Here is a 65,508-nt window from a genome sequence, read left to right on the forward strand (position 1 = left end):
GCAAGGTCAGGTTCTGGATGTGCCAGAAAAAAAGGGAAATGCCAGGAACGAGACTGTTGTCCATTACTGAAAGGGGCCCCCAGGGGAGAGCTATACTGAAGAGTGACCACTGGGGGCAGCCGCACCAACAAGAGAGTGGCCAGCTGGGACTGGGGCCCGGGCCAGGGCCTGCGACTGGTCATCTTGCCTGCCACCAGATCAAGTAAGTAATCCTCCTACTCCAAACCATTTCCCCCCACCAGCCCAGGACTGCAGCACTGTTGCTCACTCTAGCACTCTAACACTGACAAATATAGAACTGTATTACTCTTCACATGGTCTCACTTATTGGAATAATCTGTGATGGTCACAAATTGTTGAAAAGGGTGTGATACATTCCACCAGCAACAGACATGGGTATATTCAGACCTGGTCACTGTACAGTATTACAGCCTTCAGAACGCCACCCATCAGGCAGAAAGCATGTGTCTATGTTGTTCAGTGTAGGTGCCCTGCAGCACTGGAAATTTCCTGAGTGTCAGGAGGAAATGTATGGCTCCGGATCTGTACATTACAGCATCTTGTAGCTTAATCTGCTCCTAAACCAGAGGTGAGAACTAAGTTTCATAATGATAGTGGCATATGACCTGTTAACAGGAGCAGAATTATGGGGAGCCCAAGGCCAGTCACCAGAAGTCCATGACACTGATTTTGTTCAATTCACTGGTAAGCGTTCACACCTAGAATGTGAGATGCCTTGAGCTTTCTGGACAGACCATGGGTTTTTTTCAGTGGGTTGTAAATAATCTAGGTAAGCTCCAACAAGGTGTGTAGAATATATTATATGAACCTTACTTTCTTCTATTTTAAGTATTTGTAATAATATGTTGTATTCTAAGAGCCTTTGGGGATGCAAAGCTGTATAGAAGTGTAAACTCTTATTAAATGTTTGTGAGAAGAGATTTAGAGAGGGGAAGGAAACATTACATCCTCACTTTGTCTCCCCAAAAGAATTCTTGTACAATGAGTTCTGAAGAGATTTTTTTAAGCTAGCAGAGAGATGTACAGAAGCTGTACAGAAGGTGGATATTTTGAGCTGGTCTACAAAGAGAGGAGACTGATGTGTTAGTTAGGCAGAAGTGCTGACAGTTGTGCAAGCAATAAACCATAAAAGATATGTACATCAGTAGCATGTGATCAAAGATCAATAGAGGAAGAAGACACTTAGAAGGCTGATGTCATTAAAGATGGGAGCATGAGTGCCCTGGATTGGCAAAAGAGATGTCTACAGATGGCACTAATAATACTTTGCATTTCCATAGCATATTTCATCTGTGGACCCTAAAATACTTTTTAAAGCCGAATATCATTATCCTTATTTTACAAATAGGACAATTGAGGTGCAGAAAGGTTAAGGGATTTGCCCAAGGTCAGTAGCACAGAAGGGAACAAAACTGACTCCCTAGCTCCTGTTCTAATCACTAGGCAATACTGAAAAAAACTGGGTGAGAAGATTTATAATAGTTTCAAGGCTGTATTCTGCTCAAACACCCTATATTTCTTGCATATTTCAAAAGTCAATATTCCAGCCCATAGCTGAAATTTCCAAAGAAATGATTTATAGCATGCACTTGCCATTCAGAAATGAGGGCAGAAAGATCCCCTTCATGTTTATCGAAAATATCATTCACACTCCAATATATTCCCTGCACTTGAGAGCTCTAGGCACTGTGCCTCACATTCTCACTTTGTAACATAGTGGAGGTAAATGTGCATATGTACAACATGAGGATGAGATGAGCCCTGTGTAACGCCAATGTGAGGTCAGTTTGATGTCATTGTGGTTCTGAGATCTGCTAAGTGATGTTGGTGTGATACTGGAGATGGTGTAATAAATTGGGAGGTGAGGGCATGACTGCTGGAGGAGATGTTGGTGTGATGCCAGTGATGATGAGGGAACAATGGCATGGGGGGGGGGAGACGGAGGGAGGATTGATGTTGGGGTGATACTGATGATGGTGTAATAATGGGGGGACGAAGGTGCATGTGTGTGTGGGGAGGGGGAGATGATAGTGTGATACCTCTGGTAGCGTGATAATGAGGAGAAATGTCATGGTTGTAGGGGAGGAGAGGTGGTGGGATGATGCTGATGATGGGTGGGATGCTAGGGGATACTGGTGATGAGGGATGTGGGAGGATGATGACGTGGCTGCAGGGGAGATGTTGGGGTATCAATTTTGGGGGGATGACATGGCTGCAGGGATAGATGTTGGGGTATCACTGTTGGGGAGTGACATGGCTGCAGGGGAAGATGGCGGGGGTATCAGTGTTGGGGGTGACATGGCTGTGGGGGGAAATGGTGGGAATATCAGTGTTGAGGGGGTGACATGGCTGTGGGGGTATCAGTGTTGGGGGGTGACGTGGCTGTGGGGGGAGATGCTGGGGGTATCAGTGGTGGAGGGTGACATGGCTGTGGGGGGTATCAGTGTTGCGGGGGTGACGTGGCTGCAGGGGGAGATGGTGGGAGTAATCAGTGTTGGGGGTGACATGGCTGCGGGGGGAGTTGGTGGGGTATCAGTGTTGGGGGTGATGTGGCTGTGGGGGGGTATCAGTGTTGGGGGTATCAGTGTTGGGGGGTGACATGGCTGCGGGGGTATCAGTGCTGGGGGGTGACGTGGCTGCGGGGGGTATCAGTGTTGGGGGTGACATGGCTGTGGGGGTATCAGTGTTGGGGGGTATCAGTGTTGGGGGGTGACGTGGCTACGGGGGGGTATCAGTGTTGGGGGGTATCAGTGTTGGGGGTGACGTGGCTACGGGGGGGTATCAGTGTTGGGGGGTATCAGTGTTGGGGTGACGTGGCTACGGGGGGGTATCAGTGTTGGGGGGTATCAGTGTTGGGGGTGACGTGGCTGTGGGGGGGTATCAGTGTAGGGGGGTATCAGTGTTGGGGGTGACGTGGCTACGGGGGGGTATCAGTGTTGGGGGGTATCAGTGTTGGGGGTGACGTGGCTACGGGGGGGTATCAGTGTTGGGGGTATCAGTGTTGGGGGGTGACGTGGCTACGGGGGCTATCAGTGTAGGGGGGTATCAGTGTTGGGGGTGACGTGGCTGTGGGGGGAGATGGTGGGGGTATCAGTGTTGGGGGGTATCAGTGTTGGGGGTGACGTGGCTACGGGGGGGTATCAGTGTTGGGGGGTATCAGTGTTGGGGGGTGACGTGGCTACGGGGGGTATCAGTGTAGGGGGGTATCAGTGTTGGGGGGTGACGTGGCTGCGGGGGTATCAGTGTTGGGGGGTATCAGTGTTGGGGGTGACGTGGCTGTGGGGGGGTATCAGTGTAGGGGGGTATCAGTGTTGGGGGTGACGTGGCTGTGGGGGGGTATCAGTGTTGGGGGGTATCAGTGTTGGGGGTGACGTGGCTACGGGGGGTATCAGTGTAGGGGGGTATCAGTGTTGGGGGTGACGTGGCTGTGGGGGGGTATCAGTGTAGGGGGGTATCAGTGCTGGGGGGTGACGTGACTGCGGGGGGGGGGGGGCTGAGGTGAGGGCGGGGCCGGTGCCAGGCGCTGCAGGCTCGAGGCTGACCGGGCCGCTGTGAGGTCACGCGGCGCTCTATGGAAGGCGATGGCGAGGCGCGATCGCGTCACTGGCCGCGCCCCCTGGCTGTTGCTGAGTCACGGATTCGGCTGTAAAATGGCCCTTTACTACAGGCCGTGACGCCGGGCGGGAGCAGGCCGTTCCCATGGTAACCCTCAGGGGGCGTTTGTTCCGCGGGACGTTGCTCTCGCGATGTGACATGGAGGAAGTGACGTTAGCCGCTGGGTCTCGCGGTTCCCGAAGCGACCGCTGATTGGCTGGATTCTGGCGGCGTCGCTGCGGAGCCTCCTTCCCGCTTCCCCCCCCGCCGCTCTCGGCCCGGGCCGCCTGCCCGCCCCGGAGAGACGCGGCCGCGCCGAGAGCCGCCAAGATGGCGTCCGCCCTGGAGCAGTTCGTCAACAGCGTCCGGCAGCTCTCAGCCCAAGGTGACCGGGGCGGGGCGGGGCGGGGCGCTGCTCACGCGGGAGGGGGGCAGCGAAAGGCCGGGCTGGGGCGCGCGGGGCTGCGGGCGGCGCCTCGTGGCCCCGCCCCGGGGGCGCAGGTCACCCTCGGCGGGTGCGTGTGACAAGATCGGGCGGGCCTGGGGGATCCCCCCCCCGGGTCTGTCGCTTGGCCCCGCCAGCGGGGGCCGCCCTGCCCCGGCCGTGGCGTGTCCCGCGCTCTCCCGACAGCCCGGGGCTGCAGCCGCCGCCTGCTCTGCTCAGGCCTCACCAGGGCAGCGGTGCTGACATCCGCAGGAGGCGCCCGCCCGCCTCTCTCCCTCCCTTCCACTCGTGAGGGGCAGTCTCCGAAAGATGCACCGCTGCCCCGGGGCTGGGACGGGCGTGCGGGGGTGCTGCTGCACCTCCTGCCTAGGCGTGATCTCCGTTGTATGGAGCGCTTGCAGTTTGGCTCCGTGACTCTCAGCACCCCAGAATAGTGATAGAGATGCAGCCGTGTGAGTCTGGTCTTGCTGAAACTAGAGACAGGACGATGCAGCACTTGAAAGACTAACAAGATGGTTTATTAGGTGATGAGCTTTCGTGGGCCAGACCCACTTCCTCAGATCAAATTGTGGAAGAAAATAGTCACAGCCATATATAAAGTGCTACATAGTCCTGTATTTTGTTTCACTCCATAATAGAAATTCGTCAGGCACCACTGCACTCTTGTTACCTTGTTAAACCACGAGCTGTGGGCTAGCTGGAAGATTTACACCACCTCTTTTCTCCATCTCTTAATCCTGGGGGAATTCTGCTTTAGTTGCGTTTGGAGCCCCAGAGCTAATTGTGATGCAGGAGGTTGTATTTGGTGATCATAAATTCTTAAAACTTAGGAATTTTTTAGACAGCTGAGAACTGGAAGCATATGTCCCCTCTCATATTCATTTGGACTAAGAAGTGGTATTTGATGGGGTCTGGTGTGGCACCATTGCTACTTCCCACTGTTTTTAATCCCCTGGCTGCTCATTCTTTTTGGCATCTGTTCCTTATTAGAGGGCCTGCACATAAATAAGAAAGCAATGCCAAAGTCTTTGGACGCAAATCCGAACCTGTCTTACGCTACAGTGGAAACCTAATCTTGGTACAAATCTGCACTTAAAATGCTGCATCGGTGCATCTGCAATACTTTCATTAAGGTTCTCTTAAGCTGCCAGGAGAGAGCTCGCCTGTTGGCATAGTTAATAGTATGTTGGTGGGAGATGCGCTCCTGCTGAGAGTGCTGTCTACACAGGGGATTAGATTGGTGTTGCTATGTCATTCAGGGGCTTGATTTTTTTCCTTTTATTCTGATACAGGTCTGTAGTGTAGACAAGACCTTAGTTTTGCAAATTAGGAAAGCCTAAATCTGGAGTTAAGGGTAATCACTGTTCTGTAACACAAGTGTATTGATTGAGGGTAGCGTGTCATTTTGAAATGTTATTTTATTGAAGAGCTGGAACATAAAATGTTGAGAGTACCAATGTTTCCTCTAAGTTTTTCCTTCCATGTTCAGAATAAACTTTGTGATGTGCACCACTAGTAGAATCATGCTGTGGTCAGCAGTGGGTGCTCTGCCAATCATCTGGGTGGCACCTGAATCTCTCCTGGGCTGCTGCCCAAGCACTCAGCTTACAGGGAACACTGTAGAGTACCCATTTTTTCCTTAATTGGCTTCTGGAGTTCTAGACTAGCTGATTTATGGACTTCTCTATCCCCACCATTGGGTTCTGTGATTTATCTAGGGAAGCATGAGATACAAGTTGCTAGGATTACATATTGAAGCTTTATTAACTTATTAAAAGGCCTTTTGCACACTAAGCCTTGTCAAACCCCAATTTTCTGCTGTACTTGCACTGAAACTCTATTTATGATGTGTGCAAGTTCCTGAACTTTACTTGCATGTTTATTTCATATCTAAGCTAGAAATGCTACAGCAGCAGAGATGTAGCTTAGACATTTGCTGCTGGGACAGGAGGAGTTCATCCACCTCTTTGAGAGGGAGGTGGTAGCTAGGCTGATGTAAGAATTCTTCTGTCAACCACGCAGTGTCTACTAATGCTGGAGTTTAAGGCAACTTAATTACCTCTCATAGGGCATGGTATTTTTCACAGCCCTGAGTTTAGTTAAGCTGACCTGACTTTCTAGCATAGAGCAGCCTTTTTTTTCCTCTGTGGGATATTCACGTCCTTGAAACAGATAAAGGATTGATGTTACCTCAGAAAAATTAAGCCCACCTTTGATCTCTTTAAAGACTGAGTTATGTTTGGGGAAGAGAGCCTCAAACTTTCTTTTGATATTTATTTTAACTGTCAGTTATACTGTATCAAATTGAACTTGTTTAAGAATTAGGTCATGTATATAGCTTGATGGCTGATACTGATGGAGCAGATGGATTTTAATAACTTTTCTGTATTACAATCAGTTTTCATTAACTGGTCTATTTAATAGTTGCACAGTATTATATAACTTCACTGAGAGGATTAGAAACTACACTGATCCATTAGGGTGGATATATACATTAAGTAATAGCCCTAGAGCCACAGAGGGAGTTATTATTAGAGCTAAAATTGCAGTTCCGGAGTTTCTAGTTTTGTACTGAGACCATTTCTTAAAACTAAATTTCCATAATTGAGAAGCTTGATCCTGTAATCTTAATTTAGAGGAAAAGGTTAGAGAGGTGATATGAGAACAATGTTTGTATCTCTTTCCCTTGACATATAGAGATTCTTTTTCAAAGATTCTAGTAGGTCAGAATTAAACCAGGGGTGGGTGAAATACTAACCTGCCCCCTCACACCACTTAGTGGCTGGCTGTGGGGGCCATGGGCCTCTCTGAGCACCACTGCAAACTAGAGGGGGGAGAAGGGAAGAGAGTCTTTGCCTGCTACCACACCACCAGCATAATCTTTCAGGAAACTAGCCAATGGGAGTTGCCTATTTGCAGGCAGGCAGCATGCAAAATATACTCCACACCTGGGGTTTGGAACACATGGCTCCTACAACCAGATGCTTTGTGCAGCAGGTGGGGGCATGACCAAGAGCTACCTAAATCAGCACCTCTCCCTCCCAACCAGAGCCTGTCTCTGGCATCCCAGCCCTTCCCTCCTTCAGACTCCCCTCCTATACCCTTACCTCATGTAACTCAGATCTTCTGCACTCTCCTGCACCAAGGTCATAATTCCTTTCCAGACCTTGCACCCCCTCCTATTAAGGATTTAAAATCCTGTTTAATTAGTTCATTGGAAAAAAGTGGTGTGCTGCAGTGAGAGGCTGCACTCCTGCCTGCAGTGGGCTGGGGCTGGTCCTGCTGCAATCAGGAGCTTCTCCAAACGGGCAGGAGGACCCCTGCCTGCGATGGGCCAGGCATGCTCCATGTGTCTGGAGTAGGTCTGCTCTGGCTGGTTTGGAGTGCCCCTATCCGCAGTGAGCCTCATGGGGCTGGTGCAGCCATCTGCCTGTGGTGGGAACTGGAGCAGCTCCCGTTAACCAGTTAATATCACTACCTTCTACACCCGTCCTCCAGGTCAAAATTCTCTTCTGCACCTCAATCCCTTGCCCCAGGTGACAACCCCCTCCTTCACTCAAACTCCGTCCCAGACCCCACAGCCCCTCCTCCATCCCAATTAAGGATGTACATACTCATTAAAAAAGTTAACCGGTTAAACAATTTACTTTTAATTGTTTAATTTAACTGTGGAGGGCTGATGCAGAGTAGCTTGGGACCTATGGTTGGGGGACTACATCAAAACAGAGGCCCATGTGGCTGGGATCCTGCTGGCCAGCCTGCTGCAGACAGGAGACTCTTCCATCCCAGCCCTCTATAGGTGAAGCTCTGTTCCAGCAGCTGCTGTGGGTGAGGAGCTGCTCCTGCCAGCCCCGGGCTGCTTCTGCCGGTTAATCTGTTACTGGGTAAGCATGCCGGCAGGATTATTGCTTACCTAATAACCAGTTAAACTTTTCTATCTCTATTCCCAATCTCCTACATGAGGTCCCTTCTGCACCCTTGGAGTGGCTCCCCATCAAAAATTATTGCCCGTCCCTGGTTTAGACCCTCGATTCTATTTGCATCTAATGTCTCAGAATAAGACAGTTGAAACAAGTCTGCTTCAGGAGACCACAGACATCTTTTAAAAAAACCAGGGATTTTAAAATAAAGTAAAAACAGTTTGAGATACAGCATCTGCCTCTGATTCTTCTGACAATTTTTACAGATTTAACTCTCTCTAATTTCAGATGTTTTTCTTTTTCCCCATACTGTGCTGACTCTCCCAAGCAGAAAAGTATAGGTGTCTGGATGTCTCTTGTTGAACACACACAGTACATTGGAAAAGAGATTTTTGTCCAATCTTTTTTACAGTAGGCGTTACAAACAATCTAAATATTTTAGACCACTATGGACAAGGCTGAAAAAACTGATTGGATATTCAGGAAGCTGAGGTTCAGGAGCAGCACCTTGAGAAGAAGATTAATTTCCTGGCACCTTGGGTGCTGGAGGAGGTAGAGGATGATGAGACTTCTACTGACTGTTGTTCATGGACAACTTTGTGTGGATGAACTTTCCATGTGTGTCCATAAATGTGAAACTCCCTTCCTGTGCTTGGCAAAACTCAGTAGCTGCGGTGACACTCACTTCTGTCTGCGGACTCAGGATAATGACACTGCATTGGTTTACATTCTGTAAATCTTCTGGCAGCTGTAAACTCAATTTTGAAAAAAGTGAGAGCTTAAGTTATTGAGTCTCCTCATTAGTCAGAGAGATTGTATTCCTGAAAATATGACTATTGCTAGCAACAAACTAGTTGGTTTAACTACTTCACTTGATGAAGTTGCTCTTTTAAAATCATCTTAAGAAACTGTTAAAATGAGGACTTGTGGACTGTTTTAATTGATTGTATTCATTGTTCTAACTTAATGTTGACAGCAGTATTTCATATTTCAGGGCAAATGACCCAGCTTTGTGAACTGATCAATAAGAGCGGGGAACTGCTAGCAAAAAATCTTTCCCATCTGGATACAGTGCTTGGTGCCCTGGATGTTCAAGAACACTCCTTAGGGGTTCTTGCTGTTTTGTAAGTGAGCCTTTCCTTTGTATAAAGGCTTAATCTATATATATTTTATAGAGTGTGCGTCTGAGTGTCTGTCTGCGAGTCCGTTTGTTCAAGAGCTCCTCCTAAATGGTAAGAACTGTGGCTAGCAAACTGTGGTATACTGCTTTCTCTTCTAACTTAAAGCAAGGTCAGGGTTTGGTTGTGCCAGGAGAACCAGAAGCCCCAGGAGAAGGACAGTTTTCCATAATATGCCGGGGGGGGGGAGGGAGGAGTGCTGTTCAGAGGGATGTGATATAAGAGTGGTCACTCGGCAGTGAGCCTGGAGGGGAGAGCTATCCTGCAGAGTGCCCACTGGGGCACCTGTACCACCAAGGGAGTGGCCAGCAGGTCTGGGGCTCCCTCATCTTGCCTGTGAGCACACCAAGTAAGTAGCCCCCCGGCCTTTTGCCATAGTGTTGTCTGTGGGGGAGTAAATGGCCTCTGGCAGCCAGGGAGGGGAGAGAAAAGGGTCCCTGGGGGTCAGGGAGGGAGACAGAGAAATTCCATGCTAGATGGGACCTCCCACCTTGAGCCTCTCTTCATCCCCCAATCTTCACTCTTGCACGTGCACACACATCCAGACCCAAGGGTTTGCCGCCTCCTACCCCTCCCGCCCTGAAGTATCTGGGCAACACCGGGTAAGTCTGCTAGTTTACTTATTTCCAAAATTTCATCCAGTGTATGATGACTTGATAGGGAAAAATATTATTTGCATTTTCACTCAGGTGCTTAATTGTTTTTTTTCTTATACTATACTTCCTTTTTACAAATAAAGTATTGACTTATATGTGTTTAATTTTTGCATTATTCCAGTTCTGAAATTGGTAAAATACCCTGACTCACAGTTCTAAAGAAGGGTTGTTTATGAGCAACATCTGCTTCTTATTACATGTAAAAGATCTGCATAGATAATTATTCATACTCATTGGTTCAACAAAGATATCAAATGTTTTTAAATAGAATATTAACAAACTATTAATAATATTAAGGAGGATGTCAGTTCATTAATGAAGAAGTGTGGGTTGCTATCTTAGTTTCTTAGCTAGTATTGTGCCCATCTATTATGCAAGTTGAGAGAGCAGTTGAACTGTTGTAGGGAGTTGCAGTATGGATGAGTTATTAAAAATGGTATGTAGAGAGTTTGGATATAGAGCTTGAAGCCATCTTCCCTTCCTAACATAACATAACTTCAAGGAAAATGTCTTTACAAGTTTTACTATTGGGATTCTATAAAGTAGCTTTGAAACAAACAAAAAACCCACTTTAATCTGTTAGGAACCTACCTCTTGGTTTCAAATCTCACTTTGAAACAAATAGAATATCGTAAATACAATTAGCAAATATACTACTTCACTTTGTATTGCATCTTATGCAAGCTGGATCCCAAAATGCACTGCAAAATTTTTAAAAAGGACACAATCTTTATCATGCCTCACCAATGGTGAAAATGGAGTGGGTCAATTAAAACATTTAGTTATTAAAAACAAGTAAGAGGAGGAAGGGCAACTGTCAGAAGAAATGTTCAAAAGATTATTTGAATGGATGGATTAAACGAGTCAGAGGTACAGGAAAATAGCGCAAGTTTTTCACACTGTAGCTCCAGTTTAGAATAGTGGCAAGATTTTTGTAAGGGAAGAAGCAGAATAGCAAGTATGTTAGAAGCTATCTGCAGTAAGTAAAATTAAGTTGAAGAATATAGGCAGTTTTAACTACATTTTAAAATAAATGGACAGTAAGTGGAATGAGGATATGTGCTTGGAAATTTTCAGGATGAGGTTTCACAGGTATGTTGGAATTTAAGGAGGCCATAGAGTAAGTAGGCTTTGTAGCAGTAAGGTTTTGCAGCAGTCAAGAAGTGTGCTGAATGCTTCGGTGAGGACTTCATCAGAGAAATAGTCAAGGCAAGTTTGCACTGTGAGTGTCCTTAGTGTGGAGGAATGTGAAGGGAGTGGAATATGTGGTGCAGTTCTATGGTTGATTTTTGTGTAAGTTTGCTCTTAATCTTCATGCTATTTAAAGTTACTACTTCATGTCAACGTTCCCTGTAAGAGAAGCACTTGGGTGGCCACCCATGAGAGATTTGGATGCCACCTGTCTGATTAGCAGGGTGCCAACAGCATATGTTTCTACTGATGGTGCACATCCACACATGCTTTGGTGCACATAACAAAATTTATTATATGGATGGAAAAAAGAGGGAACACTGTTTCACATGGTTTAACTTGCTCTGTCATGAAAGTTTGCATAAGACTGTGTGTGGAGGTGAGGGGGTTTCATCGCATTCACAAATATTAGTGTAGTTGTCAGATAAAGGTGTGTCTTCAGTGCGTTTAACACACATTTATACTCCTTAGCTGAGACGGCATACTTACAAAGTTTAATTCCGTAAAGCCATGGACTGTTTATTGTCAGGGTACTCAAGCTTGGATTGGAAGGTTTTAGTATGCCAAACTGGAAAAATCCACAATACGTATTTTGCAGTTAGCCCAACACAGTTGACGTTTACCTGTCTATGCAGAGATACTTGCAGGGTAATACGTTAGTTTTTTACAGAAACTAAGTGTTTAATTTTTTTGTCTTGTTCTAGGTTTGTGAAGTTTTCTATGCCAAGTGTCCCTGATTTCGAAACATTATTCTCACAGGTCCAGCTTTTTATCAGCACTTGTAATGGGGAACACATTAGATATGCAACAGACACTTGTAAGTTAAACTTCAATTTGTTCTGTACTCCTACATAATCTAAACTTCATATAGTTGGTATTTGTGATTTTTTTTTTTTCACTTTTTTATTATTGTATCTAGTTGCTGGCCTCTGCCACCAGTTAACAAATGCCCTTGTGGAAAGAAAACAGGTAAGCATATTTCACCTAGTAGTAATAATTAGACTATATATATCTGAGTTCTTAATTTGTTCATAGTAGGCTTAATGTCTTATTGAGACTTACTGAGAAATTAGCAACAAGAAAGCATTTCTGTGCAGATTGTTGCTTGTATATGTACAAGAAGGTAATGGATCCAAAACTAGATTTTTAAGAGTTATTTAAGAGAAATAATACAAGGAAGAAAATGCCTTTACTTTTTTTTTTTTTTTTAGTGCACTGGTAAATAAACCATGATATGGAACATACACAAAATAGGAAATCACTAGCTCATTAACTTTTGATGGAGCTGAATTTCTTTAGACAATACAAACAAGTGATTGTACCAAAATAATTGATACTGGTCAGTCATTTGTTACTGGCTTCAGCATTACCTTCATATGAGCCAGCCTTCTGAATAGGCATGTTAAAATATACAGCAAACTATGATGACCATTTAGAGTGGACTGGCTAAACAAAGAGCTCTGAGAATCTCCTTTGTTAGCTTTCTAGTCACTTTGTTATGAGTCAAAATAGTTTTGAAGCCAGTTCCCTCCAAACGAAACTAATTGGGAGTTTTGCTTTTGACTTGAGAGTGAACAGGGCTACGTTTTTGGTGTTGTCAGGATTAGGCCTTTAAGAATGTAATTTTCAAGCGTTCTAACCCTGTAATGCGCTCTTAACAATTGCCTTTCTGCAGTAAAAATGCTGAATTTTAATAGTCAATCGAGAGAAGCAAACCAAGGCTATTTAATAGCAAAGGTTAATTTTATCTCTTAAGAAGGGACTGCAATATCCTACAAGGAAGGGAGAACCTCAGCGTGATTGTTACTAAATGTAACCTATCAATTAGTGTTATTTTTCATTTGTAAGTGTCAACATAAGATCCAATGTGCTGCCATCTATGAGAAATTATCTGAAAGAGATGTAATTTCTGACAGCCCCTGCGAGGAATTGGCATACTCAGACAAGCCATAGACAAGATGCAGATGAACACAAACCAGCTGACCTCAATACATGCAGATCTCTGCCAGGTAAAAAATTATATCCGGCTTATACCAAGAGTAAAAACTTTGAATTGGGCCAATTCCTTTTTGTAATGGCTGAACGTGTGCTTCATTCCTCTCAAATAAAAGATGGGTACAAACTATAATGGGCTTTATGACAACAATAAACCATAAGATGTGATGACATTTTAAATCCATTAGAATTGGATTTGTCTTGGATCCTCTTGGATCTTTTATTTTGGTCCCCTCCATCACTTCTGCAAATCCTGGATGGAGGTCATCTTTCCTCTTACTGAGGAGGGCAGCACACTGCTCCTTCCAGAGCTAGACATCGTTGTTGAACATTATTCAGAGGAGGCTTGCTTAACAATGGCATGAGATACTTTTGTGTCTCATCCAAAGTCTCCGGGCTGAATTTTCTTGGAGGCCTGGGGCCTGAACTGGGATGTCCCTTGTGGCACTTTGTGCTGCCAGCAGGCTAGCTTGGGTAGAATGTTTCAGGCAGCTTTGTGAATTAGGGTGGAGTTATTTTAACACAACTTGTAATGGCTCATCAGTGGTGTTGGTAGCTCTTGCAATATCATAATGTTTGAGACCCACTTATAGTCAAATGCTACTGGAATTGCACAAATTTCTGGAGTCTGTTGCTATTTGTATTTTTGCAAATAGAATACATTAAGATTAAGAAATGGTACTTAACTGAATTTTAGGGTTTTTTTATTGAATAGAGTTGTCTATGTAATGCTGGTTTATTTTCTTTTAGCTCTGTTTGTTAGCAAAATGCTTTAAACCTGCCCTCCCGTATCTAGATGTGGACATGATGGATATTTGTAAAGAGAATGGGGCATATGATGCAAAGCACTTTTTATGTTACTACTACTATGGTGGAATGATATACACTGGGCTAAAGAACTTTGAAAGAGCACTCTACTTCTATGAACAGGTAACTATCTGAATCAGAAATCTGTGCGAAAATCAGAAGTGTGATTGGCTGAAAGACCAAAACTGTATGCATAGGGTTTTTAAACTTAGTTATGTCTCTTTTCATAGGATACGGTACATTATTTTTATCATTATTTTTGTGCTTGTGTTACAAAACTCTAGGATAGGTATATTTATCATCCCAGGATTTGAGTGCTTTCCACAAATATATTTCGCTGTTAGTTTTATTTCTGTGCACCACATATAAGTTATCTAGCAAATCAAAGTTAGGTGTGTATTCAGTTATTCTAGGGTTTGCTATATTCTTTTCTGTCTAAATCAGGGCTCTATAACAGGAAAAATTGAATGGGGCAAATGACGACCTGTTATTCATTTCCAGCCAAAAATCCAGGTGTTTCTGCACCATAAAATCCCTCAAGGGATCTGGTCACATACCTAGAAAATCACATAAGTGAATCTGGGTACCAAATGCTCGAGTCACTTTTCTTCTCATTTTAAACTTTTTTTTTTTTTTTGGATGGCCATTTATTTCTTATTTTGTAGTGGATGGTAACAGTTCACAAACTAACTTTTTTGTAAACATATATATTTAGGTTTAAAATCGCATGGTAAAAAAATCAGGTTAGTGGTTTCAGCTAGTACCCCTGCCCGAGACCACTACAGGTGGGACCTCCCTGGTCTGGCACACTTGGGACCTGACAGGTCTCGGAAAAGGGAGTTTGCTGGACCAGGGGAGGTGAGGGCTCTCCCAGAGGCGCTGGCCTCCTGGCTGGCTCCCCTTCTGGTTGTTACCCTGCTCCTGGTCCCTAGCAGTAGCCAGCCGGACTGTGCACTGGGACCAGGAGCTGCAGAGCTGGGTGGGCTGCCCTCCCAGCCCTTGTTGGCTGCTGGGCTGCCGTCCCTTCCCTGTCCCTTTTTGTGGGGGTTCTCTGGTCCAACAACATCTGTGGTCCAGCAGAGTCCTAGACCAGAGAGGTTCAACTTGTACTAATTTTTGGTGTTTGTAGCCACTCATTTTTCTAATGATTGGGAAATGGCTTTTTTTCCCCCCTTGCTGCTTTGTGAAAGGCCCACAAATGAGAAATTCCATAGACGATAACATGCTGTCAAAGGCACAAAATAAAGTGATGAAAGAAGTAAACTTTTTTCCCCTGCTTTTCTGGTAATTGCTGTATGTGTTTTAGCAGGTGGTAAAACATTGAGACGAAAGGGATTTAACTTGATTTTCCTGCTAACCTTTTTGGCACACTTGAATTTAAATGATTGTTTCTGTACAAACGAATGATCTAAAGCCTTGCAAAACTTCTGTACATATTTATAATGCATAAAAATCCTATGGAAATTGACCTAATGACTTTCAGTAGTCAACATCTCCTGCAAGTAATCTATCTCTTCAAAGGCTCTCAAAGGTTTCAACTACAGTTCTTGATCTGTTCTTAAAGTCCACCACTACTAAATTAAAAAGTTTTGGTTTTGATCCTTGTTTGGGGTCATTTTAAAACCAGTTTCACTATACAACATCTTATGTTCTGGTTTTGAGCAATTGGTACAGAAGCTTCGTTTTATGCGCTTCGGAATAATTCTCCCAAAACTAACTCATGTCTCTAGCACTTAACACACACTGGTGAATTATATGTTCCAGAACATCCCTTTTACATATGGAGTTTTAAATCTAGGAATGATTTTTAATACAGTTTGTCAGTGACATTCACTTTTAATTCCTAACTCTTTCTCTTGCTTAGGCAATAACTACTCCAGCCATGGCAGTCAGTCATATTATGTTGGAATCGTATAAAAAGTACATTCTAGTTTCTTTGATACTACTTGGCAAAGTTCAACAGCTACCGAAGTACACCTCTCAGATAGTGGGTAGATTCATTAAGGTAAGTTTCAAAGGCAGTTGAAACAACAATCTGAACTATACATTCAGAATAAAAAGTAGCAGTTTGCCAAAATTCTATCTTCATTGGATCTTTTATGCAGTTCTGTATGTTGTAACAGTGTTTTTACATCTTAAATGGAAATGGATTCCAGGCAAAACCTGATTTGACATTTATTAATGTGATTTCTTAGTAATGCACCTAGTGAACTCACTAGCCTTCTACTTTTGCTAGATACTAAGCAAGACTTGTTAGGTTATTAGCTTTTTCTGTGTGGTATCCGTGTCCTGAAAGAATACAAACCCTCTAGTTTCACATGGCTGATCAGTACTTGAATTTCAGAAATGCCATAACAAATAATTGAGTTTATTGTGCAGAGATTCTAAATGTGGCTATTTAATATGCAGCAGTATGTAAAGGCCCTAAGCATGAACTTGCCCCCTGTGGCTTAAATAATCGGTTGCAAAGAGAGCCTCTGCCTCAAGGAGCCTACAATATGACTCTTATGTTTTTGTGATCTCAACAGATGTTTGGTAACTAAGTTGAAATCACCAAATCAACTTAATTTGTGCTCTACATGCTTTAAATCTAGATCTTGACAAGTGGAAAATTAAGTGCATTAATATACTGGGGATCTGAGGCCCTTTTTAAACAATAACTTTATAGTGTTGATAATAAGGGTGGCTTAAAATAACCTTCACAAATGTTGCAAGATTGAACTCCAGATACATTTAAATCTTTTTTTCCTAATTGCAGCCTCTTAGCAATGCGTACCATGAATTAGCACAAGTTTATTCAACCAATAAACCATCAGAGCTCCGAAACCTGGTCAACAAACATAGTGAAACATTCACCAGAGATAACAATATGGGGCTGGTTAAGCAGTGCTTGTCATCTCTTTATAAAAAGAATATACAGAGGTTAACTAAGGTAAGATGCTGTTTTCTTTTGGCATCAGTTATCCAGGCTTTTTGGATTTAGCACACTATCTGGAAGAGTTAATCTAAAAATAGTGCCTTGTCTGATTGAATCAATATATAGTACATTGATTATATCTGTAATAGTCACTTTTTAAAGTAGTTGCATTTTTTAAGTAAATGCATCTGTTGAATATAATGCTACTGACGTGAAAATGAGCTAGTAAAATTAACCATTTCTACTATATATTTGAGAGAGTCTGGCTGGCTGTTTGATCAAACTCCTCCTAAACTGTAAGAGTTAGGACTACCAAATTTGGTATACAGCTTCCTGTTATGATAACTTACAGCAACGTAAGGGTTTGGTTGTACCCAGAAAATGTGATGTGCCTGGAAATGGATTGCTTCACATAAAACCAAACAGAAAAGAGACCGAATCACCAAATCAAGTACGGTCTTCAAAACTGATATAACTCAGCGAATATTGAAAGAGACTAACTCAAGATTAGCCAGAAAAATAGGATGAACATGGGATAGGATTGCATCTCAATAAACGTTATAGAAAAGAGATAAAATGGAGAAATTTGGAGTAGTGCTCTGTTTTGGCACAGCTAAATCAATGCTTAATGCTTGAAAATTAGAAGATCACGCTGTTAGAAACAAAATTGACTAGCACTTTTTTTGTTGAAACATAGCGAATAAAATGAAGAAAAAATGACACCTGATGGAATTCCCATTTTAAAAATTTACTAAAATTAATTTAATAAAAACATTCAATTTGAAAGTCATTCAATAAAGCATATATTTCCTTTTTATTTAAGAATTAAGGACCCCAACAATGCTGAGTACACCTGCTAGTTGCATATATATATATCAACTTGCCTGCCTCCTTCTTTGCCAATGCTTCCAGTCCTTGGAGTAAACTGGCATACTACACCATAGAAATCAGTGGCCTGCGCTGACTTATAGCTGCTGAGAACTTGCCCACAACTTTTATATGTAGCCAAAAGTCAGTAAGAATGTCACCCATGCCCTGATCTTCAGGTTTGCTGTCTTTTGTGGGAAACTGAACTTTACTTGATCACAGTTCTGAAGTAGAAAAGAGGAAGGTAGGGAAACCTACGGTCTGGTGGGACTGTCCAGTGGAGTCAGTTAAATATGTATCTCTGAGTAGAGAGCTAATTGGTTCCTAGAAGTGATCAGGGAAAGATGGGATGCTCTTTTGCTTAAATTAACTCAAATGGTGTGTGCCACAGACATATAATGTACAGTAGAACCTCTAAGTTACAAACACCATAGTTACAAACTGTGCAATTTCAGTTCCAAATGAAGTATGTGGTTGACTGGTCAATCAGGAAGTAGCAGAGACAGGCAAAAGAAAATACAGTACAGTATTGTTAAATGTGAACTACTAAAAACAAAGGCAAAACACCACTTTTCATCTGCAGTGTAAAATTTCAAAGCTGTATTAAGTCGCGGTCAGTTGTAAACTTTTGAAAGAACAGCCATAATGTTTTATTCCATTATGAATAATTCAGAGTTATGAACAATCTCCAATCCCAAAGTGTTCCTAATTCTGAGATTCTACTATGAGAGCAAAATGGACTCCAGAAGTAAAACAATGGATAAGTCTCTGTGAAGAAAGAGCTGTATGAAAATCTGGCAGAGAGCATGCATGGGGAAAAGGGAAGCTAGACATCATCTATCTTCCCTTAGGAAGGAAAGACTCGTAAACAGATCATTCTAATAAGTTACCCAGTTGTTCACCTAGCAATATAAAATATCAGTTTTTATTGAAAAGACACATCTTTCCATGATATTTTTGTACCTGCCTATTATGAATATTCCCACCATTATTAGTCAACAGATCAGTTTAAAAAGTTCAGTTACATAGTTCACAAAGGACTCATAGGAACAGCATATAGCTTCTGATGATCATGGTTTGCTGTGTTACTATATTTCAGACATTTTTAACCCTCTCATTACAAGATATGGCAAGTAGAGTGCAGCTATCGGGGCCACAGGAAGCAGAAAAATATGTCCTTCACATGGTAAGGAATGTTACTTGACTAAAATGGCTTTTAATTGCGAAAGGGATTAAATAGCTTTAAGAACTATAGTTTGACATTCTGACGTGACCAGTCAATATTTGACTTAGCAGTGGCAGTCCTCAGTTGTCCAGCTGTAGGACTTTTGTAAAGTGCAAATAAGAGGTCATAGAAGACTTTTTTTGGGTAGGAGGCAGCAGCCTAAAAAAATTACAACTGCTTTAGTCCAAACTAAGCATCAGTAATGTCTGTCTTCTACATTCCTCTGAGTAGACTGTTGGGAAGGAATTCATCTTGGTTTTCTTAAGTTCTAGAATATATTCAAGATCAGTGTTTGAATCATCACTGTGGGCTATATAAACTTTTTTCCCCCTTTTCTGTGTTCAGGTTAATCCTTTGTATTACAAATGGTTTCTCCTATTTCAGATAGAAGATGGTGAAATCTTTGCAAGTATTAATCAGAAAGATGGTATGGTCTGTTTCCATGATAATCCTGAAAAATACAACAATCCAGCTATGCTTCATAACATTGATCAGGAGGTAAATAACATTTAATACATTCTTGCTATTGCCTTCAAAATGTAATGGTTTTGGAAGCAAAAATTGTGTTATGTTCACTTTGTGAATTGGTGGAAGCTGGGTGCCTTACAAAGTGAAGTACTTCAGTATACTAGAAATGCAGGGCTATGAAATTATTCTGCTATTGTAGCAATTAGGTTGTAGTCATTTACCAACTCTACTAGGCAATTATCGTTGTGCTGAGTTCCCTATTGTATGCTGGGTACAAGCTGAGGCATGCCAACAGTTTGACCCCATAATATTGACTATGAAGTCAATAGGATTGACTTTGAATTAAATACTACAGGTTGGACCTCCCTGGTCTGGCTCCTTTGGGACCTGACTGGTACCAGACAAGGGAGTTTTCTGGACCAGAGAAGGCTAGGGAGAGGTGCCAGCTTCTCTGCTGGGCTCCTCTCCTCAATTAACTGGCACCACTGCCCTTGGCTGTCTGGCTGCACCAGCTGTGGGCTCTGCATGCCCTCCTTCCTGGCCCCATTGGGTGTGGGCCCCTGCCCCATAGACTCTGGCAGCCCTGGTGATTTCCCAGCTCACTGGGAGCTCTGCTACCTTCCTTGCCCCATGGACTCCAGCATGCCCTAACCCCCCCCTCCCCACCCCCCAACCTCCCAACCCAGCCGGCTGCAAGCTCTGGTGTCCCGTGGGTTCCCCTAGCCCCACCAGCCAGCTCTGTTCCCAGCTGCTGGCAAACTCTGTACTGGGGTGCTTTAGTGCAGCAATATCCTTGGTTCTTCCAGACCATGGATGTTGGCAGACCAGAGTCCTGGGCCACAGAGGTTCAATCTGTAGAAAAATTACTCTTCTATTTTAAAATCTTGTTCATCTGTAACATTGGCTACCAAATGCTTCCTTTTCATAGCTCAGATGTTATGAGCTATGAAAACAAACTTGGACAAACTAATCAGCTTGCTGTTTTCACCATAATTTTCTCAGATGCTGAAATGTATAGAGCTTGATGAACGACTGAAAGCCATGGATCAAGAGATCACTGTGAACCCTCAATTTGTGCAGAAGGTAACTGACATTAAGATCTTTCACAGAGAATGTATGCTGAACTTACTTTAAAGTCATACATTAAAATGAAGTCAGGAGGGTGACTGACTTGTAAACATCACACATAATGAGCAGAAAGCAAGAGTGCAGGTCCTTGTATGTGTACTTCATTTTCCTGTTTGTTGATTAGGCACTTTAGAGTTGTGTAAGATGAAAATCTTAGGAAAGAATTTTTACAGAATTAACTTCTCTTCTTCCCTTACAGAGTATGGGCTCGCAAGAAGATGATTCAGGAAGCAAACCTTCAAGTTATTCTTGAAATTAACATTGGCCACTATGCTGTTTTAAAGTAAAAGCTAAAGAAAACCACCTTTTGGACTGGGCATGGAGAGGTCCTATAAAGGGAGCAGAGAGAACTGAGACTTCATCTGGACATTTAGAAAATAAAATGACACCTCCTCAGTTACTGTATGATTTCAAAAATATTCTCTGCAAAGAAAGGAAATCTCAAAAAAGAAATTTAAAGTCTGTTGTGGATTTATTTATCTTCAGATTAACAGCGTTAATGCATTAAATAATCTTCCTTTTGTTTTAAGTGGTTTGAATGTTACTGTTTCTGTAGCGGTCCTTTTTCCTCTCGTACAAAATTTGCTTAGTGTGTGTGTTCAGGGAAGAATACAAACAAGCGTGTATCACTTATGCAAGACAATTAGTTCATTATTTGAAAACATTTAGGACTCAAAGTTTGCTCTATAAACAGATTTATTTATCCTATGTATAAAAAAAATTAACCGTTTTTGTGAACTTGCATTCTGCCCTTGTATTCTGCCTCTGCTCAATCCAGCTGGCAGGTGTCTTATTAATTAAATATAAATCCTCTTCATCCCCTAAAACTGAAAATATTACCATAGCACTCCAGTACTGGTCTTGAATTAGAATGTGGCATTTTCTGGCTCTGCTGTAGAGCACAAAAGATTGTAGAGTCCTCTATATATGACTACTTATTTTATGCTGGTAATTTTAAAACCAATGGTAGAATTAATGTCATTCAGTATTAATGGAATATTCTTGCGATCAGATGAAGATTTCTAGAGCTGAACAAAAGGGTATCTTTAAAACCTGAATTGATGGGGCACAATGGATGTGAAGTCCAGTTTATCTTGAAAAGATCTCTGACTCAAGACTCTACAGCTTGACACAAAGGAGCTTGTAAAACAACCTGGGACTTGGCTATATGTGAATTGAATTTAAGTACAAGGGGTGCTGTAGAGCTGCTGCTGTTGTTTACCATTCAGTGGCACCTTTAATACACTGCTAATACAAAAGCAGACTTTAAATCAATGGCAGTAACCTACCCTGGAATTAGAGATGTAAGCATCTAGTTGAGTAGTATCAGAGGCAGCGGGGGTGGAAGGAAGCAGGAGCCGGTGGAGGGGAGGTGCCAGTTTAAAAGCTGGTTTCCCCCAGCACCATCTCTGCGGTTCGGGGGAGGCAGAATCGTAGCAGTCCTGGAGCTCGCGTGAGCTATCCCCACTGTGGCTCTGTACTTTAAGTGTAGTAAGAGTTAAGAGCCGCAAGACTACTTCTAAAATGCAGAGCCACAGTGGCAGTAGCAAGCACCCCCTCTCGACTGATCCAGTCGTTGATGGAAATTCCATCAATTGCTCAATTAGCTAACTAACTGTTACTTAACACCCCTAGATAGAATAGTGATCTGCAGTTTGAAATCCAAGGATTCATTTCTTGACCATAGTGGCTTTATTGAATTATTTACTCACTGAATCAACAAATTGGTGGTTTTGTAGTTTTTGTATATCTGAAACTTCTCATCTTAACAGCACTTTTGAAACCGGTACTGCCATTGCTGCTCCACTTGCTGTCAGACATAAACTTGTCACTGGGTCTGTTCCAGATTTCTTCAGCACCTTCCAGTGCCACTTAAGTATTTCCATGGGAGCTGCTGGGTGCTGGGCACCACTGAAGGCTGTTCCACATGGGTCTACTGTGTGGCTATAGAGCACTGCTATGTCCAGTGGGGGGCTACTGTCAAAGAGTTAAGTATCAGAGGGGTAGCCGTGTCAAGGAGTTCTAACTCTAGCAGAGCCTTTTTTGACAGTGGTATGTCTGCTCCAGTGAAAGGGAAAACAAGGCCCAAATTCATCTGTAGGTGGTATGTAAGGGTTTGTTAACTCCATGCGATTTGCTACTTTATTTTGTGCATCAACAGCAAAAACCAAAACCCTACAGCAGCAAATCTCAGAGCCCAGCTCTGTAGATGTGGGCTCATGCAAAAGGGCTAAAAATAACTGTCCAGGTGTTCCAGCTTGAGCTGTGAAATCCATCCGGAGCTCCAGCCCAAGCCAGTATTAACATGGGACCTAGGCAGTATACCTGTGCTCTGAGACTTGCTGCAGGAGCATACTTTTTTCTTTCCTGGGTAGACACATCCTTGGATATGCTGCTTCCCATCACAACAGCTTCTGTATTGAAGGCAGCTTTCACACCTAACCTAATAGCGAGTCCTTGTCTTCTATAATTTGCCTTGCGCTCTTGTAATTAGTAAAGATTTGTGATTTTAAGTCTTAAGCAGGTCTACACTAGGGGTAATGTTGGCTTTGCTGGAGTTGATGTACTTTAGATTGAGTTCTCATGGCATCTCTATTCTGGTGAGAGTGGGGGTGTTGATGGGGGAAAAACTCTTCCATCAACTTCCTTTACTAGTCTCCATCTGGTTGAATATTGGAGTCAATAATAGCGTGATCAGCAATCACGTTAGTGATCCCGCGGGGTTGGGTTTAGCTGGTACTGCGGGGATTGACCCATCTCCCAGTAAGTGTAGATAAGCTGTTAAGACTCAGCTTTGTAAAGACATTTTGACAAGAGTGTAGTCAGCCTCACAATGCCTCAACATTCAGGAGCCTAAATCTCATTTTCAAAAGGGGTTTAGGCACTTGCATCCAAATGGGATTAGGATTCCTAAACTGAGTAATGCCCAGATTAGTAAACTCCAGTTTAATTCTGCAATGATTTATTTAATGTTGAACGTGTGCTGTTCCATGCTCTGGAAATACCTTGAACTTGCAGTGCTACCACACTTTTATTTGTGTGAAGCTGAGTTGGGAAAGAGGCCTTAACCATGTACAGTTGCCACACAACGGATACAGACAATGACTAACCCCAAACTGCAGCTTATACAAACACATGGAAAAAGTCTCCTTTTAAAGAAGAATTGTGAAAAACACGGCACAGGAAGTGAATATAACATAGCATTTAAGTTTTAAAGGCCGCCTCCCAATATCTGTTTTCTAAGTGATAGTTGAGCTATACAACTTTAAGCAGTTCCTATTTGTGCTTTTTGTGGATTTGTCTCAAATGACTGTCAAACTACTTAGCTTAATATAATACCATCATGAAACTAGTGCTAGTCATGTGGAGTTGATTTGCTACAGCTTCTTAAGTTGTATAATTTGATTTTTCGTCCTCACACTGGTCAAATAAGCCACATGAACAATTCAAAGCGATGGTGTAAACACCTATAGAAGTTCTTAAGTTATATAGTCCTTGTTTTATCTATAGTATTTTAATGTTCTAAATGTGTTGATATTCAAAGCCAATCGGCTACTTTAGCCACACAATCTCATTGGAACTGCCAGAAGTTGTGTGGCTCAGTTCTCAAATTGGTTTTGAAAATTGTGATCAAGATCCCTTTATGGCTCATGTTAGATTGTAAGCTCTAGTGCCCTAAGCCCGTGGCAGCTGGAAGGCCTGAAGTAAGATAAGAGTGACAACACCCTATGTGACTCAGTTCTGGCATCTGTTAAACAGCCTCAGGGATTGTTGCAAATAAAGTTTTGTAGGTTTTCAACAAATGAACTCCTTGCATTGCTTTCAGATGACCTGGTCACTAAAAGGTGCAGAACAGCTCAGACCCAACTGAGGGACTGGAAGTTTGGCAATACGTAAGCCTTTCTGGATTTAAATACTGTTTTAGAGAAGAACATACGATTGAACTTTATATTGTACACTATGCCATTTAAAATCTCAAAGATCCTGTAGCCATAATCTTCATATCCTAACTGCTCACAGGATGCATCCACAAACTATAAGATGCATGTACAGTGAAATAAATCTAATACATTGGTGTATTTACTTTGCAACTATTCCAATTTAATGGTAAGCTATACCCTTCCTTAAAACATGCAACTCCAGTTTCTAGCCACTAGGTGGGGCTTTGAATTTAGTTATTTAACAGAGGTTGAAATAGCGAAGAAAGGGCCAGAAGTTGCTTCTGATATCTTCCTGTAAGAAGTGTGCCATTTCTAAGGAGCACTGCATCATAACCAGTTCACTGAGCTTTTCACACATGCAGTAGACTTGCTGTTGCTCCAGGTGCTGCTGCCTTACTATAATCGCTTCTTTCTGCACATCTCTCCCCTCTTTTTACTACGCTACAATTGTGACCCATTTCTTGTGTTGTCATAGGCTATCTGTGTAACTGAGGAAATGTGGTTTGCTGCATGGCCTAAGTGGCTGAGAAGGTTAGTCCTGAGGAGTTGTTTAAATGTACTATTAAAAAATAAAGATCACAAACAGCAGTGTCATTTTTCTAGTTTCTTACATGCGCTATGCCTGTCGTATAATAGTGAGACGTTAGCTGAGGCTCTGAATCGGCTATGAGTATAGCTTCCTCCCCCCCCCTCCATTTTTAACAAAATGAGCTCTCCACAAGCCGTGTGACTGTCTGGAGTGACCCTAGAGGGTCTCCAGTTGAGGCTGCATCTATAATAGAAATGAAGATGCATGGATCACAGTTAGAAACAGGATGCTGATGTAGGTAGAGCTCAGGTCTGAACCAGAATGCAAATTCCTATGGTTGCTGTATGTAAAGACTTGCATGGTGGTTGTATATGTAAAGGCTTGTAACCTTGATCGGCATTAGTGGCATAGTCTTCAATAGGAACATTTGGCTGGGTGCACAGTGTAAGTTTTCATTCCATAGGCAAAGTAGTGATTGACAGGTAAGGGGAGCGTCAGTTGATTTTTGAAGGTTTTTAAATCATAATCACCAGCAGTAGCAAGGTGGTGGAGGGTGCAGGGAGCCTTGCTTTTTTCTTACACCCACACCCTCACAGCTGCAGGACCGTCAGTTGGTGGAAACTTTTGATAATACCCAACTCAACCCATTTCTGAGGACATATCGTTGAAAAGCCTTTCCTCCTACAAACTTGAGAGTACCAGATGTGACTAGGCTAGATCAGTTATTATGTAGATATTTTTTAGACTTTTAAAATCAACTTTTTAAAAACTATACTCTTAACACGGGGCTGCATTCCTAATATTAAAAAAACAAAAACAAAACAAAACCTGATGTTGGCTCATCCTAGGGAGGTTAATCTTAATATGTAGAAGTTAATGCAGTGTTGAAGCCACGTCAGTTCTGGGTTATTAGACACATGGGGGCTACGTCTACACTGGCCAGTCTTGTGCAAGAACATATGCAAATGAGGTGCAGTAATGAATATTGCTGCACCTCATTTGCATACTTAATGAGCTGCCATTTTGCGCAAGGGGGGTTTGTGCAAAATGGCAGTTCATTAAGTATGCAAATATATCGCTGCAGCTTATTTGTGTATGTTCCTGCGCAAGACTGGCCAGTGTAGACGTATCCAAGGTGGGTGAGACTGTATCTCTTATTGGACCGATTTCTGTTGGTGAGAGACAAGCTTTTGAACTAACACAGAGCTTCTGATTTGGGAAAGTGTCAGCTGAATACAAGACCAAATAACTATTATCAGTGTTGCCTCCCTCAAGGGTACTGCCACATTGATCCTTGTCCATCCCACACTCACCCACCTCCAATAAGGCAGGCTGAGGGAGTAGTAAGCATCTGGTCTTGGGTACGAGCCTTTCATTAGCTGAAGGACCAGTGTAGGAGGAGTATTGCACATGTAACTAGTGCGATCAGTCCATCCTCCCAGACACATCAATGCCCAATAGGTTAGTTGTGGGTGCACTCCATCATCCTGGAGCCGTCCCCTTGCTTAATAATTTGCTCCCATAATAGGAAGTATAAATGTATCCCTTGACAGTGGCAATGTTTCTCCATTTGTCTGCTTCCTGGAAAATCTTGACCTGCCTAGCTCTGTGTCACAACGTTAGTCTTCAAATGGAAAATTTGGCATACAATTGCCTCCAGTACAGTTATGACCTCATCTGCGACAGGCTCAGATCTCCCAAGTGAGGCGAGGCTTTTCAGAGACTATCACAGCAATGGGCAAGCCAGGTAGTGAGCGAGCTGCATGAGTTCTTCATCTCCATGGGCTGCAAGCTTGTCATATCTAAGAAGGTCTCCTGGGACAGGGTAGTTTTGCTAACTGCTTGCGTACCTAGAATTTTTGGGGTGTGCCGATTGCATCTAATCAGAGAGCTGCTATGACTCAGAGGGAGCACGTGGCTTTCACAGTCAGTGTTGTGTGCAATCAGCATGCACCTCGCTTCACATGTTCTTGCTTTACTTGTGTGTCACTTTAGTAATGCTGGCAGGAAAAAAACTGGATGTAAACCAGCACAATCTGGAAATCTTGCACTTGGACAACTGTAAACAAAATGTCTGATGGGCCGTACCTAGAACCTTAATAAGAACATACATAAGAACAGCCATACTGGGTCAGACCAAAGGGCCATCTAGCCCAGTATCCTGTCTGCTGACAGTGGCCTATACCAGATGCCCCAGAGGGAGGGATCACAACAGGTAATCCTCATGTGATCCCTCCCCTGTCACCCACCCCCAGAGAACAGCGGCTAGGGACACCATTCCTATCTATCCTGGCTAATAATCATTGATGGACCTAACCTCCATGAATCTATCTAGCTCTTTTTTGAACCCTGTTAAAGTTCTAGCCTTCACTGCATCCTCTGGAAAAGAGTTCCACAGGTTGACTGTGCACTGAGTGAAGAAAAACTTCCTTTTGTTTGTTTTAAACCTGCTGCCTATTAATTTCATTGGGTGTCCCCTAGTTCTTTTATTATGGGAATAAGTAAACAACTTTTCCTTTTTCCGTACCAGTCATGATTTTATAGACCTCTATCATCTCCCCTCTTAGTCTCCTCTTTTCTAAGCTGAAAAGTCCAAGTCCTTTTAATCTCTCTTCATATGGGACCCGTTCCAAACCCCTCGTCCTTTTTGTTGCCCTTTTCGGAACCTTTTCTAATGCCAGTATATCTTTTTTGAGATAAGACGACCACATCTGTACGCAGTATTCAAGATGTGGGCGTACCATGGTTTTACATAGAGGCAATAAGATATTTTCTGTCTTCTTCTCTATCCCTTTTTAAATAACTTCTAACATTTTATTTGCTTTTTTGACTGCTGCTGCACACTGTGTGGATGTTTTCAGAGAACTATCCACGATGACTCCAAGATCTCTCTCTCTTCCTTGTGCCGCCTTCCAGTAAGACTATTTGTCTTTCCAGCCAACCTTTCAGTGGCATTATAGCTTGAAGGGATATGGATGCCTTGAGGCATGGTGGCTTTCAGTGATCCAAGGAACACATCTCTGCAGTATAAAATGATTCTGTTCCCCAGCAGCAGCCATAAGAACAGAAGTGAGTTGGATAGAATCTCACAGGGAGCATTAGAACAGCTGTGTCTTGTGCAAAAATCCAAAGTTCAGTAGCACCTCTCTGCCTGGTATTGATGACATGCAAGATATGTCAGCCTCCTCACAGGAGCTACAAAGAAACTCCACTGGACGGTGTGAGCTAATAGCTCCATTATGCCATAGCTCACATGCTGAAACTGTTTAATGGATGCCTTTGAGCTTACTGCTGAAGAAGCCCGTGTTCTGAGAACAGATGCCATGGGACCTAGTATAACACAATCTTTACTCACAGCTGGCACTTGTCCCCATATTTTTGACTTTTTCCTGATGCTCGATGTACTTGTCTTCAACCTTGACACATTCCGTTTATGGGTTCATTTATAGCATGTCAGATGCCACTGAGCGTTGTGTTTAACCTGCTCGTCTGCAGTAATATTCTCCCGAGCTACCAGTTAGCTGCTCTTCGTATCACCACTGATGCCTAAAAATGATCGAGACCAAGTAAAAACAACTATTTTGCAATAAATTATTTTGGGATTGTCATTAATGATGGGTTATAATGTATATTGGGTAACTATATGCATACCATTTTGCAGAGTCCAGTAATTTCTGGCTAGATGCTGATATCTTAATTAGTGGCTCACTACACCTCTTTTTGGTGTAATAAACAAAGCTGCTAATCGGAACAGCTTTTTTCTTCTTAGTGATAGCTAGGGTTCTGTGTCTGTCATGGAGATTGTAGAAGCCACAGTTTCTGTGACCTCTGTGACTTCTGCAGTGGCCAGTGGCTCTGGAGCCAATCACACTGGCTACTGTTTGGGTGGCCTGGGCTGCTGGCTCCAGGGACCACAGAAAGTGGTCCTGGAGGTAACAAAAGCAGCTGTAGCTTGGCAACCCCCAGCAGCAGTGATGGGACAGCCCCCAGAACTTGGTGCTGCATTTGTGCCCTTTCTTGCTCCCAGCAGTGGTCCTGGGAGCTGCAGGTGCAGCCGTTGCTGCGTGTCCTCCAGCAGCTGGTGCCACACTGGACTGAGCACTGGTTCCCCCAGCAGAAGCCCCTCCTCCCAGCAATGGTTTTGGGTAGGCCAGAGCAGCTGCTGCTCTGAAGCCCCTGTCAGTTGCTGCTACTGGCCCACCGCCACGGCCTGTTGGGGCACCCTCCCTAGCAGCAGCCCCCTGGAGTGCCCCCAAGCAGCACCCCTGGCTCCCTCCAGCAGTACCCCCCTCCAGATTTAGTTAGGGGCATTTATAATATAAGTCATGGACAGGTCACAGTGAATTTTTGTTTATTGCCAGTAACCTTTCCAAGGCTTTTACTAAAAATACCGGTGGTTAAATCCTAGCCTTAATGATAGCAAATAAACTTGAAACCCTCTTTCCCTTTATAGTAAGCTGTAACATTGAGAAAACTGAGCAGGTATCAAGTTCGGTGCATTAACACAGTACAATTGTTCCACAGCCACTTCAACTTTGTGGAGGCTGCAGCAGGCTTAAGGTGCCTGCATCAATGTGTAAATTAAAAAAAAAAGAAACCTATTGGATTGTTTTTACATAACAGAAGTGTGGCAGGGTGGGTACCCTGAATTCATGGTGGGCTAGGATACCCCACTTCACATAACTCTGCCACTAGACTAGTTCCCACACTGCAAAACGCCCCCTGCACAACCCTGGGACAGACCCCGCCCACTCCGGCGTAGCCCCGCCCACAGCTACGACTTGTGTATCACAAGCCTTCCTGGCGGAATGTACCATCTCCCTGCTGCTGTAGGGGGGACGCTAGATAAAAGCCAGAGCTCGGCTGCTGCTCCCTCAGCGCATCCCCATCCTTGGCTGGCTCAGCCCCCATCTTCTCTCCGTCCTACCTGACGTGAAAAGACGCAGGGCCCTGGCTGCACAATTCCACCCCCTCCTGAAGAAATGGTTCAGTCCACTGCCAGTGAGTCGGGATAGCTTCGGACTGAGCCACTGACACGCGCGGGGGAGGAACGGGGGAAAGTGGAGGGGCTGCGCCTGGCCACATAGGAGCGGGAGGGAGACTGAGAAGTGATACAATCTGATCCCACTGTGTACTCTGCTTCCCTCCGGGTGGGGGCGCGGGGTGCAGGCCAGGTCGCTGGATCGCTCCCCCCCCCCCGAGGTGGTTTTGGTTCGGGCCGACAGTGTCAGGCGCCCTGAGGCACGGGACGGGCGGGGTCTTGGAGAAGCTGCCGGGTGAGTGACCAGCCCCCCCCCCCCCGGGGTCTCCGGGCCACTGCTGCGGGGTCGGCCAAGGCTCTGCTGGCGGGCGGGGGTCCCCGTGGGGGGGGATCAGGCAGGTCCCAGGTGGGGGGGTGTCCTGGGGGGGTCAGGCAGGTCCTAGGTGGGGGGTGTCCTGGGGGGGGGGCAGGCAGGTCCTAGGTGGGGGGTGTCCTGGGGGGGGGCCAGGCAGGTCCTAGGTGGGGGGTGTCCTGGGGGGGGGTCAGGCAGGTCCCAGGTGGGGGGTGTCCTGGGGGGGGTCAGGCAGGTCCTAGGTGGGGGGGTGTCCCTGGGGGGGGGTCAGGCAGGTCCCAGTGGGGGGGTGTCCCTGGGGGGGGTCAGGCAGGTCCTAGGTGGGGGGGGGGGTGTCCCGGGGGGGGTGTCAGGCAGGTCCCAGGTGGGGGGGGTGTCCCGTGGGGGAGGGTCAGGCAGGTCCCAGGTGGGGGGTGTGTCCCGTGGGGGAGGGTCAGGCAGGTCCCAGGTGGGGGGTGTGTCCCGTGGGGGAGGGTCAGGCAGGTCCCAGGTGGGGGGGGTGTCCCCGTGGGGGAGGGTCAGGCAGGTCCCAGGTGGGGGGGTGTGTCCCTGTGGGGGGGGGAAATCAGGCAGGTCCCAGTGGGGGGGGGGGTCAGGCAGGTCCTAGGTGAGGGGGTGTCTTTGGGGGGAATCAGGTTTTGGGGGGTGGGGTGTCCCTGTGTGGGGGATCAGGCAGGTCCCAGGTGGGGGGGTGTCCCCGTGGGGGAGGGTCAGGCAGGTCCTAGGTGGGAGGCGGGTGTCTCTGTGGGGGGTGCAGGAGTCCCCATGGGAGGTGTTGGGCCAGGTCTCTGCTGGGGAGGGCAGGTGATTCCATGGGATAGGTCAGGTCAGGCCCAAGCTGGAGGGAAGGAGGTTGGATCTCCCCTGCCCTGGGCCCAGGCCTGAAAATCCTGCCCTGCGCTTGCCCATTTGCACGGAGAGAAAGGGCACGCTGAGCGCTGGGCTTCGTACTCTGCGCGACCCCGGAGGAAATGAACTGACCCTAGAGCTCTGCAGAGCTGAACTTGATTCCCGGCTCCTCCTGAGTGGGAAGATCGCAGCTGGTGCCGTGGGGATGTGTTGATTTCTGTTCATTATACTGATGTGGGGTGCTTCCTCCCTCACCTGCAGGAGAGCCGAGGAGCGAGTGAAGCTACAGCTATGAACGCCATCGTCGCCCTCTGTCATTTCTGTGAGCTCCATGGCCCTCGCACCCTCTTCTGTACAGAGGTGCTGCATTCGCCGCTTCCGCAAGGCGCAGGGAATGGAGACAGCCCTGGGCAGAGCGAGCAAGCAGAAGATGAAGAAGGTGGCATTCAGATGAGCAGTAGGATCCGCTCACACAGCCCAGCAGAAGGTGCTAGTGCTGACTCCAGTAGCCCAGGGCCGAAGAAGTCAGATATGTGTGAGGTGTGTATATGAGCACCCTGTGTCCTTTGCTGAATGAATGGGCCATGGCTTCTCAATGAAGGGCGTGTTATTATTTGGGGCACGGAAAATGGCTTATACTTGCACGGAATCTCGAAACCCTAATAAACTATAGACTAGGGGGCTGTGCCCCCTGCTTGCATCTCTCTCCAAATCCCCTCTCGGCAGGGGAGGGCCCAGCCCAGCTGCCGGTGCCCCGGCTCTTTGTCACCCTGGCTCTTTGTCGCCCCTCCTATCCTGCCCCAGGCTCTTTGTCGCCTCTCCTACCCCAACCTGCCCTGGCCCTTTCTCCCCACCGCCACTAGACAGGGCCAGGCCATGGTGCACTAGCACCAGCTCTCCCCCAGCAGCTGGGGGGTCCGGGCCAAGGCGTGCGCAGAGGCTCGTGGCTTCCACCCCCCCATCCAGAGCACGGAAAGGAGGCTGGAGCGATGACCGCCCCAGCCTCACACTTACTTGGACCGCCATGGGGAAGTGCCTTCATAAACTCCACGTATGGGCCTGGAGGGGCTGCAGCCGATAGGGCTGCGGGCGAAGAGGCCGGTCAGTAGGGAAGCCTGCCATGAGAGCTGGTAGTGTGGCAAGAGGCTGTTTCCGGGGTGTGTTCTGGGTTGCAGTTGGGCGCGTGGCAACGCAGAGTGACGTGATGACTTCACTCTGTCATCCCACAGGAAAAAAATGTTTATCTATCTATCTATCTATCTATCTATCTATCTATCTATCTATCTAGAGAGAGAGAGAGAGAGAGAGAGAGAGAGAGAGAGAGAGAGAGAGAGAGAGAGAGAGAGAGAAATTGCTTTGCCATAGTGAACGCACAGCAACACTTACAGAAAAGTATAACGCAGGAAATGGAAACAAATTCTGTAGCCAGTTAAATGTATTTGCCCACGTTTTTGTGTGTGTCCATCCGTACCCCTTGGTGCTCTTCCACTTAACGTTAGTACCCTCTCTAATAATCCATTCCTAGTGTGCTTCGTGTCTCTCTAGTGGGGACAGATTTCAATATGTCAGTGGGTTCGCAGTTGCTTTACCACTAGCTGAATTTGGCCAGTTGCATAGCCCCTGTCAAATACAAAATCCAGTGAGGAAGTGAGTTGTGAAAGAGGCTGTAAGAGTGAAAGGATGGTTAGGAGGTGGGAGAATGGATCAAGTCCCTACTGCGCCGCAGACTTCCTGATCTAGAGTGAATCACTCTGCCTCTTGGTGCCTCAGTTCCCCGTTGTAAATACTTTCCTACCTCACTGGGTCTTGTGAGGATACTTATGCTGAAGATTGTTAGTCAGTCAGGTGCTGTGATAACGGGGCCTACATATAAGTATATTAAATAGTTGTCTCTTACTTTACTGTAAGATTTTTCTTTTCTTTCGGTGGCCAGGGTTGCCGCTCTCTTGCAGCAGGACACCCTGGATATGTCAGCCATGACAAAGAGACATTGATCAAATATGTCAGCCACCAGCACCCAAACCATCCGCAGCTGTTTAGCATTGTGCGTCAGGCTTGTGTCCGCAGCCTGAGTTGTGAGGTAAGTGATATGAAATTCAGCAAGAAAAATCTGTGCTGTTTCTAATCTAAAACTCAGCTTCACTGATATCGGCCTCCTCCACGGCTTGTAACTTGGAAGGGGTTGGAAATGGAATGCATGGCCAGAGGACCCTGGGTCTCAGTATTTGGCAGGAATTTTTTAAAGATGACTGCAAAGGACAAAAAATACCGGACTCTGCTCTTTGATGCATAAAGAAGGCATTTATATAAAATGTCCGTCTTTTCAGAGCGATGACGAGTTAATTTTGAACTTGCGTTATCTGATCACTTGGAATGCTATCTTGCGTGATTTAGCATACAAGGTAACTAATCTGTTCCACCTAGCTGTGCCTCTCTGAATACATTCCCAGACCTGCAGTAGAGCTATGTGTAGTCCAAAGGCGTGTCTCTCACCAACGTGTCCAGTAGATGAGATTACTTCACCCACCTTGTCCCCCTCTCATTTGATCTGTTACTGAAGAGAACCGGTGTTCACTTTGGGGGTCTACTCTACACCTGAAGCAAAGGCATTTGTATCTCAAGGCTGTGTGTTTGCTTTCTTGCTTTTGTCCCTATTTGTTTAACGTATTTATTTCCAAAATAAGCCTCCTTGCAGGCTGTTGCTCCTGATAAATGCTGTTTCTTACCTGGTGGACTGATAACTTACAGCCTTTACAAAAGGAGGGAAAACCTCACAGAAGTTGAGATTGCCCCAGCTCATGTACCCACTTCATCAGCTTTGCTGCTCCAGAATACAGCCGTGTTCTGAAGTGCCAGTTACCCTGAAGGTTGTGCCAGGTACATGGGGCAGCAGCAGAGATGTCTGGCTCTGCCTGTCAGGCTTTTATCTGTTGGGTGATGCTTCTGCCTGTGCCTCAGCAGGCAACACCCGAAGGAGTGGGAAAGCTCCTTTTGAGGGCTATGTCTAGACTGCAGACTTTTTTCGAAAGAGGCTCTTTCGAAAGATCGTGTCTAGACTGCAGGCGGATCTTTCGATAGAGGAAATCCGCTTTTTCGAAAGAGAGCACCCAGCGAGTCTGGATGCTCTCTTTCGAAGACGGCCTCTTTACATTGTAGAACGCCTTCTTTCGAAAGAGGAACTTTCGAAAGAAGGCGTTCTTCCTCGTGAAACGAGGTTTACCGCCATCGAAAGAAAAGCCGCGTTCTTTCGAAATAATTTTGAAAGAACGCGGCTTGAGTCTGGACGCAGGGGAAGTTTTTTCGGGAAAAGGCTACTTTTCCCGAAAAAAACCCTGAGTCTGGACACGGCCGAGGAGCTTGAGGCAGTTTGAGCGATGTGCTGAGCCAATGTGTCCTGTCGCGTCCGTCTCCCTGCCAGGTCTGCCCGGGACGTGAAGGCCCAATCTTCTTTGGGGATGAACAGCATGGCTTTGTGTTCAGTCACACCTTCTTCATCAAAGACAGCCTGGCGCGTGGCTTCCAGCGCTGGTACAGCATCATCACTATAATGATGGACCGGATCTATCTCATCAACTCCTGGCCTTTCCTGCTGGTGAAGATCCGAGGCATCATTGATGAGCTTCAGGGAAAAGCACTCAAGGTGTGTGTGCTCGAGAGAGAGAACTCAACTATGGTGAGAGAAAGAAGGTTAAGTGGGATGGGAGTGTTCAACAGCTGGGGAGCGAAGTAAAGCGCCATGTATGCAGCTAGAGGTGTTGTCAATGGTGATATTGGGATTAAGGGCCACATAGGGATGGACCCATGCTTTGGAGGCTTCAGGAGGGACAACAGACCTCTCCATCCCGTCGCTTGGTACCTGTAAGCAGGGGTTGAATTTAGGGGGAAGGGAGGCAGAGGGAATTGTGATTTACCTCCAAGTTGTGCCCACAAAATATACTTGCCCCATGTGGGACGTTGGAATGAGGGGCCACTTATGGTAGACAGTGCAGCTGTTAAAAATATGATTGTGCAGCACTGAATCTGCACTTGGTGGGCCTTGTCTATGCCTAGAGGCTTTGCTAGGTTTCTCAGGCTTGACTGTTTGCAGATTGGGGTGGGCAAAATAGGTGGTGGTATCTCCAAATGCTAATGTGTGGTCTTTCCCACTGGCAATTGGGCAGATCTGTTCTCTTTTTCTCACATGAGGAATGATATCATGTAAATGTCAACATTAACCGTCATTGCTGGGTATCTGAGATAATGCCTCTAGGGAACGAATGGGGCAGTTCACGCCACTCAGTGCTACTGTACATTTTTTAAGTTGCTTAGGTGCTTTAGGCTCCCAAGTCCAACTTTCAAAAGTGCCTAAGTCCTAGGGACTGGGATGAGATGCTTTAAAAATTGTTTTCAAGGTCACTGCCTATTTATAGACATTTCTGCATCCATTACTCTGTTCATGTTTTTGAGGTTTCTTCACAACCGTAAATGGTAGAGACTTTAGAGAATTACATCCCCCCCCCCATTTCTTTCTCCAGAATCTTAGCTTTAAGAGAGAGAATAAGATAGCAGCTTGAGAGAGGTGCTGTTCATGTGCCAACCAGCCATGTATCAGCCCAGTCAGCCCTTGTCTGTAATAAATGTCATTCTTTCTCCATCTTTCCTGGATCTAAGGGAAAAATTTGTCCATCCTTCTGGTGGGAAAAGAGGCACGGAGTAATAATTGTGTAGCTGTTGGGAAATATGGGCTTTGTTCCATGTTAACAAGGTGCCTCTGCTCAGTTATTCCACTGTGTCCTATTTACTTAAATGCCTTTTCTGTTGCCCTCTGTTTCACTGTCTTTATTTTGTCACTCAGGTGTTTGAAGCTGAGCAGTATGGGTGCCCGCAGCGAGCCCAGCGCATGAATACGGCCTTCACCCCCTTCCTGCACCAGAGGAATGGTAATGCAGCCCGTTCCCTAACGTCGCTGACCGACGACGAGAACCTCTGGGCGTGTCTGCACACCTCCTTTTCTTGGTAATGCCGTCTGTGTCTCCGGAATAAGAGACGTTGCCCAGCATCCTAGACTAGGGGACATGGGGTGAGCGTCTGAGTTGGTATTCCAGTCATATGTGGGGTTATATCCCCAAGTTCCTGAGGTAGCCAGCAATGGGCATGCTGCTGCAGCAGCTTGCTTGTTCCTTTTCCTGTGGCTCTGCAGCAGCTGTCCCAGCAGACTCAGGAGCAATACTGACAGGCTGTGGTGGGACCTGTATTTATCAGCCTTTCTCATCCAGAGGGGCAGGCTCTCCAAAGCATCAGACAAAAGTGGCAGGAGGAAACAACGTTCGTCTTTGTCCCTCCTGCACCTGACTCGTGACCCAGTAACTCTTTGTGCTGAGCAGTCAAACTGCCATGCCTTGTACAGTAGGAGATGTTTTACCCTGCCCTGTGCAGGTGTGTTAATGAAATGCCACAGCATGCTATGCTGAGGCCAGGCTCCGATATGAAACTCTTCTGGAGAGATGCTGCAGAGAGTTTTTCTGGAGGGGTAGCTGTATATTACTGCAGCATGTCAGCCTGCCTTTCGAATGCGCTTGCATACCCCATTTCTTTGCAAGTTGCTTTGTTAGATACAACATGGGGAACTGAAGGAACGCTCAAATGAGCTGTGTCTCGGTGGCAGCATCATTCGGGCCACGCTCACTGTGTCAGGGGCCATCCTGACCACTCTGCCCCCAATAGACAGGCGAAAGGAACGCTGATGTTTGTTTGTTTGTTTGTTTTCTTTTCCCCTCCCTGCGTCTCCAGGCTTTTGAAAGCCTGTGGCAGCCGACTCACGGAGAAGCTTCTGGAGGGAGCGCCCACAGAGGACACCCTGGTTCAGATGGAAAAACTTGCAGGTGAGATGCCCGGCTTCCAGAGCAGGGAGAGCGTTTCAGAATGCTTTGGCCGGGAAACCGTGAATGCTGGCTCCTGTCCCCAGCATAGGTAGAGTTTGCCTCTGCCATCCTGAGGTACAGTGTGCTTAACGGCTCCTCTCCTGCCACAGGGGAAGGAAGCTGATGTGAAATGGTGAAGGGGCGAGGTCTCCCTGTGTGCATTCATTGTTTCCATATCAGCCTTGCAGCGCCATGATCTCTGAACCCGCTAGTTGAGACGTGGCTGGCTCAGAGAGGTGATTGTTGCCCAGCATGAGGCTTTCCCCTTTCGTACTGTTCCACAAAATTCCTAAATATATAGAAACACGGATTTCCCCCACTGAATTAGTTTGTCAGTCCAGCTACTCAAGTATCTGCCTAGCCTGTCTCAAAGAGAGGCTGGTATCTTCAAAAGAAGGACCCAGAAACCTCCATAGTGTGTTTGGCCAATTGTGTAGTGCTCCAACTGAGGTGAAAACTTATTTCCGGACTCTTTGGGGGTCATTTTATGCCCCGAACAAGGTGAAAGTAAATTTCTTGAGTGTGGGGTGGGTTTCAGAGGATGTGTGGGGGTGCAGGAGTCAGGGCAGGGGCTTGTAGATGTGGGGGCTCAAGGCTGGGGGGGGGATTTGTGATAGGACAGTACCTGTAAGAAATTAAGAGTGGGGTGGAGTGTGGGGGATGTGGCTGTGGGGGGGTGCAGGAGTCAGGGCAGAGGTTTGGGGGTTCTAGGCAGGGGGCTGGTGTGGGGGGGGGAGTGTAGGAGTCAGAGTTGAGGTGTGTGCGAGGAGGGGCCTCGCGGCAGGGGATTGAGGATGGGGGGGTGCAGGAGTCAGGGTTGGGGGATGTGAGGAGGGGCTCAGGCTAGGGGGCTGTGGTGTGTGTGTGGGGGGGGGCAAGGGTGCTATTTAGGGAGTGCAGAGGGGCTGAAGCCCCTCCAATATTCGTACCAGGATGCTGTTTGCTGGTCCCTTTCATTGTTCTCGGAAGCGAGAGGAAAGCACACAGCGGGGGTCACTCGCTAACCCTAACCCAGCCAGGAGTGCACACACTCTGTGCCTTCCTCTCGCTCCCAGATGGGAAGGGGAGCATCAAGCAGCACCCTTGTGTGAATCTCAGGGTTGGGGGCTTCAGCCCCCCGCCCTCCTTAAAGGACACCCTGGAGGAGGCTGCAGTGCTGGGGCAGTCCTGGACCAGTGGAGGAGTGTGTCCCCAGCTGGCCTCTTTAACTGCCTGTTGCTTGGTGCGGCAGCCTGCCGAAGAGCCCCAGGAGCCTGGCGGGGAGTGCGCCGCGCCACCTCCTGCAGCCGAGTGCCCCAACCCGCCGGCTCCTTCTTGCTGAAGTGGTGCACCAGGGCGCCCCAGCTGACTTTCACCTCTGGCCCCGAAGCATGAGGCTTAATTACGTATTACCTTGACATGCATTATAAGCTGCAAATACTCCGATCCTGAGAAGGCCCATCCACTTCCTCCCTTTCTCTCAAACTGACCATAGCGACTCGAGTGTGAAACGACACGAGATTGTATTCAGCAGTTGAGCGGTGGGGCAGTTGCTGTGTTTGGAGCATTTTTGTGACTGGTCTTTCTCTTTTCTTGGAGACCTGAAAGAAGAGTCTGAAGGCTGGGATGGCTCCGAGGGAGAAGAGGAGAAGCCTTCTACCCAGTCAGAGATTGTGGAAGGGCGGGAGCTAACTAAATGCCCAACAGACGCATCTCTGTCAGATTGCAGTAGCTGGAATATAGCTCCCCGAAGGTTGTCCATCTTCCGGTCCCTCAGGCACATGAGACAGGTAGGGAAGGAGGACTGGAGCCTTTACCTGGGTGTTTTCTGAACTCTGAGCCTGTATTTGGAAGAGAATGGCTACTTACTGCCATGGATTTTGTTTTACGCTCACATGCTTTTCTTTTGGGGTCTACATCCAGTTCTTTTCTGGTGGTGCCTTGTTTCATCTACCTCTGAGTATCAGCAATGCTGCCCAAATGTGAGTCAGCAAAGAACTTGAAAACCAACTGGCATTTGAGGCACGAGGTCACGATTAACAGGTGAACTGCATCTCTAACTCCCAGGAGCAAGAGGCATGCATGGAATGCAAGCACTTTCCCCTCGCTCCATGATAATCCGGGGAACACGATGAAAAGCAAGCCATATCCCAGAGTGCACGGCTGCTGCCCTGCCTACCCGCCCAAAATGGCGCCCTTGTCGTTTGTAGATAAATACGTAGCAGCTCCACACTTGTTATAGCAGGCATGCTGATTGGGGGTAGGCATGTATTGGCAGCTTCACGTGTATGCAGTTAGATCTCTGTCCAGCTTCAAGTGAGCTAGTGTCTGCCTTACCCAAACTATCAGCACGGCAGCCTCCGCTCGGAGGCCAACGTGTGAATGAACACCTGGGTTTCCGGGGCTATTCTCACACCTGTGATAAGAATGGAATTCAGTCCAAGGTGGGGGAGAGGAGCGTTGGCAGGGACGTATCATCTGCTGCTGCTGTGTTTGCTCTGAGACAGAGGCCTAAAGTCATGCTGTGGTGATTCGGCCAAACGTTTACCTGAACTGAGAGTGTCACAGCAAAAAATGAGTGACAGGTTATAAAATGTCACGATAACGTATAACACCACATGTTGGTGGGAAAAGGGAGACGAAGGCCGTTGTTTGCTATGGGGAAGATAACTGCCGCCGCAATCGTTCTTCCAGAGTTTGATTTAGTGGGTCTAGTAAAGACTCACTAAATTGAACTCAGAGGGTGCCCCCATCAGCAGCTAGTATTCCTGCTCCTGCTTGGACTAAGGGAAGCTGACAGGAGCATTTGCTTCTGTTGACCTCCTGCTGTGGGGAAACTAGAATCAAGGTGAATTGACTCTAGCTACATAATTAACAAAGCTGGAGCTGCGTATCTTAATTTGACCTTCCCCTTTCATGGAGATCTGGCCTCAGTTAGTCCAAACCAAAGGGCCTAACTGAAATAATTCAAGAACTGTGTTAAAATTCTGCCTGGCAAAGTGTAGGAGTAGAAATCAATGGACCAAACTTGGAGCATCAGAAATTAGGCCTAATAGGTGAACAAAATAGTGAGGGGGTCGGCTGTCTCTCTCATCACTTCTTTTGGGGTTCTTTAAAAAAAAAAAAGATGTTGGGGGGGGGAATTAGCTGAAGAAGGGGCTCTTTGCCAGCAACTGCTGCGGTCAGTTTTACCATCATGGCTGGCACTGTCGTGTGGCATCCCTGGATCTACACATTGGGCCATTGTTCTGATCCCTAAATATCTGACCAACCTGGCCAAGAGGGAGAGGAACACAGATGCCATCACTTCCTTTGGCTCCAGCTGAATCCCAAACACCCCCTCAGCTTTGAGACCTCTCCCCTCCTCGGGTGTGTGTGTCCTTTCTCCTTCCTCAGCTCATTTATTCCTATCCCTCTCCTTTTGCCTTCTGTTTAATAAGAGCCCATTCAAGCCAGTAATACTGCTGTCAGCCTGGGACTAGAAAGGCGAAGAAAGGCACTTCCCCACACAATCTTATGCAGGTACCAGTTTGGCAGGTCTTGGAGTGGCTGGTAAGACACTGCGCTGGGCTTGTTTTCCAGGAAATAAAGGTCAACGCCAGAGACAGAAGCTGCATTTTCTCTTTTTGTTGTTCTCCTCTTTCTCCTCTATTGTGTTGTGCTAGGAACCGGAATCAGACTCCAGCCCATTTCAACTAACTTGTCCTCTTTACTCCCCAATAAGACCGTTCTCGTCATCTTTATTACCATCTCAAAGACTGTCAAAGAAGGATTTTTGTAAAGGGAAAGAACAATGGAGGTTGTTAAAATAAAGCTGACTTGGCGCTTTATGTTTCAAGTCCTTGAACTATTTTCCTTCTTTTCTTCTGTATCCTTAATGAAGGTCAAACCTGCTTTTTAATCGTGTGTTTGGTATGGCACTAAGCAGGCCGAGGTCTCTGTATACCAAACCCTGAATCTTATTTAACACTGTCTAATGTTGGAACATGACATGGTCATATTAACACCTGTATCTCTGAGTTGTTATATTCCATCTAAATTAATACAACAGCCCTCAGACTGTCAGTCTGGCATCTTTCACAAGTGCTAAAATCCATATTTAGACTAGTGCCATGTGCAGATAGACTTTATGGTAATAGTTCACTAGCATTTCCAGTATGTATTCAGCAACGTGGCTGGAACGCTGTTTTGCAGACATGCTTGTGATGGACCAAAATGGTGAAGGAAAGGAGTTAAATATCCAAGTAAGCTCAAGATTGTCTTGTTTCAGGTCCTGGGAGCATCAGCTTTCCGCATGCTGGCGTGGCATGTATTAATGGGGAACCAGGTCATCTGGAAAGCACGAGATGCAGATCTTGTCCAGTCTGCCTTTGACATCCTACGGGTAAAAACTTGTTTCTTCATTCTTGTTGCATGGCTCTCAAATTGACCTGCCTCTTAAAATATAATCTGTTGGGGGATTGTGCTCTGACTTCTATTAGAGTTTAAAATAAAAAATGCTGTTTTGTTGCCAAATCTTTACATTAAATAAGCTGTTATTGTTTATGTAGGGTCTGTGATAATAGTGTTTTACCAGTGCAAACAGCCAGCAGGAAGAGAAGTGATCTGTTTGAAATCATCAAACTTTACCTGAACAGTGGAGAAAGCATCGCCAAATAGAATTGAAAAAGAGGGCACTAGCTCCTGAGGCTTTCTAGGGGTGTGTCTACACAGCAACCTAAACTCGAAATAAGATATGCAATTTGTGCTACGCAAATTGTGTATCTTATTTTGATTATATTTAGAAATAACTGATTTTGAAATTTGGTGTGTCTACACAGTGCCAGATTTCAAAATAATGCACTACTTCAAGACATCCCGTAACCTTTGTGGAACAAGGATTACAGGGATGCCGAAATAGCACGCCCGTTATTTTGAAAAACATTTTGAAATAACAGGTGTGTTTAAAAGATGTGTGGTACCATTTCGGGATACCTTCAGTATCCCAAAATAGCCCCGCTGTCTAGACGTACCCTAGGAGAGTTTTTTTCCCTTTGAAGGCTCCGTAATGCTGTTTTTAAGCCTCTAAGCCAAGGAGGGCTGAGAGTGGTTTACTGCTCAGAACCATATTGATAAAAGGGAATTTTTCAAGCCGAGTGAGATACGTCGAGGCAGCCCAAACTGCCTTAGCAGTCCTCCGAGGTGCAGCTGGTGTGACAAGCGTGAGAGAAACATGGCCATGAACCTGTCTAAAGCTTCTCTAGCCACGTTTGTTTCCTTCCGCAGACCATGCTGCCTGTAGGCTGTGTTCGGATTATCCCCTACAGTGACCACTACGAGGAGGCGTATCGGTGTAACTTCCTAGGGCTCAGCCCCCACGTGCATGTTCCACCACACATACTGTCATCTGGTAAGAGCTTGCCCCGATCCAGCTCCTCTCCCTGTTGTCCGTGTTGAAGGAAATACCTGGGAAGGGAAAGAGTTAGCAACTGAAGTCCAGCAGCCTTGAATGAGCTACGCCAGTGCCTCTTTGTGCTGTTTTCCCAGTGAGCTTCCCTGGTTTCTTGGCTCGGAGATGATGCGTGATCATTGCATGCAATGGGCTCAGTGACTGGAAATCCTAAGTTCTGGTTAATAAAGAGGCTAATGCTGCCATGTGTGGACTAAACACTGCAGTCAGCCAGAGTGGCACCCACAAACCTATGCCTATCCGCTGTGTTGAATTGTGTTCTGGGTTTGTGTGAGACTGTAACCTCGAGCTGTTTTAAACTTTGCCCCGTGGACAGCTATGTTAGCCTTTCTGAATGAGGATCTTAATTAGGGATGTTAAATTTAGATTGATCGGCTAATCGATAGTCAAGGCAACTTGTAGCGATTAGTCAGTAAGGGCGCCTCCGTCTTTGAAGTGTAGCAACAGCCCCGGGGCTCTTGCTACACTTCAAAGACACAAGCGCCGCGGGGAGCACGGGGCCAGCAAGGGATTCAGCAGGCCCCCGCTGGCCCCGTGCTTCCCGCAGCGTTTCAAAGTAGGAGCACCACATGGAGCCCAGGATCAGCTGGGGAGTCTGAAATGCCGTGTGCAGCCCAAAGCAGCAGACCCCGGGCTCCACGTGGCGCTGCCACTCTGAAGCACCCCATTCTCTTCCCCCGCTTTGGCTGCCTCTTTCTGATAGAGGCAGCAAGTGAGGGAGGGAAGCGACTAGCCAACTATCTGATAAGCATTTGCTTATCGGATAGTCGACTAGTCCTTCACTTTCCTAATCTTAATACCATTGATGTGATTTCTTTTGTTCCTAATATTGTTTTAAAATGTCGTCTTATTGTCCTTAGCCCTGCCTCACATTGATTTATTTTTTCCCCCTCCCGGAAGTCTAGCTTTTTTCACTTCAAAATTTCTAATTTATATTGATTGCCGCCTGTATTCCTTTTTTCCCACTTGTTCTGTGTTGCTTTTTGTGTTGCTTTTTGTATGTTTAATTGCTGTCTTCGCTTCACCAGTGAACCAAATGGGCTTTTAGCCAAAGCCGTGCTCTTTCTTGAATGTTGAATTCTGTTTTTGGCCCTCTAATAAATTCTCCTCAAAGAACTCCTAATTTTCTGTTCACATTTTTGCCGTCTAAAATTTTCCTCCTGAGCCAAATTTGCTCACAGTTTCCCTCCATGCCAGGGAAATTAGCCCATCTGAAGCACAGACTGTGCATACGTGGATGTGTTATTTTTCGTATAGGTTGTTGGGTCTAATGTGCTGGGGGTTTTATCGTTGCTCTAGAATTTGCTGTCCTTGTGGAAGTCCGCCTTGCCACCCGGTGCAGCCTCTACCCAGTCCTGTTTGATGATGAGCAGCACCTCAGCAAGTACGAGTTTGTGGTCACCAGTGGGAGCCCTGTGGCAGCTGACCGAGGTGGGTGCTTTGGGAACACGGAGCTCTGTCAGGAGAGGCCTATGCCACTGTGGCCAGAGTAGGAACGCTGTCTGTAGCTCTTAGCATTCTACACAGCGGCATTTGGTTGTGTGGGCTTGTTCCTGTGTTCTGGCTGCTAAGAAAATGGCCACAGCAGAACACAAAGACCATGTTGGAGAAGTTGGTGTTCTCTAGATAAGCAGGCTGTTGACCATACAGCATTGGCCACATGAACTCAACAAACTGTCTGTGTGATATTCTTCAGAGATGAGGAAGAATCTTCTGTAACTCACTTGGCCTACAGTAATGTAGCTAGAGAGACACTTTCCGTGTCCAGACCTAGGGTGAGTGCTCCACATTCGGGAGCGGGTCATTCCCCTTCTCTCCTGCTCGTCAGCTAGCAGATCATAAAATTAACTTGCGCCAGTGTCTGACACTGACTTCCTGGGGCTGTGAATTACAAGCACTAAATTCAGTTTAACCTGGTTTTTAAAAATGTGCCTGATACTCCCATACGGAGAGCGTAGCTTTGCCTGCAAGCTGCTCTTTCCAAGTGGCCCCAGTCGTTGGGACTGGACATGATCCCAAGACACCTCTGTAGGCAATGCAGTCGTCATGGTCAGAGCAGACCTTTCTTGTGTAGCTTAAGGAGAGATTTGGGTTGATACCAAGCTGGGAGGGGTTGCAACTGCTTTGGAGGATAGGGTCATAGTTCAAAATGATCTGGACAAACTGGAGAAATGGTCTGAGATAAATAGGATGAAGTGTAATAAGGACAAATGCAAAGTGCTCCACTTAGGAAGGAACAATCCATTTCACACATACAGAATGGGAAGTGACTGTCTAGGAAGGAGTATGGCAGAAAGGGACCTAGGGTCAGAGTGGACCACAAGCTCAATTTGGGTCAGCAGCGTGACACTGTTGCAAAAAAAGCAAAGATGATTCTGGGATGCATTAACAGGAGTGTTGTGAGCAAGACACGAGAAGTCATTCTGCTGCTCTATTCTGTGTTGGTTAGGCCTCAGTTGGAGTATTGTATCCAGTTCTGGGCGCCACATTTCAAGAAAGATGTGGAGAAATTGGAAAAGGTCCAGAGAAGAGCAACAAAAATGATTACAGGTCTAGAAAACATGAGCTAGGAGGGAAGGCTGAAGGAATTGGGCTCATTTAGTTTGGAAAAAAGAAGACTGAGAGGGGACATGATAGCAGTTTTCAGGTATCTAAAAGGGTGTCACGGGGGAAGGGGAATTGTTCTCCTTGGCCTCTGAGGACAAGAAGCAATGGGCTTAAATTGCAGCAAGGGAGATTGAGGGTGGACATTGGCAAAGACTTCCTACGTGTCAGGGTGGTTAAACACTTGGAGTAAATTGCCTAGGGAGGTTGTGGAATCTCCATCACTGGAGATATTTAAGAGCAGGTTGGACTGACACCTGTCAGGAGGATGCCGACGGTGCTTGGTCCTGCCATGAGGGCAGGGGACTGGACTCGATGGCCTCTCACGGTCCCTTCCAGTTCTAGTGTTCTGATTCTCATCTGTAGTTCCAGTGTTGTTCTTGTGACCCTTTCCCTGTGCTTGCAGTTGGCCCCACAATCTTGAACAAGATCGAAGCTGCCTTGACAAACCAGAACCTTTCTGTGGACGTTGTGGATCAGTGCCTTGTCTGCCTGAAGGAGGAGTGGATGAAGTAAGAGGCGATGCTTTGCTTTCTGTGAAACCCTGTTAGTTATTCTTAGTGTCATAATCCCATGCAGGTTTTCCAAGGGGTTTTCCTGGGAAAACCAGCTTGTATAGTCTAGGGATGTTAAAAACCATGTCCTAGGGTAACCGTGTAACAGCTAAACAAGTGTAGCGGTTAGACGCTTTATACTGCAGAGCCCACAACAAAACCTGCCAGTTTGCCCTGCACCTGGGGAGGTGGCTTCGCTGCTGCAGCAAAGCCACTTCCACGGGAGCTGGCTGAGGCTAACTGATACCATTAAGCTGATGTTTACCAGGCAGCTCTCACTATGTTTAAAAAGCAGAGCCGCAGCGGCCTGGGACCTGGTGGGAGTGCTCAATCCTAGTGGCTCTTACTGCGTTTAAAAAGCAGAGTCTCAGCGGTCCCAGAGCCTCCCCCAGGAGCTCAACCCCTGCTCAACTAATCGAGGAGTCGATGGAATTTCCATCGACTCCTCGATTAGCTTATTAACCGCTACTTAACATCCCTAGTACGAAAAAGAAACATACAGTGTTGCCTCTGCCTATATCTCAAACCTACTGTGTCCTATTGCATCGCTAGTGACAGGACATTTTTGTCTCTGCAGTAAAGTGAAGGTCCTCTTTAAATTCACCAAAGTGGACAGTCGACCCAAGGAGGACACTCAGAAACTGCTGAGCATCCTAGGAGCGGCTGAGGAAGACAACGTCAAGCTCCTCAAGTTCTGGATGACAGGCCTGAGCAAGACCTACAAGTCCCACCTCATGTCGACGGTCCGCAGCCCGACCTCTTCCGAGTCTCGGAATTAACCGGAAATGCCCAGCGTCACTCGCTGCCCTCCGATACGAGCAAGGAACCGAGCGAGTTTTTCTCTGAACTTGCACATCTCGTGACTAGTGAAACACCACTGAACCTCTGAGGGGTGTAGTTTTAGTCTTTGAACTTGCTGTGAGACTGCACTCTAAGAGTGTGTGGAATTCAGGCTCAGGCTCTGACCTCCAGCTCCACTCTGAACCTAGACTGCAAGCTGAAGTCTTATTCAGTGTAATTGAAGGAACCAGAGTAAGCCTGTCAGTGCCCTCATGCCAGCCTTAGCGCTAACTGCGCGGCAGTAGAACTCCTGCAACTCTGCACTGTAACTTGGATGTTGCCATCAGTAGAGGTCTTGATACGTGGGACTCTAGATACAAATAAACAGTTTGTACGTAATCGCTCTCATTTCTGCCAGTTAGAGGAGCAGAGAAGCAACCACAAATATTAGGCCATGTGACTGGGGTTCCTACATATCTTAACCCTAGCGATGGCTCACCGCTGTCATTGCTTTGTAAAACCACTTCATGCTCAGTAGATTTGAGTGGATCTGGAGAAAAACAGAGAATTGCAGAAGTGCTCTTGTTTGAATTGCCATTCCGACTTCTTCATATCCTAACTTTAAAATCTTCTGCAGTTCAAAATTGTAAGCAACACTGGAATCCTCTCAAAACGCACACGAAATGGCGATGTGACGCAAAGTTGCTTTTTAAAAAAAAAAAAAAAAAAACGTAAGGATGGCAAACTTGAAACACAGAGGATACTTTATCCTGGACGTGGTGTCCTTAACCTATTTCCTACACGCAGAAGTTCTCCACTGCTCCCTCTAGCCTAATGTTCCAGCTAGTGTGTGGTTAAGCAGGAAACAGCCAGTTCACAGAATCTCCCGCACTGTGAGACCCTGAAGGAGCCAGTTTGAATGCCTAATCATCTGCCAATACTATGGCTAGGTGCGCATACACCAGAAGAGCAGTACCATCTCTGCATCTCTCAGCTACTGCTTTTGCCTTTGGCTCTTAATTAACATCTTACTCTAAAGGAATTACTGTATTTCCAATATGGGATCATTTTAGCCTAGGTCAGTGGTTCTCAAGGTGCGGTCGCGGACCACTAGTGGTCTTTGGCTGCCTCCCAGGCCACCCGTGGCTCGAGTGCAGCCCACGCTGCGGCTCACACCTCGCGGTCACCGCACAGCTGCAGCCTGGAGCACCAGCTCCGGCTTCCTGCTGGGAGGGCGTGTGATAGAGGCGGTGTAGGTGCAGCTTAAGGGCTTGAGTGGCCTGGCAAGCAGAGCGGGCATCATGACCCTGTGTTGAGCTCCACATCCCTGGAGCTACCCCTGCCCGGCCTGGGCGTGCAGCTCCAGGGAGCCTGGGGGTTTAACACCGCCTCTCCCCCATTGCCGGCTCTGTCTCCTGCTCTGGGAGAGGCAGGGCTAGGTGGCCGATCACACTTTGCTGCCACCTCCGTGGGGGGCCGGGCCCTGGGTTGCGCTGCTCCCTGCAGAGTGTGTGTGGGGGCGGGGAGACCCTTTTGGGCTGGAGCCAACCTGGGCTCTGACCGCCCCAGCCCTGGAGCTGCAGCCTGCAGATGTGGGGTGAGCCCCAGGCAAAGGGCTGGGCCGGACAGGGAAGTGACTCTGCCCCCCCGGCCCCTCCTCACCCCAGCACTGCTCTGGGGGCCTGCGAGTCCCAGCACTGCTGGCCTGCTGGAGAGAGTGCAGTGATGCGGGGGCAGGATTGGAGGGGGCAGGGGCTGCTCTGAGGGGGGATGCGGGAGGGATCAGGCTGGGGGGGGGGTATCGTGTGGCTGAGGGGAGCAAGGCTGGAGCAGAGGGAAGATGTGGGGGGGATACAATTTCTCTTTTCCTTTTACTCCCCACTTCTTTGCCTCCCTTCCCCCATCACAACATGATTCTCTTTGCACCTTATCAGTGTGCGTGAGTGAGAATTTCAGCCCCTGCGACGCGGCAGGGCAGCTGGCAGGTTCGTACATTATTCAGTAATCTGTAGCGGCCCCGGCATTAAACCTGGGACATTTGTTCCTTTCCGGGTCTCCAGCTGAGCAGCTGCTGTTAATGCCAGCGCATACTTCTGCTGCCAGCTCAGACCCGCATTCGCTATTTCCCCCAGAGCTCTGAGCTGTGTCTGTCGGGAGCTCGCTGCTTTTCCACGGATCAGTCTCCTCCAGCCCCTGTTCTGACCCCTCCGTTACTGGCACCGCCTCACTGGGATTGCCAAAAAACAAGCTGGGCCGAGGGAGACCTCTCTCCTCCATGATATTGAATACTTGCTGGCTTCGGATTTTAAAGCTAGCTAGCTGCTTCAACATCTACATATAAAAGTGAATCGATTGTTCTTCTTTTACTCTGTTCCAGAGCCACATCGTTGCCATAGGAACCACAAATCTCCATCATAACCCAGAAAGGCACCAGTGTTCATTCCCCTTCCACAGATGGGAGCACAATAATCAACCAGCCACTAGGGTTTGGAGGTGCAGCTATTTGGCTGCATTCTCCCCCTCTCACCGTTTCTACGTTCCTCTATCCCGCCCCAGGCTCCCTCTCGTACCCCCACCCCACACCCTCTCCTGCTGCCAAACTCCCTGCCAGACCCTGCACCCCAACTCCCTATCCCACTTGCTTCCTGAACACCCCTCCCCCCTCCCACTCATTGGCAGCCCTGTCCCGCACACTGAACCCCTCATTTTTGTCCCCACCCCAGAGCCTACGGGGGTCCACAAAATCCACTAACTCCAGCACCCCAGAAAAGTAACTCTGGCCTATGGGAAGCCCTGAACCTCAGTCCTCCCTGTCCCTTCCCCTTGACCTGTGGAGGCCGGAACGCCAGGGGGCTGAGGTGTCTCAGTTGGGGGCCACATCAGTGAGGGTTGGAGCTGGAGGATCTCACTTGTGTGGACTGCAACTGATTTTTTTTTTCTGTGGGTCAATGGCCCCCAACCCAAGAAGGATCCCCACCTCTGCCCTAAATAAAACACGGGAACCTTTTGTGTTGGACATACATTAATATTTTACTTTATGTAAAATGAAGTTCGATAAACTAGCATGAGAAAGTTAAGATGCTTTATCTGTTTACTTTAAATTCAGCCGTTCTCCCTAGCTGCAGCATTAGCAAAATGGCTCGGGTGTAATTAATGGTGAGTTTCTATTGGTAGCTGGTGATCCGCGGAAAGGTTTGCACTGAGCCAGGTGGTCCACAGGCCAAAACGTTTGAGAATCACTGGCCTAGCTTATTGTTGGAATCTTGATGTGACTACAGAAATTAAAGGAAGTGTGTTTTGTAACCACGTTTACACGATGTGTTCACATTTGAACAAGAACCAGAGCTGATATCCAGACTCGCCCACAGGTTCTGTTTTTATGTATAGTTAGTACCTGGTTAGTTTTGTCAATAGCATCTCTAAAAATGGCAACAAGCATTAAAACTCAGTAAGAGCTATTTTTGTAAAATGGAGAGAGCCTGGTTTGTCTTGATATTTAAGTATCTTAAAACTGGTTTGGATGTACGAGCAGCAGTTTAACCACAGGACTTGGCCACAGTTTGGACTTCAGAACCTAATCTGTCTCTTTGTTCCTTAAATTCTGCTTCAAGCCTGATGTGTAAAAGATGATCAACCAAATCACTACGTGGAGAGGTGTCTTTCACTTGGTTTGTCCTGGACCACAGCAAAGTGAGCGTAGATGAGATATGGGGCGCTGCCCCGTAAAATGAAACACTTCTGCTCAGCCACTGGGGGCTTGGCAAGCAGGTGAGCTCACTTCAGCCCTGATGAACTTAAAATAAAGAGCACTGACCAAATCCCGTAAGCTAAGTTCTGGCAGCTCTGGGTGTGCAGCCAGGCCTGCTGGTCTCACTCAAGCTAGAGCTGGAATCAATACATGGCTTGATGGCAGGCTATTACTGCTGCACCTTGGTGTGGAGATCCCTTGTTTCCTTGCCTGCCTCACAGAAAGGTTAGCTCTGGGTGTTTGAAGTCCAACTTCACAAGTTGCTGCTGTGTGTTGCTCCAAGTGTAAAGTGGGACAGCTCACGATTAGTGCAAGCCCTCTTTACACAAGATAGCCCCGGGGCCAGAGAGTCACATGATTCTCCAAAGGCCGTGGGGAAGAGAATGCTTTCGTTCCTCTCTTTGGGTAAGTATGAAACAAAATACAGGACTATGTAGCACTTTAAAGACTAACAAGATGGTTTATTAGGTGATGAGCTTTCGTGGGCCAGACCCACTTCCTCAGATCAAATAGTGAAAGAAAATTGTCACAACCATATATACCAAAGGATACAATTTAAAAAATGAACACATATGAAAAGGACAAATCAAATTTCAGAACAGAAGGGGGATGGGAGAGGGGGAAGGTAAATGTCTGTGAGCTAATGATATTAGAGGTGATAATTGGGGAAGCTATCTTTGTAATGGGTAAGATAACTAGATCCTTTATTCAGACTCAGGTATAAAGTGTCGAATTTTAGCATGAATAACAGTTCAGAGGATTCTCTTTCAAGTGCAGTCTTAAAAGGCTTTAAGTATGTGATCTGAAAAGGAACACTAAACGCAACTTAAGTGTTAAGCTATAAATATGAACGCAGCCCCATCCTCCAGAGCTGGCCCAAGCTATGGGCTGACCAAGCTACCACCCGGGGCGCCTCATTGTAGGGGGCGCTGTGCGGGGTTGCCAGACCAGGCGGGAGCGGGGCTGCACGTCTGGGGTGCACGAATGGCTCGGGCCGGCCCTGCCATCATCTTTTCTGAGGAAAGCGCCAGTGGATGAATGGTCTCTATATCCCTGAAAGTGAATGAACTACATCTCTTTAGGTTTGCTTGGTCCTGTCTCCGCACGGCGGTGGATTTGATGAGTGCTTTAAGGTCTCTGCCAGTCCTACATTTTTGATGCATCTCTGATTCTAGTGTTGTGTGGTCCAACAGTCCCTCCCTCAAGCTTGTCTTTCCTGGAAATGACCGGGGCTTGAATTGGGTTCTGCTCCAAACTAGAGGCTGTGCCTGTTCCAGGCAATTAAGCACATTTGATTGGCTGAATTAAATTGTAAAAGGAGCATTTAGCCGGGAAGGGGACTTGACTCCAGCTAGGTTTGTTTAATTCAATGAGACAGTTACAGCTGTGGGCTCTGCTAGTTTTTGAAAGTGCGGTGCGGGGCAGCGTGTCAGTCATGCAGTGACAATTGTTTCAAAGAGTGACAAGGGTCACCCCCATCAAGCTAGGCCTGTGAACCTCCAGTGAAGTGCAGCTGGCTCAGGAGAATTCTGAGAGGAGCCTGCCTGCACCTACTTTTTGAATTCTCCCGGTGGCGTGTTTTAAATACAGAGGTCACCCTGTGAGGAGTGGGGCTGTTGATTGTAATCAGCAGTTAAATCCTTGCTTTTTGAACACTTGGCATAATAAATACTCACTTCATTAGAGTCCAGACCCATGGCACAGGCATGGGTTCACTAACGGGAGATAAGAGCAGAAAAACGCCAGCTATGCCCCACTGCAATATATATTGGACAAACTGGACAGTCCCTGCGGGGAAGCATCAATAGACACAAATCAGCTATCCGTAAAGGGAACATACGGAAACCTGTTGGTGAACACATTCATTTGCCTGGTCTTTCATTAAGAGCTCTTCAGGTTTTGTTACAGACCAATTCCACAAGCCAAATACATAGGGAAGGGTTGGAACTACAATTCATTCACAAATTTAATTCTCATGTCAATCGGTTGAATCGAGATACCCGATGGCTGGGACATTATCAACCAACCAACCCGCCAATGGTTCTTTGTCTGTAGATTCTGGTGTTAGTACTCTTCCTCTCTAATTGCTAACTAATGGTCCTTATCTGCTTCTTTTAACTATCCAGTTTTTAGGTGCTTATAGACTATCAGTTTTGCCTGTTACATACTGCTCGGTTTTCCCTTTGATATTTATATACCCACTGCCTCCTTTGTTCCCCCCCCCCCTCCCATTTTTTTCCTCCTCCTCTCCCTTCTCCCCTATTTATTTTTGTTCTGGACATACAACACTCCGGTCATCTGAAGAAGTGGGCTGTGCCCACGAAAGCTCATGATCCCATCTACATGTTTTGTTAGTCTATAAAGTGCTAGCAGACTATTTGTTGTTTTTTAAGTTTATCTTGTCCCTGTTGTTCTTGAGGACATAGGCTACATCTACACTGTAGCCTTCCTGCGGAAAAGCTTATGCAAATGAAGCTCGGCATGGAATATCGCCACGCTTCATTTGCATAATTAATGACCAGCCATTTTTGCGCAAGAAGCTTTTGCGCAAAAAAGAGAAATGTAGATGGCTCCTTTTTGCGCAAAAAACCCCCTCTTGTGCAAGAGCCGTTCCTCCTGAACAGATGAGGAAGACCGGCTCTTGTGCAAGAGGAGGTTATTGTGCAAAAAGGAGCCATTTACACTGCTCTTTTTTGCGCAAAAGCCTCTTGTGCAAAAATGGTTGCTCATTAATTATTCAAATGAAGCGCAGCGATATTCCACGCCGCGCTTCATTTGCATAAGCTTTTCCGCAAGAAGGCTACAGTGTAGACATAACCATAGTGTGAGTGTAACAGCTTTACCCTGGGAAATTATAAATTCTCTTAGAGATGCTGGGGATTAATACACACACTCGAAAGATGGGCAAGAAACTGGTTTACATGGAGACTTCAAAGGGTCGTGCAGAACGATGAGCTGTCAGGCTCGAGGGACGTTACTAGTAGAGGTCCTGAAGGATTGGCCACGGGGCCAATCTTATGTAACATGTTCGCGAATGACTGTGGCACAAAAAGTGGGAGGGTGCTACGAAAAGTGGCAGGCAACACAAAGATAACCCCAACCCTTAGGAATGCACAAGAATGTTTGCTATTAGAAGACGTTACTCACCCCGTTCTTCGAGATGTGTGTCCCTTGGGTGCTCTGCTCAGGTCTCAGCGTGTCCTTGCACTACTGATTGGAGACTTTTGCCTAGCAGTGCCTCCCGTGCCTCGCCTGCGCACTCACCCTCTCGCGCTGTTAGGTGTTGTCTCTTAGGTGCATGCACCGTGTGAGCCTCCCTCTGTTCTATCCAAAATCCAATAAAGGACTCCAAGCAAAGAGGAGGAAGGGAGGGTAGTAGACGACCCACAGGATGAGTAACTTCTTTTTCCTCGAGTGGTGTCCCTGGGCGTGTTCCACTCAGGTGACTTAGTAGCAGTACCCACCATACAGTGTTGGCCGTTGGAGTAATTTATGTGAAGAAGCAAGGACCACACCTGCTAGAGTGGTGGCAGGAAGGGTCCTTTCTGTAGAGCATAATGTGTGAAAGTCTGATAGGAAGACCATGTAGCTGCTCTACAAATGTCCGCTGGTGGCACATTATGTAGGAAAGCCGTCGATGTGGCTATCGCACGTGGAGTGTGCTCTAACAGTCTGTGGTGGTGCTTTTCCATGAAGCTGGTAGGACGTGTATATGCAACTCACAATCTACTTGGAAATCCATTGTGCAGAGACGGCTGTTCCCTTGTGGGAACCAGACAAAGAGATGAAGAGTCTGTCCAATTTCCTGGACTCTTTGGTCCTCTCTAAATAAAAGGTGAGGGCTTGTCCGGCATCTAGAATGTGCAAGATGAATTCTCTCGGAGAGGCGTGAGGTTTAGGAAAGCATGTGATTAAGTATATGGGTTCATTCAGGCGGAAGTCCGATATAACTTTAGGGAGAAACCTGGGATGAGGTCTGAGCATGACCCTGTCTTTAGTAAAGGTAGTGTACGGTGGGTGAGCCATGAGGGCTGCAATTTCACCCGCTCATTTCACAGATGTTATTGCCATTAGGAAAGCCACTTTCATGGGTAGGTATTGCAGTGGGGTAGTGGCTAGCGGTTCAAAGGGTGGCCTAGAGCATGTGTCAAGTATGAGGTACAGGTCCCAAGGAGGTACAGGTGGGCGTAAATTTGGACGTGTTTTCCGCAAGCCTGTTAAGAAACGCTTCATCATGAGGTGTGCGAAGAGTGAGAGATTGTCCGCTGGTTCGTGGAAGGCCGTGACAGCAGAGAGATGAACTTGAATCAAGCTGATGGAGAGGCCTACGTCGCTGAGATCCATCAGGTACTCCAGTACGGTACGTATGGGAGTGGTGTTCAGCTGTAATTGACGATCTCTACACCACTCCTGAAAATGTTTCCATTTGTTTTAGTAGGTGTATCTTGTGGAGGAGCGTCGATTATTCAGTAGGATGTGCTTAACTCTCTCCAAGCTAGTAAGGTCTTCATTTTGGAGCCATGGAGAAGCCATGCTGTGGGCTTCAGGGTTTTGATGTTCGGGGGGTCTTGCCCCGGTGTTGGGTTAGTAAGTGGGAACTCCATGGGGAGAGGAATTGGTCAAGCTATTGATAGGTGACATGGGTAGGGGAACCAAGGTTATCTCAGCCAGTTGGGAATTACTGTGGCCAGGTCCAAGAGGAGCTTGTTGATTACTCTGGAGAGTAAAGGAATCGGTGGGAAAGCATAGAGTAGGGGAGTGGTCCAGTGGATGGTGAAGGCGTCTCCCTCTGACATCTTGCCCTGACTTGCTTGGGAGCAGAATTGGTGGCATTTGCTATTGGTTGCTGTTGCAAATAGATCTACGTGTGAGGAACCCTATTGTGGGAAAATTGGGAGGAGACCGTTGAGTCCGAATTCCCACTCGTGTTGCTCAGAGATGTGTCTGCTCAATTTGTCATTTGTGGTATTTTGTTGGCCTGGTATGTAAGCAGCAGTTGGGGTTATCTGGTTCTTGCAGCACCAGTTCCAAAATCTGATTGCTTCTGCTCAGAGTGAGCATGATCGGGCATTCCCCCCCTCCCTCCCCGTCGGTTGATGTAAGACGTAGACCGTGTGTTGTCCATGAGGACATGAATGGTTCTGCCCTTTAGAAGTGGGAGGAAGTGAGCGCATGCTTTGCGGATGGCCCTGAGTTCCCGGATTTGATATGGAGGTGCATCTTGGGTTGAAACCATCTGCCCTGTACTGTTCTCGTGCCGCATCCCAGAAGTGATGCATCGGTTGTGACCGCTATTGATGGGAAGGTACACCCGGATTGTTTGGAGAGGTCCACCAGTCAGAGATTGTAGTACTACTGGTGGGAGTGTGAGGCGCTTTGCGAGGTTGGGAACGTGGACGGTCACGAACCAGGACTGCAGGTAACGCATGTGCAGACTCGCACATAAGACAACAAAGGTTGTGATTGCCCTGTGTCCCAAGCTCAGGAGACGTGTGCTGTGGTAAAGGGGTACGTTTGACACCCCTGATAAGGTCACAGTGTTTGGAACCGTTGCAGTGGGAGGTAGGCACCTAACAGACGAAAACAGTGCAAGATGGTGACTGCGCGTGCACGGCGCGGGAGGCACTGCTAGGCAAAAATCTCCCATCAGCGGAGCAAGGACGCACCGAGGCCTGAGCGGAGCACCCACAGGGACACCACTCAGGAAGAAGCAGAGGTTGCATCAGTTGGAAATGACAGGGGAAGTGAAAGAGCTAGGTGTATTGAGGGGTTACTATGACGATGCAGCTGTGAAAAAGGCTAGTACAAACCTAGGCTGCACGGAGGAGGTATTTCCAGCGGAGCCAGGAACGTGTTAGTATTGGTAACTAACTGCCACTGTATTTACCTGCATCTCCACTGGTACGGGCGATCGCAGCTCCCATTGGCTGGGAACGGCACTCAGTGACCATCAGGGACTGCAATCCCCGTAGCTGTAGAGGTGCAGGAAAATACAGAGGTCTGGGGGCCCACCGGGGGCTAACCCTAGCAGACCGGATCTGGCCTATGGGCAGGTATGTGCCCACCCCGAATCTGCTGCTTTGTCCTAGAGGAAATGGGAAATTCTCTGTACTTGAGGTCTTTAAATCAAGATTTGAGGCCCTTGGTAACTTGGAGGGTAGGGGTTCCATTACAAGAGGAGTGGGGGTGAGTGTTTGTGACCTGCCACCTGCAGGAGGTCAGACTATGGTCCTTTCTGGCCTTAAAGTCTATGAGCTTGTGGTCTCAATTCAACCCCCTGCAAAGGTTCTCAGCTCTTCGTGGGATCTGAATTAGGGCCTTTTGGCACCCCACAATGCATCACTCCCCAAGCCCGTAAACAAAGCTACCATCTCTTCTTGCAAGCAGTTCTCACAAGTGGCTGACGGATCGAATTGGGTACGAATCGCTGCTCCAGTGCTAGGAGAGAGAAGAATCATGCTGCTATTTATAAAGGCAGGTACCATCCCGTTACACAGCTGGGGAAACAGGCAGAGTGGCAGGGAGTGAACCACCAGAGGTCACGTGGTTAAGTCTGTGCCATTGTTGGAGATAAAATCCCAAGTCTTCTGCCTGCCAGTGCTGCGTGAAATCCTTTAAACCACTCACTGAGGGCAGATGTTGTTTAAAGAGCACATCTGGTTGGCGTAAAAGGATTGATTTCACCTTGGCAAAACAGAACAGCTGCCTTTATAGCTCCCTTATGTATTGGTTGGAGTTCCCACAATGATTCTCCCCTGGCCCTCGGGCGGACAGCAGCTCGTTCAGCGTGACGGTGCTTGTTGGGTACTGCGTGTCTGCTGGCACCTGTCTCCCCTTGTTCCAACACCTGTGTCTGTTTCAAGCATCGTCCAGTAGGAGGTGCAGTGGGACAAGCTAGTCTGTTTGGCTCCCTGTTCTGAAGCCCCTGGCAGGTAGCTGCTGTCTTGCCGACACCAGTCCTTCCTCTCCCTCCTTGGAGACATCTGCAGTTGGGTCCATCAGCACAGTCGAGGGAGTAGTGCGCGCTGCCTCTTGCCCATCATTTGTTCCCCAGCAGGAAAGGTTACTCCCGTCTCGCCGGTCAGGAGTGGAGATGAGAATAATAGCAGTCATCAAATATGCATCGGGTGGCAGCAGCAGCAGCCTCCCTGCAGCAAACATGGCCCCCCCGGGTCTGGCAGAGTGAGGCTGAGCAATGCCTGCAAAGCCAGGGGCTGCGTGGATCTGGAAGGTGTAGGTCGTCCCGACGCAGCCCTGGCGGCATGCAGGCGAGCGAAGCCGCGTAACCCAGGTGAGTGGCATGTCGCGGCAGCCGAGCCGTGGGGCTTCGTGCACTGGGAGTACGTCTCCTGCCCTCTGTGTGACGAGCTCAGTCACAATTACCCTCCACCTGACTGCCGGTGGCTTGGAGGCACAGGGGTGGCTTAACCCAGAGCCAGGTGAGCAAAGGAGGTGGACAGCTGGGGGCAGGCAGGCTGAGCCAGCTCAGGGTGCAGGAGGGATCTGCCCCACAGGCCCGGGATGCTATGGGCCAGGTAGTGCAGCCTGCTACACAACTGGGCAAAGTTCTGATGCCTTCGGGTCCCAGCACTTTCGTGTCCACCATGCGCTGTCCTAAGCTCTTCTGTTCTCCCTACATACGCCCACCTGCCAGCTTGCTTGGTCTCAGGCCTGCAGTAACCTGAACTCTTGCCCACTGCGCTGCAACATTGACCCTTCTCCTGTCATGCACAGCACTTGTCTCACGCTAATTTATCAGGCCACCTCATTCTGCTCTATTTTTCATAGAATCCTAGAACACTAGACCTGGAAGGGCCCTCGAGAGTCATCAAGTCCAGTCCCCTGCCCTCATGGCAGGACCACGCACCAGCTAGACCATCCCTGACAGGTTTCTGTCTAACCTGCTCTTACATATCTCCAGTGGTGGAGATTCCACAACCTCCCTAGGCAATTTATTCCATTGTTTAACCACCCTGACAGGAAGTTTTTCCTAATGTCCAACCTAACCCTCCCGTGCTGCAGTTTAAGCCCATTGCTTCTTGTCCTGTCCTCAGAGGCCAAGGTGAACAATTTTTCTCTCTCTTCCTTGTAACAACTTTTTAGGTGCTTGTGACCTGTCCCCACAGCCCCCATTTTGGTATAGTGCCTCGTAATGCGGGTTCTCAGCTTTCCCGCTAAAACGGCTTGTCTGAGCCTATTCCTCAGAGCCCTTCCTCTGCAGTCACACCTAGCCCTCCCTGCTGCGACTCTGTACCCTCAGAGGCTTGTCTCCGCCCACAGGCCAGCCTTGGCTTAAAGGAAACCTTCAAGTCTGTAGAAAATGCTGGGCCCCAGGAACCAGCAGTGGTGGGCTGCAGCCTGAAACCGAGCGCGCTGGCCAGGAGCGAGGTGGCAGCAGCTCTGCCATATCACTGCCTGCGCCCTCGGGCCGATCCCCGGTTAATTGGGAGGAGGTGCCATTTTAATCTTCTTGCTTGGTGCGGGGCAGGGGACGTGCCCCCTCCACTTCCCTCCTTTGTGAGAGCTGGTGTTAGGGTAGGGCGTCCCTCGATTCCTGGCTTGAATCAAGCTCAGCTGAGGCAGAGACTGATCTGATCTTGCTGCTTGTGGGCCTTGAGGATGCGTCTTGGGGGGGGCTGCAGTATTATCGCATCGTGAGGGCGTTGGCCAAATCCTGGAAGATGGGATTTCCCCTGAGACTGCAGGGCTACCCAGGGCTGGATTTTCAGCCGGCATCCAAACCGGCATCTGCAGAGGTAGAGGGATATACGTAGTGCACTACATTTGGGTAATTGCATGTGCATAGGGTTGCCAGGTGTCCAGTATTGACCCAGACAGCCCAGTGTGTTCTGATTTTCCCCCCCCCCAGCCAGGAGGCGAAAATACCGAACACCTGGCAACCCTCCGACACACTCAGCAACTGGGCCCAGCCCCCGGCCTCCCACCCCCGAACACACTGCTTACCTGGTTCTGCAGGGAAGCTGCATTCTGACTTGATCAAGAAAACAAAATGGCCACCGGCAAAAAGCCTAAAGACCAAGGGGAAGCCCTGCCTTCCCTGGGTCTTAGTGCTCAACCTCTCCCCTGTTCCTATCCCTATTTTGACTCTGCATGCACTCTGAAAGGGGCCATGCTGTTTTAATGCTGGTTTGTTTTTTGGGGGTTTTTTGCGTTCAACAACTTTGGTCTTCCCTTTCTTTTTTTTTCACCTCCCTCAACAGAATATTTTCCCTGTTTTGTTTTGTTTTTTTGTTTTGTTTTTTGTGGGGGTGGGTTCAGTATTTTTGGTTAAACCATCTGGCAACCCTACACGTGCAAATGCTGAACTGCCCGGGCAGTGACCCCCGTCGCATGGGTGCGTGCGGCCGTTCTGAGCGGGATGTGGCATTGCTGGCAAGGTTTGTGGGTGTGTTTCTGGGCAGCCTGCTGAAAACCCGTCCTGTGCGTGTGGATTGTCCCTCTGGCCCAGGCTGGCATTCAGAGGGTCAGTAGTAGTTAGTGCAGGGATGCTTTTCCTTCATAACCTGCCAGCTTGCTCGCACTGCTGAAACCCAGGGCTTGATAGCGCCCTCTAGGGCACTGGTGGGCAATATGCAGCCCATTGGGGCTCTGTGTGTAGCCCACATTTTCTTTACCGTTGCCCATGCACGAGGTTGTCAGAGTCCGCTGGTTTCTGTCTGTGTCGTTTTCTTCCTACCGGTATTACTAAAGTGACACGTATGTAAAGCCAGGGGCACATGAAGTGTGGGGCTGGCTGGATGCAGAGGCGGCGCACGGCAATCAATCACAGCACTGCTACGGTTCAACTGGCACCCCGCAAATTCTAGGCGCACAAGTACAGTGAGTAGAGCTACCCTGTCCTGGGAGCCTGTCTTGGTTACAATCCTCTTGCAGCAGGGTCACTCATGCGGCCGGCTCACTCGTCTGCTTGGCCCATCGCTGCTCTAGAGCCTGGGGAGTCGCAGCACAAACCCAGCTCAGGGTATGCTGAGATGTTTCTCATCAGCTGGCTTGTCACTGAGGCGGGACCGGGGCTTTTCAGCGGGATCCTTACTGTGGAGGCAGAGACACAAAGGCAGGAGTGTGCTCTTCTCTGTGTAACATGACACGTGCTGCAAGCAGACACTGAACAAACGATGGGTGCGTGTGTGCGTAACCAGGGGCCTGAGTGCGCGCGGCGGAGACAACACGCAGCAGCACCTGTAGCGCAGGGGCCTTCGGAACCACTCGAGACGTAAATGCAGCCACATGGGGCGTGGGTTGCAGGTGCTCTAAGGACCACAGCTACAGTAAAAGGTACCATGTTGTGGGGGTGGGAGTTACTCCCTGGCTGGGGCTGGACAAGGCAAACTCCCCTGTATTACAGAGAGGAAGGAAGGAGACTTGCCTCTCAGCACTGCGTGGGTACGTGGTAGCTTTTCCCTCCAGGCGGCCACTGCAAACAGCCCACACCGCTTGTTTCGTGCTTCAAGCGATCACCTGCGTATGAATTGGGAGGCTGCTTTGGGCCCTCTTCTGAATCACAGAGGAGCTTTGTAATGGCTTGTAATAGCTCTGGAGAGGGGCGAGTGGCACCACCCTTCTGGGGATAACCCAACGCGACTTTCACTTGTCTCGTCGTTTTTCTTGAGGCCCGTGTTTGGATTTCTAAGGCGCCCTCCAGAGTAGTGTCTTGTGGCCAGGAATGGTATTAGGCGCATCTGCATGTCACTTGCTGCCTTCAACCCCTTATGAACTGATCCCCCTGCTACCTCCGAGGTATGTATTCACCAGAAGCATTGTCCCATGCTGTGCTTGGACAAGTCTGGCAGAGGCTGCTCTCCTGCCCATCCCTGATCCTGCAGTGGCGGTGCTATCACAGTGCAGGGTCCGTTGGGGACACGCTGCTCCGTTCCATGGCTGCAGCTGGGATGTCACTTAGACAAGAGCAGGGCTTTGCTTGGCACAGACCGAGCAGGAGGGGAAGCCGCGCTGCATTGGGGGCGAGCACAGATTTCTGCACATCCTGGGATGGGAGACACCAAAAACAACTCTTGTCAGTGTCAGGGGCAAGGGCATCTTCTCCTGGGAGATCCTGCAGCCGGCCCCGACCCTCCCGCCCTCTCCTGGGAGATCCTGCAGCCGGCCCCGACCCTCCCGCCCTCTCCTGGGAGATCCTGCAGCCGGCCCCGACCCTCCCGCCCTCTCCTGGGAGATCCTGCAGCCGGCCCCGACCCTCCCGCCCTCTCCTGGGAGATCCTGCAGCCAGCACCGGGCAGGGAGCCAGGAGCGCCAGCTCCTGGTATTCTTTTGTGTGCTCCAGTGGGAATGTCTCTATTCCTAAACCATCTCTGGGGCCCAGCTGACAGCCGGTTCCTCAGCTTAAATCTTTAGTATGATGCAAAAATCCTGCAATGGGCAGTTCTATGGGAAATGCACATGGGTAACGGTAAACAAAGTGTCTTGCCGACCACACACAGCCCGCCCCCCTCCAATGGGCCGGAGGTTGCCCTCCCCTGGCAAGCTCCCGGTCATTTCCTAGCCTGGCTAGGTGGCTGCTTGAGGCCCTCTAACCCCTGCAGCATGAGGTGGTGGTTAAAATGCTCAGTGCCCTGCCTCAGGGCTGCAAAAATGGGGGGCCAAGCAACCAAACTGGGCCAGATTTGAGTGAGGTTGTGACCCCATGTGCCAGGTCACAGTGTCAGTCACTTGTATTTGGCCTGGTCACCCCTCTGCCATACCAACAAGAAAGGGGGTTCCCTCGCTACACCACCTACCTCCCGTCAGGGATACAGGGGGTCCACTGGGTGGCAACTGGTAGGCATGGGGGGATTGTGGGCGTGAAGCTGTGGTGTGGACAAGACAAGCCGGGGGAATTGGGATGGGTGAAGGCTGCTGGCGGAGAGGGAGGAGTTTCTTTTCACCCTGTACAGGACCCAGAAATACCATCTGTACCTCAGAGCATAGGACCGGACTCTGATCTCCACCCCGCAGCCTCCCTAGCAGAGTCGATGAAGTTGCTCTGGGTAGATAGCTGTGAGCTCAGATGGCGGCCTGTCAGGTCAAACTCACTGCCGTAGCAACGCATTGGCACTCGCCCTCAAGAGGCATTTTCCCAGCATTTTAAAGTCTCCCTAGGAGCTGGGGGCTGCGTGTTTGAGATGGGGAAACAACAGCCCCCGAGTCTCTTAGGAGTGAATCGTACCCAGCGCGGCGCCTTACGCGGCCATGGCAGGACAGCTGTGAGGGGGAGCCTCGCGACCCCCGGGCTGGGGCCTGGAAGGATGTCAGCAAGGGAGGGGATGGACGAAATAAGCTATGCCATTGGAGCTACACAAATGGTGTCGCTTATTTTGAAATTTGGCGCTGTCTACACAGCACTAATTCAGAAATGAATCACTGTTCCGGCGTCTTCCTTACTCCTCGTGCAATGAGGTTTACAGGAAGCTGGAATAAGCCGCCCGTTATTTCGAAATAACGGGCGTGCTGTTAAGGCGCTCAGAATGCTATTTTGAGGTCATGGACATTATCCTGTAATAGCACCGCTGTATAGACGTACTCGAAGGGTGTAAGGTGCCCAGTGCTGTGGGGACAGGGCGAGGGGAAAGCAACTGGAGAGCTTAGGAAAGCCGGGAAAAGGGGCATCTAAGGGGCTTAGTGCGATTGGGCCTCCAGTTTCCTGTGTGAACAGAAACTACAACAGGGTGGCAATTTTTTGCTGGGGGCTACTTCCAAAATTTCTGAAGTGGCCCCGGGCTGCTCCGGAAGGGGCGGAGTCTCGAGCGGAAGGGGTGGGGCCGGGATACTCCTGGGTTCACCACCCCCAAACTGTGATTGGTCTGGGGGTAGGGGAGCACCTTTGCCCCCCCCCCTTTCCCCTAGGTGCCCATTCCCCCGGCTGGGAGGAGACTTGCCATGCTCCCCCCGCCCCCAGGCCAATCAGAGCCTGGGGGCAGGGGAGCGTGTGAAGTTTCCTCCTCTCTGTCCCCGCCCTGCGAGCAGCGCGTGGTGCTTAAAAGTGCCACGTGCTCTTGGAAGGGCGGGAGGAGGCTTCGCACGCTCCCCCACCCCCAGGCCAATCAAGCAGGGCCATGCATTCCTGGCAGGGCAGAGGAAATTTTGCATGCTCCCCCTGTCCCCCCGGCCCTAGTTGGCCTGGGTGTGGAGGGAGCAGCAGGGCCTCGGTGGGCCGGATCCATCCGCTTGCAGTCTGGATTCGGCCCGCAGAGGCCCTTTTGCCCACCCCTGAACTACAAAGACCACAGAAATTGTCAGCACAGAGGACGGGCAACATTCACCAGCTGTGTGTGTGTAGGGCGGGGTAGATGGGGGGGGGCAGGCAAGGGACGGGGTCTAACCTGTGATGGGGAGGGGTGATTGAGAGAGGTGAGTAATCTCTGTGTGCACCTAGAAAAGATGCTACTGTGGGGGAGCAAGTCTGTGAGCTCCCGCCCTGCCAGCTGCTATCTCTGGGCAGCTGGGTCCCTCCTGGAGGGCCCTTATCACCTGTGAACAAAAGGGCTCTTCTGGGGAAAACCATGGCAACCGCTCGGGTAGCTGTGCCAACAGCAAGCTCCATCACTCTCAGCCCCTGCTTTCTCTCTTCCCCCTCCCCCCCCCTTTCTTCTCTTTCTGGGGCCTTTGGTTCCTCGCCCGGATTTCTCAATTCAAAAGGAAACGGCTGGTTTCCTCCAGCCCATTACAGGAGTGCTAATTAAAACCGGGGGGAGCCGTGTGCGTAGAGAGAGAGAATTGATGGGGAGCGAACCAATCACTGATTCATCAGAATATGCAGCACGGTTCATTAGCTGGGAGGGCCAACAGAGCTGTGCACTGCTGAGGGTTTCCTGAGTAAACAACTGAGGCATTTTATTGTTTTTTTTTGAGAGAGTCCAAGGGACTTAGATTCCCAGGCATCTAATTCCCTTAGGTTCCTTTGGGAAAAAAATCCCTATCTTTGGCGCTATGAAATGCCCTCTCCCTTGAGGGGAAACACTTCTCACCACGTCTGGGAAGCTGCCCCAGAAGCAACACTCTAGAAATATGGCTCTGAGCAGCAGATGGCCCCCAAGAGCCGCTCGCAGTAGCAGCCGAAACTTCTCTTGTTGCTGACTGGAGCAGAGCGGTGGGGAATCTCCTGGCGCTGGGTGACCGTGAGCAGCTTGGTCACTGACTGCCAAGTCCTGGACGAGGACGTCAGCGCTCGGGGAAGGAGTTCCTAATCTCTGCTTTTTGTGAATCTAACGAGTACGTGTGGAAATGGCATTAAAAGACTTGCTAAGTCTGCAAAGCCAAGCACTTGCCAGCAAGGCGGTGCTGTGATTGCATTGCGTGGGCAGCCTTAATTCCGTCCCCTTGTGCGTGGGCATTGTGCTGCAGGCTTTAATGACCCCATCACACTATTTCATCCCCAGAACCCCTGCTTCGTTCAATGCCCAGGATCTCTTACCGTCTGAAGCGTTAGGCAGCCTGGCTGCAGGGTCTCCCCTCTAGTCGGCAAGTCTAAAACCAGGGTCTCTCCTGCTTTTGGAGAGGGGCATTTGGAGTCAGCGCAGCAAGGAGCCCGAAAGTGAGTTAGAAAAATAGTCACTTTTAGACGTGACTGATTCCCCTGCGCTCAGTGGGACAGTGGCACGACACCCCTGTTAGCACTAGGGAGAACTGGACTTGGGGGCAAGTTAACCCTTTCACAGATGTGGAAAACAGCTCGAGGGAATGACCTGCCTCTGGCTAAGTCTGTGCATGGTGGATTGCCAGGCTGCCAGGCAGGGGATTGCCGTGGGCAGGACAATATGTATGTGCCCTGATCTCCAAGAGTTCGCTCTTTTGGATTGCCAGAGCTGGCCACCCGGGGGGCCAAAGGGGAAAATCTCTTCTCTCTCCCTAGTGCAGCAGCTGCAATGTAGCCAGAGAGCCCCCGGGTGGGTTTGCCAGTGTGAATGCTCAGGAGAGGAAAGCCGGGCAGAGAGACTGCTCTTCATGGGCTTGTTTGGCACGTTCGCCCTTCGCGGTTGCCATGGCTTGGCTGCTGTACGCTTGGACGGAACCCGGCCGCAGCTTTCAAAGCAGCAGGATGTCACGTTGCGACCTGCATACCCTGCCTCTGGAGCACGGGGCATTAGCCGTTGTCAGGGACAGGCTACGGGCAAGATGGACCTCAGATCTGATCCCAAGCCCAATAGAAAGCCTGGCACTGGCTCAAAGAAGGCACTGTGACAGGCTGGCTAGCAAGGGCCTGCCCTCCCCTGTTGTCCTAGAGCCCTCTAATCTAAGCGGCTGCCTGGGCAGGAGGAGAAGAGGATAATGGCTGGAGTCTCCCAGCGTGGGCTGGAGAGCGCCGCTTGTCAGAGTTCATTGTCTCTGTTGTTTACTCCAGGCGGCTGTGACGCCAGCGCTCCCTTTCAGCCCGTGAGCTGGCATTGGCAGGGGGATGAGACGCATGGCATGTCTG

The 65,508-nt window shown here is 48.0% G+C and overlaps 2 protein-coding genes across 4 annotated transcripts; both read left to right on the forward strand.

The window, feature by feature from the left end:
- The first annotated feature begins 3,688 nt into the window (after positions 1-3,688).
- On the forward strand, positions 3,689-20,865 carry COPS3 (COP9 signalosome subunit 3). 3 transcript variants are annotated; one of them, XM_075899758.1, is made up of 12 exons: positions 3,689-4,000; positions 8,975-9,104; positions 11,710-11,822; positions 11,925-11,974; positions 12,922-13,014; positions 13,751-13,930; positions 15,672-15,812; positions 16,566-16,739; positions 18,691-18,777; positions 19,201-19,314; positions 20,287-20,367; positions 20,612-20,865. In XM_075899758.1, exons 1-12 carry the CDS (start codon positions 3,946-3,948, stop codon positions 20,663-20,665), a joined length of 1,272 nt encoding a protein of 423 aa, XP_075755873.1. In that variant the 5' UTR covers positions 3,689-3,945; the 3' UTR covers positions 20,666-20,865. The 3 variants fall into 3 exon arrangements, with proteins under 3 accessions (XP_075755873.1, XP_075755874.1, XP_025042156.1); XM_075899759.1 differs by lacking the exon at positions 8,975-9,104; XM_025186371.2 differs by lacking the exons at positions 3,689-4,000; positions 8,975-9,104 and having other exon boundaries at positions 11,742-11,822; positions 12,854-13,014.
- Positions 20,866-31,355: 10,490 nt separating this feature from the next.
- On the forward strand, positions 31,356-49,074 carry FLCN (folliculin). Its single transcript, XM_006126591.4, has 11 exons — positions 31,356-31,604; positions 32,998-33,144; positions 34,483-34,704; positions 35,899-36,059; positions 36,834-36,925; positions 38,543-38,733; positions 41,214-41,327; positions 42,209-42,332; positions 43,692-43,823; positions 45,403-45,508; positions 46,128-49,074. Exons 1-11 carry the CDS (start codon positions 31,356-31,358, stop codon positions 46,327-46,329), a joined length of 1,740 nt encoding a protein of 579 aa, XP_006126653.1. The 3' UTR covers positions 46,330-49,074.
- The last annotated feature ends 16,434 nt before the right edge of the window (positions 49,075-65,508 follow it).

Source organism: Pelodiscus sinensis, chromosome 16 (assembly GCF_049634645.1).
Source record: "Pelodiscus sinensis isolate JC-2024 chromosome 16, ASM4963464v1, whole genome shotgun sequence".
Taxonomy (NCBI): domain Eukaryota; kingdom Metazoa; phylum Chordata; order Testudines; family Trionychidae; genus Pelodiscus; species Pelodiscus sinensis.

Excerpts from the sequence above, each read along its gene's own strand:
- COPS3 (XM_075899758.1), top strand. The coding sequence starts at position 3,946 with ATGGCGTCCGCCCTGGAGCAGTTCGTCAACAGCGTCCGGCAGCTCTCA. Across the intron at positions 13,931-15,671 it reads CACTCTACTTCTATGAACAG|GCAATAACTACTCCAGCCAT; the intron begins GTAACTATCTGA and ends TCTCTTGCTTAG. Across the intron at positions 18,778-19,200 it reads AAAAATATGTCCTTCACATG|ATAGAAGATGGTGAAATCTT; the intron begins GTAAGGAATGTT and ends CTCCTATTTCAG.
- FLCN (XM_006126591.4), top strand. The coding sequence starts at position 31,356 with ATGAACGCCATCGTCGCCCTCTGTCATTTCTGTGAGCTCCATGGCCCT. Across the intron at positions 33,145-34,482 it reads TCCGCAGCCTGAGTTGTGAG|GTCTGCCCGGGACGTGAAGG; the intron begins GTAAGTGATATG and ends TCTCCCTGCCAG. Across the intron at positions 34,705-35,898 it reads TTCAGGGAAAAGCACTCAAG|GTGTTTGAAGCTGAGCAGTA; the intron begins GTGTGTGTGCTC and ends TTTGTCACTCAG.